General features: G+C 38.7%; 2 protein-coding genes and 1 long non-coding RNA gene across 3 annotated transcripts; all 3 read left to right on the top strand.

The window, feature by feature from the left end:
* The first annotated feature begins 17,721 nt into the window (after positions 1-17,721).
* LOC138877139 (uncharacterized) lies at positions 17,722-20,228 on the top strand. Its single transcript, XR_011402462.1, has 2 exons — positions 17,722-17,962; positions 19,777-20,228. It is a non-coding gene; the product is annotated as an uncharacterized lncRNA (long non-coding RNA).
* A 5,691-nt stretch (positions 20,229-25,919) lies between these two features.
* LOC138878712 (probable LRR receptor-like serine/threonine-protein kinase At3g47570) lies at positions 25,920-47,759 on the top strand. The gene is made up of 2 exons (XM_070158398.1): positions 25,920-26,323; positions 46,616-47,759. Exons 1-2 carry the CDS (start codon positions 25,920-25,922, stop codon positions 47,757-47,759), a joined length of 1,548 nt encoding a protein of 515 aa, XP_070014499.1.
* Positions 47,760-47,763: 4 nt separating this feature from the next.
* Positions 47,764-48,296, top strand: LOC138878711 (receptor kinase-like protein Xa21). The gene is made up of 2 exons (XM_070158397.1): positions 47,764-47,866; positions 47,953-48,296. Exons 1-2 carry the CDS (start codon positions 47,764-47,766, stop codon positions 48,294-48,296), a joined length of 447 nt encoding a protein of 148 aa, XP_070014498.1.
* Positions 48,297-72,089: the final 23,793 nt, after the last annotated feature.

The raw sequence follows: 72,089 nt of genomic DNA, 5'->3' as shown, positions 1-72,089 counted from the left end.
GCCCATTTCTATTCCACCGTATCGTATGGCACCGGCGGAGTTGACGGAGTTAAAGGAGCAGTTTTAGGAACTCCTTGATAAGGGGTTCATTCGGCCTATTGTGTCATCTTGGGGTGCGTCTGTTCTATTTGTGAAGAAGAAGGATTGCACGATGAGGATGTGTATTGATTACAGCCAGTTGAACAAAGTAACAATCAAGAACAAGTATCCATTGCCTCGTATCAATGATTTGTTTGACCAGCGTCAAGGAGCGAGAGTGTTCTCCAAGATTGATCTCCGTTCAGGTTATCACCAGTTGAAGATCAGGGACTCGGATATTCTTAAGATAGCTTCATGACCAGATACGGTCATTATGAGTTCCTTGTTATGTCTTTTGGGTTGACCAGCAGCGTTCATGCATTTGATGTACAGCGTGTTTAAGCCTTATCTTGATTCGTTCGTGATTGTCTTCATTGATGATACTCTGGTGTACTCGTGTAGTCAGGAGGACCACACGGAGCATTTGAGAGTTGTGTTGCGTAGGTTGACGGAGGAGAAGCTTTATGCAAAGTTCTCCAAATATGAGTTTTGGCTCAGTTCAGTGGCTTTCTTGGGGCACGTGGTGTCCAGCGAGGGCATTTAGGTGGATCCGAAGAAGATAGAGGCGGTCCAGAGTTGGCCCAAACCATCCTCAGCTATAGTGATCCATAGCTTTCTAGGTTTGACGGGTTATTACCACCGATTTGTTCAGGTATTTTCATCTATTGCATTGCCCTTGACCAAGTTGACTCAAAAGGGTGCTCTATTCAGGTGGTCAGATCAGTGTACGGAGAGCTTTTAGAAGCTCAAGACTGCCTTGACCACAGCTCCAGTGTTAGTTTTGCCATCAGCTTTAGGTTCATATACGATATATTGTGATGCTTCGAGAGTGGGTATTGGGTGTGTGTGGATACAGGAGGGTAGAGTTATTGCTTATGCTTCTTGCTAGTTGAAACCCCATGAGAAGAACTACCCTGTTCATGATTTGGAGTTGACTGCCATTGTTCACGCGTTAAAGATTTGGAGGCATTATTTGTATGGCATGTCTTGTGAGGTGTTTACTGATCATCGTAACCTCCATCACTTGTTCAAGCAGAAGGATCTCAATTTGAGGTAGCGAAGATGGTTAGAGTTGCTAAAGGATTATGATATTACTATATTGCACCATCCGAGGAAGACCAATGTGGTGGCCGATGCTTTGAGTCGGAAGGCGGTGAGTATGGGGAGTTTGGCATATATTCCAGTTGGGGAGAGACCTCTTGCGGTTGATGTCCTTAAGGACAGGGTTCGGCACGATGATGCCAGAGATGTGACCATTGGTGATGATGGGGTATTGAGGATACAGGGCCGGATATGTGTGCCCAATGTAGATGGACTTCGGGAGTTGATTCTGGAGGAGGCCCATAGCTCGCGGTATTCCATTCATCCGGGTTCCGCGAAGATGTATCAGGATATGAGACAACATTATTGGTGGAGGAGAATGAAGAAAAATGTTGTGGGATTTGTAGCTCGGTGTCTCAATTGTCAGCAGGTGAAATATGAGCATCAGAGATGGGGTGGCTTACTTCAGCAGATGGATATTCCACAGTGGAAGTGGGAGAGGATCACTATGGATTTTGTAGTTGGACTTCTACGGACTTTGAAGAAGTTTGGTTCAATTTGGGTGATTGTGGATCAGCTGACCAAGTCGTGCACTTCATTCTTGTGTGTACTAACTATTCTTCAGAGCGGTTGGCAGGGATCTATATCCGAGAGATTGTTCGTTTGCATGGTGTTCCGATTTCCATCATTTCAGATAGAGGTACTCAGTTTACTTCGCAGTTTTAGAGAGCCGTGCAGAGAGAGTTGGGTACTCAGGTTAAGTTGAGCACAGGTTTTCACCCTAAGACGGATGGGCAGTCCAAGCGCACTATTCAGATATTGGAGGACATGTTGCGTGCTTGTGTCATTGATTTTGGAGGATCATGGGATCAGTTTCTACCGCTCGCAGAGTTTGCTTATAACAACAGCTACCAGTCGAATATTCAGATGGCTCCATATGAGGCTTATATGGGAGGTGTTGATACCCAATTTTTCCCTATATCTTTTTCATATGCAAAATACTTTTAAAATAGCATGTATATGCATATATAAGTATGTCCCAAGGTTTTACTATTTTTTTCTTAATTTTGATAGATTTTTTAAACCTATTTATTGCCCTATTTTATCAAGAAAAACTCAATAATTATCCCCAAAATTATTATTATTTTGGGTGATTCACTTATTGGATTCTCATATTTATATTAAAATATAGCTGGCATAACTTTTGCATATTTTTACAAATTTGTTTAGTATTTTTTAAAGTTAAATTGCATATAATTAAAATTTTAGCCTATTTTAAGATTTAATTGTTTTCATAATTATAAAATTGACTCCAGTATTTTTAATTTGAAAATTACGTATTATTAATCATTTTAGTACCTTTAATTTATTTTCAGCAATTATTTTACTATTATTTATAAAATAAATAAGGAAAAAGTGGCTATTTAAATTCTAGCCCTATTTCATTTCAATTGTAGCCCAAATCAACCCCCTAATTGAACCCAATTGCAATTTCAAATTACCCGGCCCTATTTCTAAATTACTCGACCCCTGACCCGTTTAATTCAACCTGCCCGACTTCCCTTTTGATCCAGGTAGTTGATCATTTTGATTAACGGCCACAAACCCTCTTTTCCTTTTTTAACCCAAACGACCACCCTAACCTTCTCATTTCTCACCTACCATCCGCCTCTGAACTCTCAAACTCTCTCGAATATTCCCAAACCCTAACTGTCTCTTACCACCACCTCCACCTTGAACCCCACCGGAATCCATGGCTTCTCAAGCTATGGGAGTCTTATACTCACCTTATCTTGCTCCCACGCGCCTGATACCTGAAGATTCGAGGCCTGACCTCGAAGGTTTACACCCAGACCTCTGTTGATTCAAGGTTCCACGACCATCTTCGACTTCACTCCGGCGTACCATGGTGGTTTGAGCCTGATTCTGACCTTTCCAACCCATATCAGTGACCTTTCAAAGCCTATCTCACTTCTAGGGCTTTTTTGAAACCCTAACCCTTCGAGGTTCTCTCCGATTTCCTTAGATCTGTTGTGTATTTGTGCTCTTCTTGAATTTTCAAACGGTTTTCCTAACTTTTCTTTCAAAAATTATTTTCAAAACCGCTTCGTTTCCAATCTAGGGTTTTCTAATAATGTTTAAGTTTTTCTCTGACTTTCTCTCCTTTGTCTTTTGTGTTTATTTGCCTCTACTGTGTTCTTATATTTTCTTCTATCTTGTATGTTCTTCTACTGAGTTTTTACACTCCGTTCTTATATGTTCTTTTACTGAGTTTTAACACTCCGTTCTTGTATGTTCTTTTACTTAATTTTATATACGACATGCTTGTATGTTCTTCTACCATGTTTTTCATACTATGCTCTCATATGCTTTTCTACTGTGTTCTTATATTTTTTGTCTTCTGCTATGTTCCAGCATGTTTCTCCTACTGTATTTTCATGCTAAGTTCTTATGTTTCCTTATTTTCCTTCTATTAAGCCCTATTTAAGTTTCTTCTAAAAAATCTCTTAAGCATGTTTCTTTTACTGTTCCCATCAGTGTTTTTATTTTGAGTGTTTCTACTGTGTTCCGCATGTTACTTTGCCATCATGTTTTTTCTCATGGGTTTCTGTTGATCAAAGAAGCATGCAAGAGGTTTCAACTCCGAAACCTCTGAGCCTGTTTCAAATACTTGCCTTCTCATCTCTATACTTGATTCAATGTGGAAACCCTAGAATTTGGGGGTTCCTCCAAGCTTGATTATGTGATTTGATTGAACTTAGGATTTATTTAAAAACCTTTAACTCTTTCAGACTCATTCCTTGCTTTCATATGACTCTGACCTTTTGCTAAACTTTTCTATACTGACTTTACAATTACACGACAGTCTTCTTACATTCTCACATGCTCTTTATATATGATGAATTTTCCTCTAAACGGTTTTCAAATTTGCAATTAGTGAAAACTTCCTTCTGAATATGGCTTGATTGATTTATTTCCATTTTTTGCTGATTCTCCCTATTACTCGGCCTAAGTTAAAACCCTTCTTCATCTTTTCTGACTCGGTTCATTCATCAAAATCTCAGACTCTTTTGATTTATTGTTTGTCAATTGATTTGCTTACCTTATTTGCACAAACCGTATATTTCAAAAACCTTGTCCTTAAATAACTTTTTATGTATTCACCCTTAATTGCCTACTTTGCACAAAGTGTTTGATTAATTTCTTTCCTTAATTGGTTTATACCCGTTTGAATCTGAATCTCTTAACTAAAGGGAGTCTTGTGTAATTGATTGACAATCAGCTCTTCAATTATTTCTTACCTTATTTCTACTTGGTTTTTACACTATAAAAGAGCACGACCCTTTTTACAAACAGACACTACAGACTTCACAATTCACAATCTCTTCTGAACTCTTATTCACATAATAGAACTCTCTCTTCTTGTTTGCACTGAGGGTTTTACTAGACGACTGCATTTTTCTATACTTGTTTCTTTGAAACTGGTATGTCCTAATTTCAAATTTCAGCATCCCCACAATGTATTTACTTACAGCTTTTTGCATCTATGTCTACTTTACTACTTCTGTAGAGTTAAATACTTAAACTAGCATGTTGATTCCCTTTTGCTTGTTTCTGCTATGAATCCCTATTCCCTATTTTCCTTTATGTGCTTTGAGTTACAGTTTAAAATATGGCAATATACAAGTTATTGTCTATGGGTTAAACTTGATCCCTTAGGGGATCCTAACCTCTAAACAATGTGTTCCAGTAGGCTTATGGGTGTACCAGCATCTCCCATTTTTGGGTTATGCCCACTAGCCTGCTTTTACCTCTTGCAACTCCCCATTCCCTATATCCCTATACGTGCTGTATCCCTTTCCCTTTCCCCCATTTCAGAATTCTGCACTTACATTCTCTCTTAGTTCCTAAGTTCTGCCCCCCTCTTGTGAGCCTTGCCTTGGTACCTTGAGTTCCCTCTAAGCTTGGACACCTGAGGCTGGCCCTTCCACACTGCACTTTGGCTTAATATGGTGATACATTTGGGTTTAAGCACTGCCCGGAATTCTTATGAAACTCTTAGGGAACTCTAACATACCCAAGTGGGAGAAAGGCTTTGAAACATGATCTTTGGAGTCAGTTTACTTCATACTTCAGACAAAAAGTCTGAATCAGGCTCTCCTTGGTTGTAATTTTCAATTTCTGATGTATTTTTTCTTTATGTTATTTGGACTGTAATAACTTGTAATAACTTTTGGGGATGGTTAGTGAAAAGGGACGGGTAACCATGCATGTAAAAAAGAGTAGATAACCTGCCTATAGGAGTTTAAGAATTTCTGCATTTTCATGTATAGATACCATGTCTATAAGAATTTTTGTATTTTTGCATATAGCTACCATGCCTATAAGATTTCTGTATTTTTCATATAGCTACCATGCCTATAAGATTTCTACATTCTCATTTAGTCACCATGCCTAAAAGGTTTTCTACATTCTCATTTAGTTACCATGACTATAGGAACTTCAGCATTCTCGTTTAGATACCATGACTATAGGGACCCTGCACTTTCATGTAGATATTGTGACTTCTGCATATGCATGTAGAGAACATCTCTACAGGTTCTGAAAATCAACTACAATTAGATGTCATGCCTATAGTGTTTCTACATTCTTATTATGTCTGTAAAGGTGTTTAAAATCAACAACGCCTAGAAAGCATGCCTATAAGAACTATCAACCAAGTCTGAAATGTTTCACTCGCTTATAAGTCTAAAACCAGTAACGACAACGTCTAATGTCTGCAGAATTTATGATCTTTTGTCAAAACTCATCTTTCCTAAATAAATGACAACCTTTTCTAAAATCAGTATATTTTACCTTTTTTGAAATCAGTAGATATCATGCTTATAGGTTTTCTTCTAACACTTAGGCAAGCCATATGACAGTTTATAAACTGAATCAGATTTTATTAACTACAACCAGCAGGCAGGCCTGGTTCAGGCTTCTTATCTGAACTATGTAATAAATCAATCTTCCTCCACCGGTTAAGTTTAACCAGACCCTAATTAGTACGTTTAAGACATGCTAAACTATATGCTTTTCTTTGATTTAAGGAGGTCTGTTTGAGCCTTATTTGTTTATGTGCTTCCCATACTTGCTATATATATGTTCTTGCTTATCGCCTTAGTATTTTTACCTTTGAAACCATAAACAAGCCCAACTTCTCCTCCTTTTTAGGAATAGTAGTCTCAAGTGCCTCCGGGGCTGATATGATTGGGGCGGGTAATAGCATGCAATAAGTAAACGAGACCATTCCGCACTTTAATACCTTAACGGGGTGGGAAAGGTTAGACATGGATATGATGACCACGCGATAACATCATGTGTAGCCCCTCACCGAGGAGTAATTACCGGATGTTGTGTAGTGTGATCCATATTATTAATAAACCTAGGACCCCCTTTCCTTTGTTTTCTTTGTTCTTTTAAATCTTTTTAAACCATTTCTTTTAAGAAAATCAATTCCTTTTAGTTCCTTTTTCTTACTTTTGATTTTTTGTAACCATTAATTGAAAATCCCCTCTTATTTTAAGTCTTTATTTGCCTATGTGTTATTTGCATTTAAGTCACAACAATAGCTTGGCCGGGAACCACACTAGTGGATCTTGAGGGATGCCTAACACCTTCCCCTTGAGATAATTTAAAGCCCTTACCCCAATCTCTGGTTGCTCAAAACAAACTCCTCCTAGTGTCCTAATGCACTTTAATCATTAGGTGATGAATCTTCAATTCAAACGTAATTCCCCAAAAGGGAACGAGTTGTCCTCCCAAATGTCACAAACCCGATTATCGCGAGAAAAAAGGGGGCGCGACAGCATGGCGACTCTGCTAGGGATATCTTTTAGGCTTCTACCATTTAAAGCTATTACTGTGACTTTACATTTTTTATGTGCCTTATTTGTTTAATACCTTTAAGCATCTAATTCCCTCTTCTACTGCAAAAACTAACTTTTCTCTTGTTTCTTTCCATTATTTCTTTCACTGATTTCCTTTACTGCACTCCTTTATTACTGTTTTAAATTATTGTAATTATTACTTTATGAACGCTCAAATATGTGACAACTTGTTGCATAAGCATGTTTTCAACATCATATTCCACTCGTGCCAAACAAATACCATAGCAACGCTTATAATGAGTGGTTGCGCTCTTCCGATATTGTATACATGTGATTTTTTACCCTCCCCATGATTTTTCATATTTTAGCACGTAAATATTTAATTTAGGCCTAATATAGCTATTTTAATTAATTTTGACTCTTTTATTTTATTTTATTACAAGAAAAATGAAAATTACAAAAATTGTTCCATTAATGTTTTGTAGTCATTTTTAATCTTGAAAAATACCAAAAAAATAGTTTATTTTAACGTCAGTCTTATTTTAATAGTTTATTTTACTTAAGTAGGATCGCATTTTTAATCTCGTTCGCAGGGAAAGAATAAAACTTGGGCTCGAGCAACCCATTTTTAGGCCTAATTTTGGACCTAGCCCATAATTTCCAAGCCCATAATTCGTAGGCTCATACCCCTAACCTAATTTCTACCCCTATATAATAGTACCTAATTCCTAAATGAGAGACCTACACCCTAACGACTTGTTTGGATGGTTGTTACGCATCGTTTCATAATGTATTGTATCGTACTATATTGTATTGTACCATCGTTTGATAAATACAATGTTTGAGTAGATTGTGTCGTTTGCCATCGTTTCATGATATCATGCACCAACAATATGAAGAATAAACTTGCAATATTATAAAGAAAAATTATGATACAAGGTAAAATTACTATATAAAAAATTAGAGAAAATGATAAAATAAAATAATTTAATAATAATAAAGGGTGAGATTGAGAGAAAAAGACAAGATAACGACGCGACCACATCAAAACGGTCGTTACATAAAGTGGCACATTTCGTCGTTATGTAACGACGGATTTAACGATACGATACAATAAATTTAAGTAATAATTAAAACAAATATTGTATTTAAAGTAACAATACGATACGATACAATTGGTAACAACCATCCAAACAAGCTGTAAATATTGAATCCGCCGTTTGTCTTCTGAAAGATAAAAGAAAAGCTTGAACGGAAAAATACAAAAAGAAAGCAAATAATAGACTAATGCCAAAAAAGCAAAAGGGCAGCCGCAATTCACGAGATTCCTCCAGAACGTCTTCTTCAACCTACAGAGACCCCTATTGTCCTTTTCCTTTAAAAAAACTATCAAAAAAAATTGTCGACTCTTTGCACAATGCCATAAAAGATTCTCCAAATTTTGCCAACTAATGTCTTCTCATTTTTTTACTAACATTGCAAGCCTCCACTTCAATATATAATACCACATCGTCAGATAGAAAAGAAAAGAAAATGATAGCTCAGCTTTCATGGTCGTTCAAGTGACGATGCAGTTTAGCTAGAATTTTAATTTGGGTTTCAAGCTTTTCTGTGCCTACTCGAGGTCGCCGATAGGGTTCGCGGTCCAAGCTCCGGCTACTATTGCATTTTCCGGTCAGATTGAGTTCGCCGGAGTGTGTTGTAACTGAGTTCTTGTTAATATTATTAAGGTCCGATTCTAAACTCTTCCTTTTCGTCATTTGTGTTGTAACTGAGTTCTTGTAAATTGATTTTCCTTTAATTACTAATTTCGGGTGCACATTTTATGTGACCCAATTTCAATTCTTAACAACGTTAAATAGAACGTGTCGCAAACCGCGGGTGCATTTCATGTGGCGTGGTTCAAGGCATATTTTAAATAATGTTAAATCTTCCTAAAAGCATTTTAAAATAATTAAAAGCGGTTAATAAGTTAAAATGCACAATAGGTTTAAAACATGTAGTAAATCAGATAATAGACCAATTACAATAGTTTAAGCGGCAGTGCTAGAACCACGGAACCCGGGAATGCCTAACACCTTCTCCCGGGTTAACAGAATTCCTTACCCGAATTTTTGTGTACGCGGACTATAATACAGAGTCAACCTTTTCCTCGATTCGGGATTTAAAATAAACTGGTGACTTGGGAAACCATAAACCATTCCAAGTGGCGACTCTAAATCTTCAAATAAATAAATCCCGTTTCGATTGTCACTTTAAGTTGGAAAAAACTCTCCTATGCCCTCCCTTCGGTTAAAAAGGTGGTGTGACATCTCTGGCGACTCTGCTGGGGACAAGAACCAAGAATCTCTGGTTCAGGGTTCAAGAATTCGAGCTTAGAATAACTGTTATAGTTGGATTTTATATATTATCTGATTTTTATATGTTGAGCCTAATATGCTAAATGCCGCTTTTACCGCTTTGATATTGTTTGGACTATATATAAATTGCTACGAAACCCTCTTCTCTCTGAGTCGAGGAAGTGTGTACTTCGTGTGACTTCTTTTCTGTTATCTTGGAAGTGTGTACTTCGTGTGACTTCTTTTCTGTTAGAGTCTTATCCCAATTTTAGAACGAGGTTCGGACAAGTTGCAATGCCGGTGAAGCTTCTGTATTCCCGATACACTGCCCCCCTCGGCTCGGGCTATTTCGGGTAAGCCAGGTCTAGAACAATACACCCAGGTTTTAAACCTAGTATAACAAAGTCTCATGCCAGATCCCACGTAGGAACGCTTGTTTACATCACGTGCATTTGACTTTGGAGACACAACACAGGAGTTGGGTCTGTCTAGGACAAGTATACCCAAATTAAAAAGACCATCCTGATGCATCTTACGTGCTACTTGCGCATCTGTTTGTTTCGGCTTGCATGTTGATCGGCTTCTAGAATAGGGAAAGAAAATAAAAAAAAATAGAAAATCAAAAAAAAAGTGAGGTAGATATTTAGAAAATTCTAAAACTCCGCCGAAATTTTGAAAAAGAAAAGTCATTTCAAAATGAGCCAAAGCTTTCAAAGTCCTGCTTCACTGTTACGTCAAAATGGCGAACTACGCGGGTCTGATTCTCACCGGATGTGGGATACGTAGGCAAACCTCATCCGTTCCGGCCCATAATTTTTAAAAAATCTAAAAATAATTTCCTTTACTTCCTCTCTAGAAAAGTCTTTTTTTTTAGACCCCAATTTTCAAAAAATCCAAAAATATTTTCCATTACTTGTATGTTTAGAAAGCCTTTCTTTTAGACCCTAATTGTTTTTTTAAAAAAAATATACAAAAATATTTTCGTTTAATTTCTTCCAAAAATCCAAAAATATTTTCATTCTTCTTTCAAAATTGAAAAGAAAATTCAAAATTCAAAATATTTTCTTTTTGTAGAAGCATTTCTTTCATAAATTCAAAATGAAATTTCAAAAATATTTTCTTTCTTCTTTAGAAGTTTTTCTTTCGAAATTCCAGAAAACAAAATTCAAAAAAAAAATCTTTATTCTTTAGAAGTCTTTCTTTGCAAAAATGCTGAAGAAAATCAAAATCCAAAAATATTCCCCTTCTTCTTTATAAGTCTTTCTTTCGAAAAAATAAAATTCAAAATTCAAAAAAAAAAGTTAGTTTATTTACTTTATTCACGATCTTCCCGAACTACGCAAGATTTGATTCATGTTCCCACATGATACGTAGGCAACCCACATCAGGTTCGATCACCATTAAAAAGAAATGAAAAAATGAAGAAATGAAAAAATATTGACAATAATAAGGACCGACTGAGTCAATTCTAACATGTTTTGTTTTGAATTCTGAACAAAGTTGAGGTGGTCGGTTTGTGGTAAGCTAGAAACACAAGATCCAAGGAAAATGATAACTGACATCGAAGCTGTTATAAGTGCTCAAGAGACTCAGGGTCAGAGGGTTCAACAAGAGTCTACTGTGTTTGAGAAAAATAGAATGAAACAGCAAATAACCGAAATGTGTCAAGCATGGGCCAATGGTCAAGGACAGCCTCGTCATGAGTCACAATTTGTTACACAGCAAGAGCAGTACCACTCTCCTGAGTACCACTCGTACTCGTTTGATCTTCCTGCAAACATTGAGAAGCCTGTCCGAAAGATGGTACAGGAAGAAATGACCCAAAGAGTGAAAAGCTTAGACAACGGTTGAAAAACATGCAAGGATTGGCAGGTCAAAAGAGTGTTGCCTTCAAAGATCTATGTATGTTCCCCGATGTCCACTTGCCGCCTGGTTTCAAGACTCCCAAATTTGAAAAGTATGATGGACATGGAGATCCCATAGCCCACCTAAAAAGGTATTGCAATCAACTGAGAGGTGCAGGAAGAAATTAAGAATTGTTGATGGCTTATTTTAGGGAAAGCCTTACGGGAGTAGCCTCCGAATGGTTTATGGATCAAGACATGTCTCGCTGGTATGTCTGGGATGACATGGTACATGCCTTTGTCAAATAGTTCCAATACAACATTGACATTGCCCCAGACCGCAATTTCCTTTCAAACTTGAAGAAGAAACCAACTTAAAGTTTCAGGGAATATGCCATTAAATGGAGAGAGCAAGCGGTCAGAGTTAAAACACCCATGGATGAACACGAGTTAATCACTGTCTTCCTTCAGGCTCAAGAGCTATATTATTTTCAAAACATGATGTCCGTAGTGGGTAAATCCTTCTCGGAAACAATCAAAATTGGGGAAATGATTGAGAATAGTCTTAAGACAGGCAAAATTATAAGTCAAGCAATTCTCAAAGCCGCAACTCAGGCTTTCCCGATTGAATCCGATAATTTTAGTGACACGAATGAGAAGCACGAAGAAATCATGATGACATCAGGGCCGAGAATAGGTCTTAGGAGAGCATCTCGAAGGTATGAGCAACCTCATCAGGTTTCCCATGATTTCCCTGAATACTATTATCCATTTCAGAACCCTCAATACTCTGTTGTTGTACCTCAGTATGTTGCCCGACCACCAAGACACCCCAGAAGGCGAGCACCAGCACCGCAAAATCTCCACCAGCCTCCACAAAATTTTTAAATGCCCTATAACCAACATCCAAGCCAAGGGTATAGAAGGGAACAAATGCTGAAAGATAATTTTACACCAATAGGAGAGTCCTATGCAAGCTTGTTTGAGAAATTAAAGCAGTATGACATGATTGCACCTATTCCTCCAAATCATGTGGACCCCTGTGCAAGAAGATTTGGCCCTTCTAAGAGGTGTGAATACCATTCCAATGCCCCGGGGCACAATGTTGAAAGTTGGCGAGATTTGAAAAGAGAAATAGAAAGGATGATCCAGGAAAAACTGATTGTGATCCAAGACAGTGACACCCAAAATATCGCGCAGAATCCTTTACCTGCACATCATGATGCACACTTTGTGGGGATGATGCATGGTGACATGGAGTATGAGAATCCTCTTGAAAACTTGCTAACTGAAGTTAATGATGTTGAAATTAGAGAAGGCTCTGCTGATTCTGATGAGCAAATTTGCGGCTAAATGTCAAGCCTAGCAATTGAAAAGCCATTCCCTCTTCACTAGGAAGGAATATTGGTAGTTTGTTTTGTTGTTTTTTCTATTATCTGGGTTATTTTAGGGTTGTGATCCAGATTTTATTTGTTTTATTTAGTCAAACCCTTCTATCCCTCCGTGTTGTTTGTGTGAGTCTTATCTTTCTGTTCTGTTGCTATTTTTATTAGCCGGGTTATTTAGGGTTGTAACTCGGATTTTAGGTTGTTTGTCTTGTTGTTTACTCAATGAAATACATTTTGTACTTTTGTGTCATTCCATGCTTAGTTCTTTTCCCTCTAGTTTTAATGACATGACATGCATGCGGAATTTTTGGCCAGATCTTAGAAAATTGATTTAAGTTGGAATTGGACAATTGAGGAAAAGGCATTTTTGAGGATGAATAAAGAGTTGAAATACTTTGGAATTAAGGTCGAGTAAAATTCACCTTCAAATCATTGTGAAGATCGGGCTTGAGGATATTTAATCAATTGAAGTTTGTTAGAAATTTTGACATTAAGGGATGGAAAGTGTCTTGTGACCATGACACACCAAGAGGACAGACATGTTCATCAATGCTGTGATCACGAAAGATACTATGCTTGGCATTCTCGAGGCTGGGAGGTCCTCTTTCTGCTATCCAAACACTTTATATCCTTCGCTACCCCTTTTTGAGCCTGTGTTATTTTTCTTTGATTACCCTCTTTTGGAATCAAGTTTAGAGTCGAAAAAAAAAGAAAAAAAATTCATGTCCCAAGAGTAAAAACTGGGGCAATTCTTAGAAAGTTCAGAAAAAAAATTGTCAAAGGTCCATGCCCTCAAAAATAGAAGCTGGGGCAAACAAAAAAAAAGAAAAAAGGAAAAAAAGGAAAAAAAGAGAAAAAACAAAAAAAGGAAAAGAGAAACAGAAAGAAAGATGAAAAATAGTTTAGGTCAGATGTTTAAACTACGTTCGACCTGATTCCTTAAAAAATAAGGATACGTAGGCAGCCTCACGGTTCGGTCCAACCAAATAAGAATTCAGGAAAACAAAATCCAAAACAAATCCAAAAAATCCCCAATAGCTGAAACTGGGGCACAGATATTTATTTCACTTGTAAAAGAGTCGGTTCCAAGAGTTTTAAATCCATAACCCCTCATTTTGAGTTTACTTTGAGCCTTCATGCCGACCTTTCTTTCCAACCCTATCCAAAAACCTTCCAAATAAAGACCTCCCGACATGCCTTGAAGAATGCCAAGAGAAGCATGCAATGAGCAACGGTTGTCACTCGACATAGAACATTGTCAAGTTGTTCACACAAGAAATCAAAAGAAATAGAAAAAAATAAGAGAGTCTTACTTGTGAAAACCCTCGTGGGCATTGTAAGGCGACGGTAAGCAGAGATGAATAAATGAGAGAGACTTGTTGGTGAAAACCCTCGGGGCACCACTAGTCTAAAGTGATTCATGAAGCTGATGCAAAGAATTGGCATGAACAAGTCCGACTTCAAAGGTCATAAGAACGGTAAAAAGGAAGATTGGATTAGTTTGATAGATCAGGCCGTTGAGTCCAAAATACACGTCATGATCATTAAGGCTAGTTATTGAAAAAAAACTCTTCATTTTGTCATTCTGACAGAGGCATTTCTTGTTAATACTTGTTTCTTTTCATCATTGTGCCTTTCACTCTGAGTTCGTCCTTGTCAAAACAAGCAAGAAAAGATTTCAAAATCTGCTACCAGCTTTTCAGTTGCATAAAGTAAATTTAGCCAGCACACTCAGTTGTTACTTTTAACATGCCTTGAGGATTCATGCAAAAGCTTCCCCCAAAAGACTCTTGTCAGCCTACTTGGTGCAAGCAAAGATAACTGGTGAGTCTCTCTGACAGACAAATTGCTCAAAAAGCAGGAAGTCATTCAAGATATTAAAAAAGGTCATCTAAGAAAAGATCTCCAGTTGGGATAAGGCTGATTGAGCCACAAATACAAATGGTACTAGGTGTGAAACAATTAGGGTTGATGCAGAGCAAAAGTCTCTCGAAAACGACTCAAGCTGATTGAGCAGAAGCCAAACTGCCCAGGACTCAAGGCCACAACCGACCACCATTTTCAAAACTGACAAATTTTTCTTTGTGTGAAACAGGAACAAAGCAATGCAAGGAAAGCAGTTTAAAAAATGATAAAAAAAAAATAAACAAACAAAAAAAAAGAGAAGAAAAAGAAAAGAAGAGAAGAAAAGAGCCAACAAAGGGAAGTTTCTCAAAACTTTGCCTTTATTTGTTTTGCTATTATGCATAAAATCTTGCCATTGATCTTCACATTTTTCCTCCTAGGATAAAAAGTCCTAAATTGATGGATTTTCCTCCCAATAAAGATCTTAGTCTGATAAATCTTTCTCCTAAGATAGAAAACCTAGTCTGATGAACTTTCTCCTAGGATAAACGTCTTAGTCTGATGAATTTTTCTCCTAAGATGGAAAACCTAGTCTGATGAACTTTCTCCTAGGATAAACGTCTTAGTCTAATGAATCTTTCTCCTAAGATAAGAAAAACCTAGTCAGATGAATTTTCTCCTAGGATTAAAATCTTAGTCTGATGAATCTTTCTCCTAAGATAACCAAAAAAAGGACCTAGTCTAATGAATTTTCTCCTAGGATCAAAATCTTAGTTTGATGAATTCTTCTACTAAGATAGAATACCTAGTCTGATGAACTTTCTCCTAGGATCAAAATCTTAGTCTGATGAATTCTTCACCTAAGATAGAATACCTAGTCTGATGAACGTTCTCCTAGGATCAAAATCTTAGTCTGATAAATTCTTCTCCTAAGATAGAATACCTAGTCTGATGAACTTTCTCCAAGGATAAAAATCTTAGTCTGATGAATCTTTCTCCTAAGATACCAAAAAAGAGGAAAAAAAGGACCTAATCTGATGAACTTTCTCCTTGGATCAAAATCTTAGCCTGATGAATCTCTCTCCTAAGATAGAAAACCTAGTCCGATGAATTTTCTCCTAGGATAATAATTTGAAAAAAAGGAAGCCTGGATTTGAAAAATGGGATTTAAAGTTAAGTTTTTCAGGACCCTCCTGGATAATGGGTTGTAATTTTAAGTTTTCAGGACCCTCATAGACAATGAGATTTAGTGTAAGTTCTACCTTTAGGAAACATAGTTTAGCTTTAAAGTTTTCACTCTTAAGATGAGATTTAATTGGAAATTTTCAGGACCCTCCCAATGGGACTTGATTAAAATTCAAACATTCATGAGTAACATTCATGAGAAAATATAAGTTGGTTTTGAAGTTTTCGTTCTTAGGACGAGATTCAATAGGAAATTTTCAGGACCCTCCTAGATAATGGGATTTAGTTTAAGACCTTCATAGATAATAAGATGTAGCGGAAGCCATACCTTTAGAAAATATAATTTAGCTTTAAAACTGTCATTTTACTAGGAGTTTTCAGGACCCTCCTGGATAATGGGATCTAGCTTTCAAATTCTTAGGGATATTTGGTAACATGGTTTAATTAACACTCACATATGTCCCCGGTACCAAACTAGGGTAGAAAAGTTTCTTTTGTTTTGTCTGTTTTGTTGTAGTAGCAGGCGCCCACATGGAAAACAAGGGAAGACAATTCAAGTTTCATGGAAAAGCAGTTTCAAAGGAAATCAGTTCAAGTTTTAGTAATCAGGCGCCCACCTGGAGAACAAAGGAAAGCAGTTCAAGTTTCAAGGGAAAGCAGTCTCAAAGGAAAGCAGTTCAAGTATAGCAATCAGGTGCCCACTTGGAGAACAAGGGAAAACGGTTCAAGTTTCGAAGGAAGACAGGTCAAGTTCAGCAATCAGGCGCCCACCTGGAGAACAAGAGAAATCATTTCAGAATCTGATTCAAGTTAGAAGTAGCAGAAACTCGCCTAAAAATGGAGGTCAACAAGGGTCCGAGATAACAAAAAAGAGGTCTCAATCAAGAATAAAAGGAAAAGGTGAATCCAAAGTGCAGAAGTGGAGAAAAGATGTGGATTGCTCAAGATATAATTGAAGTCACAAGCTCTGCATGTTCCATCTTGATCTGAAAAAGCTGAAGAAGATTGAACCAACACCTGCAGCTAACAAGCATCAAGATTCCGATTAGAGTCCGCATGAAGAACCAACCAGGACTCAAGATCAAGTTTCAGAAGACTCAAAGATAGGAATCTTGTAACTCGTAGCTGATAGACTTAGTTAGTCTTTTTCATTTTTGATTTTTGATGTAATAACGGGATCGTGGACCGGAACCTCGACGAAATGACACCTCGACCGGCTCTCCACCTCAATAGACTCCATTATCTCATTCACTTCTGAACTACACGTAGCATGATTCCTTTATAGCCAAGGATATGTAGGCAGCTCAAATATCAAAGCTCTGTCACATTCCCCTTTTCTCTTAGTTTTGGTCTCCTTAAATAAGGGTCGGGTCAAGAAACCTATCTAGTCATTCTTTGTCTGAAAACTCTTCGCGTTTCCAGTCAAAGAGGGGCAGCTGTAGACATGTGATTTTTTATCCTCCCCAAGATTTTTCATATTTTATTATGTAAATATTTAATTTAGGCCTAATATAGCTATTTTAATTAATTTTAACTCTTTTACTTTATTTTATTACAAGAAAAATGAAAATTACAAAAATTGTTCCAATAATATTTTGTAGTCATTTTTAATCTTAAAAATTACCAAACAAAATAGTTTATTTTAACGGTCAGTCTTATTTTAATAGCTTATTTTACTTAAGCAGGATCACATTTTTAATCTCGTTCGCAGGGAAAGAATAAAACTTGAGCTCGAGCAACTCATTTTTAGGCCTAATTTTGGACCTAGCCCATAATTCACAAGCCCATAATTCCTAAGCTCATACGCCTAACCTAATTTCTACCCTTATATAATAGTACCTAATTCTTAAATGAGAGACCTACACCCTAAATATTGAATTTGCCATTTGTTTCCCGAAAGATAAAAGAAAAGCTTGAACGGAAAAATACAAAAAGAAAGCAAATAATAGACTAATGCCAAAACAGCAAAAGGGCGGCCGCACTTCAACCTACAGAGACCCCTATTGTCCTTTTCCTTTAAAAAAAGTATCAAAAAAAATTGTCGACTCTTTGCACAATGCCATAAAAGATTCTCCAAATTTTGCCAACTAATGTCTTCTCATTTTTTTACAAACATTGCAAGCCTCCACTTCAATATATAATACCACATCGTCAGATAGAAAAGAAAAGAAAATGATAGCTCAGCTTTCATGGTCGTTCAAGTGACGATTCAGTTTAGCTAGAATTTCAATTTAGGTTTCAAGCTTTTCGGTGCCGACTCGAGGTTGCCGATAGGGTTCGCGGTCTAAGCTCCTGCTACTGTTGCATTTTCCGGTCAGATTGAGTTCGCCGGAGTATGTTGTAACTGAGTTCTTGTTAATATTATTAAGGTCTGATTCTAAACTCTTCCTTTTCGTCATTTCTCATGTGAGTATTTTGTGTTTTATTTTTAATCATGCTTTAATCGTTGTATCCATGATTAAGTTTTTAATTCCTCTAGTCTTCTGTTCTCTTATGCTTGTTTGAGTTGGGATTTTTATTTGAATTTTCAATTGAAAACAATTTATAGATTTTGTCTTATGACTGTTGGACCATTAATCCACCACTAAGTTTTCTTAACAAAAATAAGGCACTAAGGATTTTGGAGTTGTGCGAGACATGGAAATTTCAAATAGCTTTTCTGGTTTTGGTCCATGTTAATATGGATTTTAGGCCTCTTTGTTTTCATCTGGTTTATTTGACTTGAATGTTTGTGGCTGTAGTAATTATCTGGAAGATATAGCATTATGCAAATGCAAAGAATGTTAGAATTTTTGTCATTTTGAACGTGGGGTGGACAACAAGAATGGAGAAATTGAATTTATCATTTTAATTGTTTTACTTTACTTTCTCGTTCCGCTAGTAGCATGTTTGAGCTGACCACACATGCGTAGGCGAAATTTTTGGAGCGTAATAAAATTGCCATAGCTACGGGTACGGTTCCCGTAACGTAGTTGTGATACGTAATCCCCAATTTGGGTGTGCATTTCATGTGACCTGATTATAACAACTTCGAATAATAAAACCCTTTGAAATAAATTGAGGCGTGCCATGCTAAATAAAACCCCTAATCTCATGAACCTCACATAACTAATTAGCTTTTATAGAAAATTTGAGGTGTGCCATTTTAATGAAATAACCCATGGTCCTCATTTAATTAATAATAACTCTTTTAAAACTGGGGTGTACCATCAATTGAATTTTCCATGGCCCTCGCAAACTTTGTTATTAATTTGAACTTTCGTAGTTGCTTTAGGCACGTTCTGTAAATTGATTTTCCTTTAATTACTAATTTCGGGTGCACATTTTATCTGACCCAATTTCAATTCTTAACAACGTTAAATAGAACGTGTCGCGGGCCGTGGGTGCATTTCATGTGGCATGGTTCAAGGTATGTTTTAAAAAATGTTGAATCTTCCTAAAAGTATTTTTAAATAATTAAAAGCGGTTAATAAGTTAAAAATGCACAATAGGTTTAAAACATGTAGTAAATCAGTTAATAGGCTAATTATAATAGTTTAAGCGATCGTGCTAGAACCATGTAACCCGGGAATGCCTAACACCTTCTCCCGGATTAACAGAATTCCTTACCGAGATTTCTGTTTTCGCGGACTGTAATACAGAGTCAACTTTTTCCTCGATTCGGGATTTAAAATAAAGCGGTGACTTGGGACACCATAAATCATCCCAAGTGGCGACTTTGAATCTTCAAATAAATAAATCCCGTTTCGATTGTCACTTTAAGTTGGAAAAAACTCCCCTATACCCTCCCTTCGGGTAAAAAGGAGGTGTGACAGATATTATCACCCTTTAAATTTGGAAAAGGCATATTTGCGGTAAAACCAGTCGATCAACAGTGTAGTCGACGTTTCCATGCCTTTCCCTCTTGAGTTGTCCGCTCAAGGGTACCAGTCTAAGACCCCGATAGAAACTTTACTCTGTTTAACTGTGCATGCATCATGGTCAAACCTAGCCGAGTCAGTTATGTTGTCCGCATAATGACTCTTTAAGATAGCCTTGTCCAAAGTCCACCGGGTTTTCCTGAACCCAAACGGACACCACCACGTTCTGTGCATTTATTTGGAGAACTAAATGATTTATGCTAATTATTGATGTTAAATAGTTGAATCTGGTAGGGTAGGGTCTTAACCCTTTTGTTTTGCAGAAAATGAAGAACGAGGTTCCCAACTTTGGTATGGTTAGCACGCCCCCACTCTTGCTAGACTAGTGGAGGAGTATTTCATCAAATGACCAAATCAACGAGTGGAAAGAGAGGGCCACTAAAGCTAGCGAAAAGTTGGAATATCTGGAGTATAGTCTGCTGGAATTGGAAGAAAAAGTGAGGAAGAGAGTCACTGACTGCCAGAACGCCGAGGGAAACGAAGGGGAACACCTGGCAAAGGCATTTTTACTGGTGAACCTACGCGAACTGGAGGATTTGATCAACGAGAGCATTCAATCTGCGGAAGGTCCTTTTGGACCAAATAGATAGAAGATTTTCTTTTCGCCTTATAAAATGTAATAAGGCCAATGGCCACTAGTGGCATTTTATTCCTTTTTATTTAGTGTCGTTTTGGGATTCGTCTACTTTTTATCAATAAAATGAGGCATTTAGCATTCTAAGTTCTCCAAATCAATTTGTCGCTAGGCCTACCTCGGGAAAAATGAGGCTCCCAAATTAGGACACGATTTACATTCTTGCACTATGTGTTTAAATATCGTAACACTTTCTTATAATCGCTACTGACTTGTTACCTTTTGTTTTTACTTTTTGTTTATTTATTCCCCTTCCCTAAAGGTTAGTTCGTGCACTCTGGTATCGTCATCATATTCCACAAGATCAAAGGGCCCTCCACCCACTCCTCCTCCTAGTCCTATCAGAAGCAGGAACAAAGGAAAGATGGAAGATTTGAACAACACCAGAAAGGAAAACTCAACTGAACGGGTAGAGGTCACTCATGGTGCTCAGGTCTCCAAAGAAAGTGCGTCCCAACTCGAGCAGAAACTGTTGAAACTTCAGGAGGAACTTGATCAGGTTCGGAATATCGCAAACTTATCATTTTCCCTCACCACTCCAGATATCAATCTACCAAACGATCAGAACCCCACGCCTCCACAAAACATCCCAAAACCCCAAAACCGTCCCGCTCCTCACCATTACTGCAATACTTGCCACACTCCACTGCTCACCCCAGAACCTCTGAATTCCACAAATGACCATTTCACCCATAACACCCCCATCTATGTGGAAACCATGCCACACTCCACCCAACATGTCTCAAGCACACACAAGTCTGATGATAAAGACTCACTCATCAGGAACCTGGCTGCGGAACTCGAGAAATTGACTAGTCGAATTTAGGGTGTCGAAGGAAGTAAAGGGATTGAAGGGTTGAACAACGAAGATCTTTGCATACAACCGGATGTCGAACTGCCCGAGAGGTACAAACCTCCTAAGTTTAAATGTTTGATAGTAAAAGGGATCCGAGAGTCCAATTGAGAACTTACTGCAACAAGCTGGTCGGAGTAGGGAAAGACGAAAGCATTCACATGAAGCTTTTCATGAGGAGTCAGAAGAGATATGCTCTGTCTTGGTACATTAGCCAAGACCCAAAGAAATGGTCGAACTGGGTGAGTATGGCGTCCGACTTTATGGACAGGTTCAGGTTCAACACAGAAAATGCACCAGATGTGTTCTACATCCAGAACTTGAAGAAGAAGCCCACGGAAACATATTGCGAGTATGCCACTCGCTGGAGATCAGAAGCTGCTAAGGTCAGACCTGCATTAGAAGAAGAATAAATGAACAAGTTTTTCGTCCGGGCTCAAGACTCGCAGTACTATGAAAGGCTGATGTTGATTGAGAGCCAGAAATTTTCCAACATCATCAAGCTAGAGGAAAGGATCGAGGAAGGCATCAAAAGTGGTATGGTTACGAACTTTGAAGCTTTGCAAGCTACCAATAAGACTTTACAGTCTGGTGGTACGTCCAAGAAAAGAGACGTAGGAGCCGTAATGGTTGCACAAAGAGCCAAATCCCCTATCAAATACCAAGCCTATCTCATACCTCCACTCACATATCAGCCTACCCCGAATTACCAAGCACCCTCACCCTCTTACCAAGCTCCATCACCTACTTACCAATCACCCCCACCTCCTACATATCAACCTACTTCACCCTGATATTCCCAACCCGTACATGTCTACCAAGCCTACAATGCTCAGCCATCCCACTATCAATCACCTCCCACACGCCAAAACTTTCCTAGACCTCGACCAAATTTTGATCGCAGACCCCCTAAACAGTATACTGCCATTGCTGAACCGATTGACCATCTGTACGAAAGGCTCAAAGCTGCTGGTTATGGCACCCATATCCCTGCTAAAACACATGAAAATGATTCTCAGTGGGTCAATCCACATAAATCCTATGCATACCATTCCGTCATGAAGGGACATACTATTGATGAATGTCGTTCTCTGAAAGATAAGATCCAGACTCTGATCGATAACAAGATCATTGTAGAAAATGAGCCTACTCTGAATGTCCGCAACAACCCTCTGCCGGACCATAAGGGTGGATGTGTTCACATGGTTGAAATAGAGAATGATTGGGATCCCAAAGGATCGATCGGTTTAATCATAGAAGGTGACGAACCAAAAAAGTCGATAGTCACCCTTAATCCGATCGTAGTCTAGACTCAGCCTTCTAGGGATACCGAGGTAGACATGTTTGTACCACTTCAATTTTAAGAACCACCCCTTACAAAGACGCCAACACCAATTGAAGTCGAGTTTGGGTCTCCAACAAATGCACCCGCACCGTTTGAAGTTGCAGTTTTACCCTCCAAAATACATTCTCCATTCGGAGTAAAGGTGCCCATCCTAGTAACAATGTCGGCCGTAACACCATTCCATAAAAATGCCATACCTTGGGATTACACAGCCGAGGCGAGAAGGAAAACGAAAGCTAAATTCGGGGAAACAGTTGTGGCATAGGGTATGACAAAAACCGGCAGAGTTTATACTCCGGAGCATTTAGCTGAGTCGAATAAGCTGGCCTCTGGTCGGCCGACCATCACTGAAACTGGGCCCGATGATCTTTGGAGAAAGAGACAAGCCAAGGAATACTCAGTCATTGATCAGCTGAACAAAACACCGGCATAGATTTCTATCCTAGTTTTGCTGCAAAGTTCCGACGTACATAAGAATGCCTTGTTGAAGGTGCTGAGTGAGGCATATGTACCAAGCAATATCACCGGAAGAGAAATGGCAAACATGGTAGGGAAGGTATTGGAAAGTCACAAGATCACCTTTCATGAAGATGAACTGCAACCAGAAGGCTTGAGTCACAACAAAGCGTTGCACATCACCGTGCAATGCGAAGATTATTTTATCACTAGGGTCCTGATTGATGGAGGGTCTAGCCTCAATATTTGTCCGTTGGTAACATTCAGAACATTGGGAAAGGGTATGCATGAGATCAAGGAGGGGCCTATCAATGTCAAAGCTTTCGACGGTTCCCAAAGATCCACCATTAGGGAAATCAGCCTGTGTTTGTGAATGGGGCCTACTTGGTTCGACGTTGATTTTCAGGTTATAGACGTGTCAGCATCTTACAACTTGTTGTTGGGACAGACGTGGATTCATGCCGCTGGGGCCATAGTGTCAACACTGCATCAGGCGGTAAAATTTGAGTGGAACCACCAAGAGGTGATCATTCACGGTGATGGGAGAAATCCCATATACAATTGCCAAACCATCCCAGCGATTGGAGGAAGGAGAAAGGTAGGCGGGGAAACCTATCACCACATCGAGCGAGTCAACGCCGTTGACAAAGACAAATGGTGGGACAACAAAATTGAAAGCATATTGAATTGGAGCAGATATGAGCCTGGCAAGGGACATGGCAAGAACCTCCAAGGAATCGCCAAGCTGATCAAACTAAAGAAACATGCACCACTTTCGGTTTGGGATATGAGTATACTTTGAAGGAATTCAACAACTGGTCGCCACCATGGCGCGACCCATACTACCTGCTGGAGCAGCCAATACCGCATTTGGAGCAGACTTTCTAGCCGACCGATGTTATCTATAGGTCGGAAGAAGAGGAAGCACTGGCAGCAGTAATATATTTGTTCCTAGAAGAAGATGATATGGATTGTTGTGTCATTTTCGAGGAGAAGGGGGAGGAAGACCCTTCCATACAGGCCGTAAGCCTCAACAATTGGACCATCAGAACCACGAGAGCTCGGAAAGCCTCGGGGTAGCAAGGCTAAACAAAGCATTAGGCACTATCTTTTACGAGTTGATTTTCTTTTTGCATTTTTGAATTTTCGCAATAAGATCTTCTAATGTTCAAAACAGTTATAAAATTTATCAAATCATTTCGATTTCCTTACAAATCTTACTCTTATTATTTTCTCTCATTACTTTACGTATACAGCATTACTATTACCTATCTTGATGAACCAATGGCTGTGATATGGAATGAGACAATGCAACACATGGACATAGATTCAAATGAAGATGATATAAGAAAGAGATTGTTAAGGAGGTTGAAAATTTCGAGAACATACCTAAGTCTAACCTGGACGAAACCGAGATTGTTAACCTGGGAGATGTAGAAAATATCAAAGAAACTCGGATCAACATTCATTTGTCACCGTCAGAAAAAGAAGAATACACAAAATTTCTGAAGGAATATGAGGACATATTCGCCTGGTTATATGATGACATGACTGGTTTGAGCACATCTATTGTGGCCCACAAATTGCCAACTGATCCAACATGTCCACCGGTAAAATAGAAGCTCAGAAAGTTTAAACTCAACATGAGTCTGAAAATCAAGGAAGAAGTCACTAAGCAGGTCAAAGCTAAGGTCCTTAGGGTAGTAGAATATCCGACATGGTTAGCCAATATTGTGCCGGTGCCGAAGAAGGATGGGAAGGTCAGAGTCTATGTCGACTACTGGGATCTCAATCGGGCAAGTCCAAAGGACGACTTCCCCTTGCCGAACATACATAACCTGATTGACAATTGCGCCAAGCATGAGTTTCAATCATTTGTAGATTGTTTCGCTGTATATCATCTGATCTGGATGGATGAAGAAGATGCTGAGAAAATGGCCTTCATTACGCCGTAGGGAATGTACTGTTATAAGATGATGCCATTCGGGATAAAGAATGCAGGGGACACCTACATGAGGGCCATGACTACTATCTTCCATGATATGATACACAAGGATATTGAGGTGTATGTGGATGATGTCATCATAAAGTCCAAGAAAGCCACTGACCACATGGAAGATTTGAGGAAGTTCTTCAACAGACTGAGAAGATACAACCTGAAACTAAATCCCGCGAAATGTGCATTTGGGGTTCCTGCCGAAAAACTACTTGGGTTCATTGTGAGTCGCCGAGGGATAGAACTGGATCCATCTAAGGTCAAAGCTATTCAAGAACTGCCACCGCCAAAGAACAAGAAAGACGTAATGAGCTTCCTGGGAAGACTTAACTACATCAGTCGATTCATAGCACAATCTACGGTCATCTGTGAGCCGATCTTTAAGATGTTGAAGAAGGACGCCTCTACCACATGGACTGATGATTGCCAAAAAGCTTTCGACAGAATCAAGGAATACCTATCAACACCACCAGTCTTAGTTCCGCCTGAGCCGGGTAGACCTCTATTACTCTACCTTACAGTATTGGATGGAGCGTTCGGTTGTGTTCTGGGGCAGCATGATGAAATAGGGAGGAAGGAGCAGGCCATCTATTACCTCAGTAAGAAGTTCACCTCATACGAGGCTCGGTATTCTCTGTTAGAGCGCACCTGTTTTGTTTTGACTTGGGTAGCTCAGAAGTTGAGGCACTACTTTTGTGCCTATACTAAATATCTCATATCAAGAATGGATCCCTTGAAGTATATCTTTCAGAAGCCCATGCCCACTGGCAAGCTGGCCAAGTGGCAAATCCTGTTGAAGAAATTGACATTCTCTACGTGACCCAGAAAGCAATCAAATGATAGGCACTAGCAGATCACCTTGCTGAAAATCCCGTGGACAGAGAATACGAACCCCTGAAAACATATTTTCCTGATGAAGAGGTATCGTTCATTAGAGAAGATATTGCAGAATCCTATGACGGTTGGAGAATGTTTTTTGATGGAGCAGCAAATTTCAAAGGAGTTGGCATAGGAGCAGTCCTAGTATCAGAAACCGGTCAGCATTATCCGGTATCTGCCAAGCTCAGGTTCCCGCGCACCAACAACATGACCGAGTACGAAGCCTGTATCTTAGGGCTCAAGATGGCCATTGACATGAACATACAAGAGTTGCTAGTAATTGGGGATTCAGACTTGCTTATGCATCAGTTCCGAGAAGAATGGGCGACCAAGAACTCCAAGATACTCCCTTGTCTATATCATGTGCAGGAGTTGAGAAAAACGTTCACAAAGACAGAATTCCAGCATGTTCCTAGGGTCCATGATGGATTTGCCGATGCTTTGGCTAACCTATCATCCATGATACAGCATCCAAATAAGAACTTTATTGACCCCATTCCGGTAAAGATCCATGATCAGCCAGCTTACTGTGCTTATGTTGAAGAAGAAGCAAACGGAAAACATTGGTTTCATCATATCAAGGAATACTTGGCAAAAGGAGAATACCCAGAACTCGCAAATGCTATTCAGAAGCGCACGCTTCGGAGGTTATCCAACAATTTCTTTCACAACGGAGGAATCCTATACAGGAGGACTCCTGATTTGGGATTATTAAGGTATGTCGACGCAAAGGAAGCATCCAGGCTATTAGAGGAAATTCATGCAGGGACCTGTGGTCCACATATGAATGGCTTTATTTTAGCAAAGAAAATACTCTAAGCTGGTTACTTTTGGATGACTATAGAAACAGACTGCATCCAGTATGTCCGAAAGTGCCACCGCTTCCAGATACATGCAGACGTGATAAAGGTGCCTCCAAATGAGCTTAATATAACAAGCTCGCTGTGGCCGTTCGCCGCCTGGGGGATGGATTTTATCGAACCAATCGAACCCATCGCATCAAACGGACACAGGTTTATCCTAGTAGCAATTGATTATTTTACCAAATGGGTTGAAGCAGCATCTTACAGGGCAGTGACTAAGAAAGTCGTGGTGGATTTCGTCCGTGACCGTATCATGTGTCGGTTCAGAATTCCAGAGTCAATCATTATTGATAATTGCTCCAACCTCAATAGTGATTTGATGAAATCCATGTAAGAAACCTTCAACATCAAACACAAGAATTCTACAGCTTACAGACGTTAGATGAACGGAGTCATAGAGGCCGCCAACAAGAATATCAAGAAGATACTAAGGAAAATGATAGAGAAGCATAAGCAGTGGCACGAGAAGCTCTCATTTGCTTTATTGGGATACCGCACCACAGTCTGCACATCGACAAGAGCAATCCCCTATATACTAGTTTACAGTATAGAGGCAGTCATTCCCGCCGAGGTAGAAATTCCCTCATTAAGAATCATACAAGAAGCAAAGCTAGACGATGCAGAATGGGTGAAGAATCGTTACAAGCAACTAGCTCTTATAGACAGAAAGAGAATGAATGCAGTTTGTCATGGTCAGCTCTATCAGAATAGAATGTCTAGAGCATTCAACAAAAGAGTCAAGCCGAGACAGTTCATACCGGGACAGCTGGTGTTAAAGAAAATCTTTCCACATCACGATGAAGCCAAAGGGAAATTCTCTCCCAACTGGCAGGGTTCGTACATGGTTCACCAGGTTCTAATAGGAGGAGCCCTCATACTTGCAGAAATAGACGGAGAAGTCTGGCCAAAGCCGATCAATTCAGACGCAGTCATGCGATACTATGTGTAATCTTTATGCTTTCCTTATATGATGTAATTTGAACTACGCCTGACCTGATTCCCGTTTAAGAGGGGATACGTAGGCAGCCCTATGGGTTCGGTCACAATTCAATAAAATTTCCATTTCCCCCACTATTGGAAACTGGGGTAGAATTTTGAGGAGGACCCTCAAAATTTCGAAGTCAATTCCAGTCATTTATCATTAACAGCCGTCAGAAGCAACAACCCAATAAACTGGGCAGAATTTTGAGGAGGACCCTCAAAATTCCGGAGCAAGAAAAGTTGCAATGTCCTTAACCACGTCGCAGTCATCGGTTCATCTAAAGAAAACTATTCTTAATTATGTATTTATGTTACATTTTCTAAAATCATGCATGTTTATTACTAAAATTGCCTTGTTTAGCAACGCTACCCCCATTGATATATATGGTATCGCCGGATCAAAGCCGAGCAGGTCAAGCAAAGCCAACGGGGATATGAACTAACCTTTCCCCCTTTACAAACTCACGATTTTTCTGTGGATGCAGACATTTGAGTTGCAAAATCATCAAATATACTATACGCTCACTCACAAAGTTCAGGAATACAACTCTCTAAACCGTTTCACTTGCTCGCAACTGCTATCCGCACAACAATGTCCCCAGCAGGCATAATATCCCTAATAATCACGATACCGCAATCCGCTATCAGCTAAGAATACTCTATTGCCATTTGCCATTTTTACTTCCTGTATAAGACTACCATTTTGCCTTCCGAGGTTAAGCTCTACCTCCATGTACATTCTCTGCATTGCATAAGGCTACCATTCTGCCTTCTGAGGTTAAGCTCTACCTCCATCTACATTCTCTGCATTGCATAAGGCTACCATTCTGCCTTCATAGGTTAAGCTCTACCTCATCTGCATTCTTTGCATTGCATAAGGCTACCATTCTACCTTCCAAGACTAAGCTTTGTCTCCATCTGCATTGTCTGCATTGCATAAGGCTACCATTCTGCCTTTCGAGGTTAAGCTCTACCTCTATCTGCATTCTCTGCATTGCACAAGGCTACCATCCTGCCTTCCAAGGTTAAGCTCTACCTCCATCTTGCATGGCTGAAAGATCACCACTTTATTTACGTCTTGCATCGGCTGAAAGATCGCCACTTTATTTACATCTTGCATGGCTGAAAGATCGCCACTTCATTTACATCTTGCATGGCTGAAAGATTGCCACTTCATTTACATCTTGCATTGGCTGAAAGATCGTCACCTACTGCTACATCTTGCATGGCTGAAAGATCGCTACTTCATTTACATCTTGCATCGGCTAAAAGATCGCCACTTTATTTACATCTTGCATGGCTAAAACCACTTCATTTATATCTTGCATTGGCTGAAAGATCGTCACCTACTGCATCTCATAGGCTGAAAGATTGCCAAATCATTCGAAGGCTTCATTGTTCGGATGCACCATTTTCATAGCCCGAGAATGCCATGCCATGGCCTGAGGACCCCTTTTATCTTTTGCATATCATTATTCAAAGGTGTCATTGTTCGGAGGCATCATTCTCATAGCCCTAGAGCACCATTTCATGGCATGCGAATCCTTATCATATGCTTCATGGCCTAGGACGTCATGGTCTGAGGACGTCATCCTAACCGTCCAAAGACAACATTTCATGGTCTGACGAGAACTTGCATCATGTTTAAATTTCCGCACAACATATGGTTCATTTGCAGGTAAATCGGCAAACAATGGCCGTTTCAGCAGGAGCAATCCCGCTTCAATTCCCGCAGCCCCATTAGTCCTTAACCATCCAGCCCAACCTAAACATTGCATCCATTCTTAGAAAACCTCCATCGGCATACTCCGCTGACGGATCCTGAACTACATATGGCCTGATTCCTGTAAGATCAGGGATATGTAGGCAGCTCAGGAACCAGGGCACGGTCAACCTTTACAAACCATTTCGTTCGGTCAAAATTGGCCATCATATCTTTACCCGACAACTCTTTCATCCTTCCCAAGTAAAAAGGGGATACCCAATTTTTTCTTTTATATTTTTTATATGCAAAATACTTTTAAAATAGCAGGTATATGCATATATAAGTATGTCCCAAGGTTTTACTATTTTTCTCTTAATTTTTATAGATTTCTTAAACTTATTTATTGCCCTATATTATCAAGAAAAACCCAATAATTATCCCCAAAATTATCATTTTGGGTGATTCACTTATTGGATTCTCATATTTATATTAAAATATATATGGCGTAATTTTTGCATATTTTTACAAATTTATTTAGTATTTTTTAAAGTTATATTGCATATAATTGAAATTTTAGCCTATTTTAAGATTTAATTATTTTTATAATTATGAAATTGACTCCAGTATTTTTAATTTGATAATTACGTATTATTAATCATTTTAGTACCTTTAATTTATTTCTAAAAATTATTTTATTATTTTTTATAAAATAAATAAGGGAAAAGTGGCTATTTAAATACTAGCCCTATTTTATTTCAATTGTAGCCCAAATCAACCCCTCAATTGAACTCAATTGCAATTTGAAATTACTCGGCCTTATTTCTAAATTACCCGACCCCTGACCCGTTTAATTCAACCCGCCCGGCTCCCCTTTTGATCCAGACCGTTGATCATTTTGATCAACGGCCACAAACCCTCCTTTCCTTTTATAACCCAAACGACCACCCTAACCTTCTCATTTCTCACCTACCATCCACCTCCGAACTCTCAAACTCTCTCGAACATTCCCAAACCCTAACCGCCTCTTACCACCACCTCCACCTTGAAACCCACCGGAATCCATGGCTTCTCAGGCTATGGGAATCTTATACTCACCCTCTCTTGCTCCCACGCGCCTGATACCTGAATATTCGAGGCCTGACCTCGAAGGTTTGCACCCAGACCTCTGTCGATTCAAGGTTCCATGGCCATCTCCAGCTTCACTCCGGTGTACCATGGTGGTTTGAGCCTGATTCTGACCTCTCCAACCCAGATTGGTGATCTTTCAAAGCCTATCTCATTTCTAGGGTTTTTTGAAACACTAACCCTTCGAAATTCTCTCCGATTTCCTTAGATCTGTTGTCTATCTGTGCTCTCCTTGAGTTTTCGAACGGTTTCCCTAACTTTTCTTTCAAAAATTATTTTTAAAACTGCTTTGTTTCCTTAACTTGTCTTCTCATCTCTGTACTTGATTCAATGTGGAAACCTTAGAATTTGGGGGTTCCGCCAAGCTTGATTATGTGATTTGATTGAACTTACGGTTTATTTCAAAACCCCTAACTCTTTCAGACCCATTCGTTGCTTTCATATGACTCTGACCTTTTGCTAAACTTTTCTATACTGACTTTACAATGACACGACAATCTTCTTTCATGCTCACATGCTCCTTATATATGATGAATTTTCCTCTAAATGGTTTTCAAATTTGCAATTAGTGCAAACTTCCTTCTGAATATGGCTCGATTGATTTCTTTCCATTGTTTGTTGATTCTCCCTGTTACTCGGCCTAAGTTAAAATCCTTCTTTATCTTTTCTGACTCGGTTCATTCATGCAAAATCTCAGACTCATTTGATTTACTGTTTGTTAATTGATTTGCTTACCTTATTTGCACAAACCGTGTATTTAAAAAACCCTGTCCTTAAATAACTTTTTATGTATTCACACCTAATTGGCTACTTTGCACAAAGTTTTTGATTAATTTCTTTCCTTAATTGGTTTATACCCATTTGAATCTGAATCTCTTAACTAAAGGGAGTCTTGTGTAATTGATTGACAATCAGTTCTTCAATTATTTCTTACCTTATTTCTACTTGGTTTTTACACTATAAAAGGGCACGACACTTTTCAAAAACAGACACTACAGACTTCACAATTTACAATCTCTTCTGAATTCTTATTCACATAATAGAACTCTTTCTTCTTTGTCTGCACTGAGGTTTTTACTAGATGACTGCATTTTTCTCTACTTGTTTCTTTGAAACTGGTATGTCCTAATTTTATATTTCAGCATCCCCACAATGTGTTTACTTACAGCTTTCTGCATTTATGTCTACTGTACTACTTTTGCAGAGTTAAATACTTAAACTAGCATGTTGGTTCCCTTTTGCTTGTTTTTGCTATGAATCCTTATTCCCTATTTTCCTTTATGTGCTTTGAGTTACAGTTTAAAACATGGCAATATACAAGTTATTGTCTATGGGTTGAACTTGATCCCTTAGGGGATCCTAACCTCTAAACAATGTGTTCCAATAGGCTTATGGGTGTGCCAGCATCCCCCATTGTTGGGTTATGCCCACTAGCCTGCTTTTACCTCTTGCAACTCCCCATTCCCTATATCCCTATGCGTGCTATTTCCCTTTCCCCCCTTTTAGAATTCTGCACTTACACTCCCTCTTAGTTCCTAAGTTCTGCCCCCCTCTTGTGAGCCTTGCCTTGGGACCTTGAGTTCCCTCTGAACTTGGACACCTCAGGGTTGGCCCTTCCATATTGCACTTTGGCTTAATATGGTGATATATTTGGGTGTAAGCACTGCCTGGAGTTCTTATAAAACTCTTAGGGAACTCTGACACACCCAAATGGGAGAAAGGCTTTGAAACATGATCTTTGGAGTTAGTTTACTTCATACTTCAGACAGAAAGTCTGAATTAGGCTCTCCTTGGTTGTAATTTTCAATTTCTGATGTATTTTTTCTTTATTTTATTTGGACTGTAATAACTTGTAATAACTTTTGGGGATGGTTAGTGAAAAGGGACGGGTAATCATGAATGTAAAAAAGGGTAGATAACCTGCCTATAGGAGTTTAAGAATTTCTGCATTTTCATGTATAGATACCATGTCTATAAGAATTTTTGCATTTTTTCATATAGCTACCATGCCTATAAGATTTCTGTATTTTTCATATAGCTACCATGCCTATAAGATTTCTACATTCTCATTTAGTCACCATGCCTAAAAGGTTTTCTACATTCTCATTTAGTTACCACGACTATAGGAACTTCAGCATTCTCATTTAGATACCATGACTATAGGGACCCTGCACTTTCATGTAGATATTGTGACTTCTCTATATGCATGTAGAGAACATCTCTACAGGTTCTGAAAATCAACTACAATTAGATGTCATGCCTATAGTGTTTCTACATTCTTATTATGTCTGTAAAAAGGTTTAAAATCAACAACGCCTAGAAAGCATGCCTATAAAAACTATCAACCAAGTCTGAAACGTTTCACTCGCTTATAAGTCTAAAACTAGTAACGACAACGTCTAATATCTGCAGAATTTATGATCTTTTGTCAAAACTCATCTTTCCTAAATAAATGACAACCTTTTCTAAAATCAGTATATTTTACCTTTTTTGAAATCATTAGATATCATGCTTATAGGTTTTCTTCTAACACTTAGGCAAGCCATAGGACAGTTTATAAACTGAATCAGATTTTATTAACTACAACTAGAAGGCAGGCCTGATTCGGGCTTCTTATCTGAACTATGTAATAAATTAATCTACCTCCGCCGTTTAAGTTTAACCAGACCCTAATTAGTACGTGTAAGACATGCTAAACTATATGTTTTTCTTTGATTTAAGGAGGCCTGTTTGAGCCTTATTTGTTTATGTGCTTCCCATACTTGATATATATATATATATGTTCTTGCTTATCGCCTTAGTATTTTTACCTTTGAAACCATAAATAAGCCCAACTTCTCCTCTCTTTTAGGAATAGTAGTCCCAAGTGCCTCCAGGGCTGATAGGATTGGGGCGGGTAATAGCATGCAATAAGTAAACGAGATCATTCCACGCTTTAATACCTTAACAGGGTGGGAAAGGTTAGACATGAATATGATGACCACGCGATAACATCACGTGTAGCTACTCACTGAGTAGTGATTACCGGATGTTGCGTGGGGTGATCCATATTATTAATAAACCTAGGACCCCCCCTCCCCTCCTTTCCTTTGTTTTCTTTGTTCTCTTAAATCTTTTAAAACCATTTCTTTTAAGAAAATCAATTCCTTTTAGTTCCTTTTTCTTACTTTTGTTTATTTGTAACCATTACGTGAAAATCCCCTCTTATGTGAAGTCGTTATTTGCCTATGTGTTATTTGCACTTAAGTCATAACAATAGCTTGGCCGGGAACCACACTAGTGGATCTTGAGGGGTACCTAATACCTTCCCCTTGAGATAATTTCAAGCCCTTACCCCAATCTCTGGTTGCTTAAAACAAACCCATCCTAGTGTCCTAATGCACTTTAATCATTAGGTGGCGACTCTTCAATTCAAACCCAATTCCCCAAAAGGGAACGAGTTGTCCTCCCAAATGTCACAAACCCAATTTTCGCGAGAAAAAATGGGGCGCGACAGGAGGCACTGTAGATCTCCAGTTGGTTGGTTTGAGCCGGGTGAGGCTATACTATTGGGGACAGACTTGGTGTAGGATATTTTAGACAAGGTGAAGGTGATTCAGGAGAGGCTTCGTACAGCGTAGTCGAGGCAAAAGAGTTATGCTGATAGGAAGGTTCGAGATGTGTCCTACATGGTTAGTGAGAAGGTTCTGTTGAAGGTTTCACCCATAAAGGGTGTTATGAGGTTTGGGAAGAAGGGTAAATTGAGTCATCAGTTCATTAGGCCTTTTGAGGTGCTTCGGAGGATTGGGAAGGTGGCTTATGAGCTTGTTTTGCCTTCAAGCTTGTCGAGTGTGCATCTAGTATTTCATGTTTTTATGCTGCGAAAGTATATTGGGGATCCGTCTCATGTCTGAGATTTCAGCACGGTTCAGTTGGATGATGATTTGACTTATGATGTGGAGCCAGTAGCTATTTTAGAGCGTCAGGTTCGAAAGTTGAGGTCAAAGGATATAGTGTTGATATCCAATTTTTTTCTATATATTTTAAATATGCATAGATACTTCCAAAATAGCATATATATGCATATATAAGTATGCACAAGGTTTTTATAATTTTTCCATAATTTTAAAGATTTAAATTAATTTATTTCCTTCCCTTTTATTCATAAAATCCCCAGTAATTATCACTCAAATTATTGTTATGGTGATTTAGTCATTTAATTTCTATATTTATGCCAAAATATTGTTAAAATATATTTTATGTATTTTTATAATTGCATTTGGTGTTTTTAAAACTAAATTGGATAAAATTATAATATTAGACTCATTAGTATATAATTACATTTATATGCGTGAAATTGATCTCCTATATTTTTAAAATGTTAAATATCTATTTTAAATCATTTTAGTACACAAAATTATTTTACAAAAATTATTTTATTATTTATTATAAATTATAAAAGGAAAAGTATAACCAGATTTGCATTTCAATTGTAGCCCAATTTAAACCCAACCCTAACCGAATTTCAAATTAAAAACACCTGACCCAAATCCTAAACCGGCCTACCCGAACCAAGACCCGTCAAATCCTAGCCGTTGATCTAAAAGATCATTGACTCTAATGAGTTCTTACCTTTTTTATCCCAAACGACCCCCTAACTCTATCTCATTTCTCAAATCTGCCGCCTCTGTATTCTCTCATCTCCTCTCCTCTCTCAACTCCTCAACCTAACCCTAGCTCCTTCAACCGCCGACTCCTTTCTCCGGTCTTCTCCGGTGATCTCCCTTCAACTCATAAGCCTCAAATGGCTCCTCTATTGTCATGCTTGCCTTCTCTAAGGCCTTCATGAGCCCTGGGCTACGCTGACTTGCATCTAGGGTTTGCTATTTGTCTGTTCTTGGCTACTTCAGTGTGATTTTAAGCAAAATCATGTTGTGTTTGGCACGATCCTTGGGATTATATACATGTTCTTGCATCTCTATGGATTTCTTCTAAAACCCTAATTTCTCCCTGTATCTCCTAGATCTGTACAGATCAAGGATGATTCGAGTTGATCTCTTTAGTATTTAACATTGTTCTTAAAACTCTTTTACGAGAATCATCAAATTCAAAGTGTTTTCGTCTTCTTCTAAAATTAGGGTTTCAGAACTCTTTTTAAAACTTTGTTTAAATCGATTCTTTATGTTTAAACTTCTATCTCTTGCATATTTCGACTGATTCTATGATTTTACTCCATTTTCAACTCGCCTCTATTGAAAACCCTAATTTCTTACTTCTATTCTTGGGGTTTCTGAGTTTTGTTTTGAAAACGTGTTCAGTTAATCTATATGTTTCTGTGATTCTGTGATTTTACCCTATGATTGCTTGTGAAGGTTCCTAATTATGGTTATCCCTGCCTATTGCATGATTTTGCCCTATTTTGTTCACCAATGTTTCTAATTCTTCACTTCTCCTACCTGTATCATGCTTATTCTACTAATTCAAACTATGCACTACATGGATCCCTAATTTATACATGATTTTTGTCCTACTCGATCTCTTAGAGTTTTGGTTTTCCTTACTATGTGCTTGTTCTTATAAAGTTGTGCGAAATTTGTGCTATTATCAACTTTTGAATCCTTGAGTCTTTGTGATTAATGATTTCGCATGATACCTCTACTGATTTTTAACCTTGTAAAATATTTTCTGACCATATTCTATGGTCAATTATGCTATTAGTTGATTTCCTAAGTATTTTCCTTGATTGAAATATGCTGAACCTAGCCTCTATTACATCTTGTGTACTTGTACTATGCTGAAAATATTTCCTTATTAGTTATGCTCAGCCTTATACGATTTCCTTCCTTATTTGTCACATGTTTATTACCGTTTGAAGTTAACTCCTCAATTAAAGGTAGTACTTGCCTTGATTTCATGACTGATTGATTCTGAGTCCCCATAATTACTGATGAACTTTGATTTTTATCTTATTTTCTACCTGCTTTCAAACTGTGTATATATATATATACATACATTCTCTTATTAGCACAAACACACGAACACTTTGGTTCAAAAGCTCTCTCTCATACTTAAACTTTCTGCTCTCTTTGTGCTACTTGCTACTATTCTAAGTTAGCCGGCTGCAAGCTAAGACTAACCATTGTGTTCTCCTTCTTGTTCACTTTTGTTTACTGTCTTCTCTACTGGTATGTTCTTGTTTCAATTCAAGTTCCAACAACAATATGGTTCTTTTATTACTTCAATTCATCTTGTTTCTAGTTTGCTTTTATCTATGGTTTTGCAGTGAGACTTGCAGTTAATATGCTTACATGATTAGCATGTTATGAACTCCCCTTCCTTAGAATCAGTATAAACATGTTCCCCCCTCTATGTCTGATCAATCATTTCTGAGCATGTATGTACCAATCACCTCTGCCTATTATGTGTTTATCTTCATATGCTCCATGTACCCCCAAATCCCTATTACCCCTGTATGTAAGTTTGTTCTTTATGTCTGGTTCTGTGACTATGTCTGGTTAGTTGTGTCTGAGCATGTTTGTACTAATACCCCAGACCTTTGCTTGTTATATGTTTACAATCAAGTGTTTTATGTGTCCCCCAATCCCTTGACCTCTGTTTGTGACTACTGAACTTGCTTTGGTTCTGTGGCCCCTGGCTGTGTATGAACCTTTCCTAAAGGTGTTGTGTTTGGACTGTTGCTTACTACTCCACTCTCTTTTCAAACTGCCCTGTTGTTTAACTAAATTATTTCAAACAAACTTCCTTTTAAAACCTTTTAACTTGTGTCAAGCACTCTCACTCTACTCTTAAGTCAATAAGTACTACCATTTCTAGTATGTGTATTGCCTTGGGATCCTCTTGAGAAGCCTCTGAACTCTGGCATACTGAGGTTGGCCCTTCCACACTACACTCATTCAATTTTGGTTACCAAGTCTGGGTGTAAGCACTGCCCGGGATCCTTGAGATCCTTAGGGAACTTTGATGAACCTAGACTATGAATTTGTCTATGAATTTGTCTATGAAATTGAGTCTATTGGAGGCTTTGGAAACCTGGGCCTATTTGTAGGCTCCCTATAGAATAACTTCTTATTGTATTTATTCACTTATGTAATTCATTCATATGGCATGTAATAACTTGTAAATGAATATTGGAGTAATTAGTGAAAAAAGGGATGGGTAGCTACATGTTTATGGGGTAATACGGGTAGAAATCATGATTATAGGACTTTACATTTTGATCTAATTGCCTTACCACATAGAAATCATGCTTGTAGGACTTTACATCTTGTCATGTTTATCTCACCATGTTAGAAATCATGCCTATAGGTTTCAAATAATTCCGTAATAGAGATCATACCTACAAGTCTTAAAATCAGCTTCATAAATAGATGACATGCCTATAGGATATAATATAATCCAAATTCTGTTTTGACAAGTGTTTACATGTGTTCATGCCTGTAAGTTTCTAAAATCAGTATTCAACTAGATATCAAGCCTATAAGAGACAACACCAGAAATTCTGCCTGTCAATCTGAACTAGTTCGGTTTAAATAAACTAACGATTAGCTCACTTCTGAATTGGCTTAATTAGTGGTTTATATTTCCTGAAACGAGTTCTTTAAAAACTATCTTAATCTATTATTAGACATCATGCCTATAGTGATTAAAAAGTCTGTTTCAAAACCTATCTTGTTTCATTCTATATAAAGTGTAGTCATCAGTATTCCGTGTATAGGCAAGCCTGTATGGCATTTTCAAAACTTGCAATTCTGAAACTATTTCTGTGACTTAATGTTGTCCTATTTAAGCAAGCTTTAAAATTAGTAGACCACTGATAGGGTCATTACTTCTGAATTTATAAAACAAACTGCCTGTTTTCTATACATTCACTTAGACATTATGCTTTAGGATACTGTTTAACAAAAGACCTTATTTGTGCTTGAGTCAGCTGTTTATGTGCCTTGTTTGAGGAGGAAACTTTGAGCCTCTAATTGCTCCCTTTTGTTCTTATTTGCTAAAAGTCCAAACTGTTCTTGCATGTCGCCTTAGTATTTTCACCTTTTAAACCTTAGGGGTCTGTTTAGAACCACCTATAGGTAGAGGTCCTAAATCCCCCCATGACCATTAAGAAGGGGCGGGTAATGGCACTCAATAGAGATCGCTGACTAAATACTCATTTTAAATGACCACTAAGGGGATGGGAAGGGTAGATATGGGATATGATGACTACGCGCTAATATCACATGTAGCCCCTCATCGAGGAGTGTTTACCGTACATTGTGGGGGTGATCCTATAGGCTAACCAACCTAGGACTCCTCCTTTTTTCCAAAATTCCTTTTTCTATTTAAAACCTTTGTTTTATACAACTTGTTAAAAAATCTTTATTTTATTACTTGAGTTACCCAACGTGCTTTACTTTTGCAACCTATTTGATTCAACTATTTATGGACTAATTTGTGAATATAAGTTTGGCCGGGACCACAATTGTGGACCAAGAGGGGTGCCTAACACCTTCCCCTCGAGGTTATTTCGAGCCCTTACCCTAAATCTCTGGTAATGCAAACTAGTCTAAGAGTTAGCCGCTCTAGGTGCCCTAACGCACCATAATCTGTTAGGTGGAGACTCATCAAATACCTAAGTTCTCAAAAGGAAATGAGTCATCACACCGCATGGAATGTCAAAACCCAGACCTCTCTCCGTGAGGGAAAAAAGGGCAGAGACATATAGCTTCAGTGAAAGTGCAGTGGAGAGGTCGACCCATGGAGGAAGCTACCTAGGAGACCGAGCGGGAGATGCGGAGCAGATATCCTCACCTATTTGAGGCTTCAGGTATGTTTCTTGACTCGTTTGAGTACGAACATTTGTTTAAGAGGGGGAGGATGTGATGACCCGGCCAGCCATCTCATGAGTTACCGCTCTGTTTCTCCCATTTCTGCTTTTTATTTCTTTGATTATCATTATTATGTGTTATCAGGTTGGTTGGCTTGGGTTCGGAAAGGTTTCGGTGAGGTTTGAGACACTTAGTCTCTTTTGAGTGAGTTTAAGTTGGAAAAGTCAACCGGATGTTGACTTATGTGAAATAGGGATTGGATGTAAATTCTGATGGTTCGAATAGCTTTGGGAGGTAATTTGGGACTTAGAAGCGTAATCGGAATGTGTTTTGGAGGTCCGGAGTGGTTTTAGGCTTGAATTGGCGAAATTGGAATTTTGGCATTTTTTGGTCGATAGGTGAGATTTTGATATATGAGTCGGAATGGAATTCCGGAAGATGCAGTAGGTTGTTGCGACATTTGGGAGGTGTGCACAAAATTTCAGATAATTCGGACGTGGTTTGGTAGACTTTTTGATCAAAGGCGTAATTCGGAAGATTTTGGAACCTTAGGCTTGAATTCTATGTGTTTTGGGTGATTCGATGTTGTTTGAGATGTTTTGAAGATTGGTATAAGTTCAGATGGCGATATGTAACTTGTTGGTTCTTTTATTTGAGGTCTCAGGGGCCTCAGGGTGATTTCCGATGGTTGGCGGAAAGTTTGGAAGTTGGATGTAGCAACTGAAGTTTTAGAACTGCTGTCATAACCACATATGCGGTTGGGAGGCCGCAGGTGCGACCCCTGCAGATTCAGAAGACCAGTCGGAGAAGCGGAAGGAGCCAAGGAAGGCAAAGACCGCAGAAGCGGTTAAGGAACTGCACCTGCGCCATCGCAGGTGCGGGTTGTGCATCAAAGATGCGAAAATTGAAGGCGTAAGTGATGACCGCAGAAGCAATGCTCGGACCGCAAAAGCGGTTTCGCAGGAGCGAGAAATTGGCTGCAGGTACAAAAAGCCTGGGGCAGAAGGTATTAAAGAATTCCTTTACAATTTTTGAGTTGTTCTTCACCATTTCAAGTTGGTTTTGGGGCTTTTGGGATATTTTGAAGAGGGAAACTAAGGCTTGGTACTAGAGACATTGACTTGAGGATTTGAGGGGCCATTTGTGGTTATATTTAGGGACTTTTGATATGTATGAACTCGTGGTGGGAAATAAGGAATCTATTGATGTAAAATTTATCGAATTCTGAGACGTGGGTACGAGGGTCGGGTTTTTGTTAACTTCGGGATTTAAGTTGTAAATTGATTATTTTTCGCATGGGCTTCGTTCCCTTAGCATATTTTGACGTTGTGATTCTGATTTTGGAAAGATTCGACGCGAGTTGAGGCTTATTCGAGAGGCAAAGGCATTGCGGGCTAGATTTTGGGCCGGATCGAGGTGAGTAATGATTTTAAATGTTGTCTTGAGGGTATGAAACCCCGGATTACATACCGTTATACTATATTGAGGTGACGCACATGCTAGATGACGAGTGTGGGGTCATGCACCGTTGGGGATCGCGACTTAGTCCATCCCGAATGACTATTTTACTGCGTATTTGATTGAAAACTGTTTGCTATCATCATGTTTTGGGCTGAACGCCATAATTGGGCTTCGTGCCAAGATTTTAGACTTTTAGGGGATTTTTACAGCTATTTTCTCACTGTTTAGATTTTATATCTGGACTCAGTCGTGCTATATTCTAGTATTTTCATAACTCAACCATGTTTACTCTATTTTAGCACTTAAATAATATTTATGGGCTGAGCATCATGTTATACTGTGCCCAAGTGGCTTTTCGAGATTTATGACTGAGTAAGGCCGAGGGCCTGTGTTGTGAGGTTATTGAGCTGATTCATGATTATGAGGTCGAGGGCTTGAGTTGTATGCCACGAGGTGGCTTGATATGAGGCCGAGAGCCTATGTGATTATGCCACGAGATTGCTTGATATTGCGCTTGGGTCGTAAGGGGCCCCTCCCGGAGTCTGTACACCCCCAGTGAGCGCGAGTACCCATTGTGATATAAGATATAGCCCGAGGGACTGGTGTTGTTCCATTTTATTGTCCGAGGGGTTGATTCTGTTGACATTGTGCCCGGGGGCAAATTTTATGTGTTTATCTTTTCGAGTTGCCTTTCACTTACTTGTTTAACTGTTAAAATGGTGTTTTTATAAGATTTCACTGTTTTATTGCATTTCATTAGTTTTACATTGTCGCTTTATAACATGTTGTTGTGTTTTTATGTGATTTCTTACGCTCACTCTTCATTTATTATTATTACTCACTGATTTGGAGTACTCACTTTACTCCCTGCACCCTGCATGCAGATTCAGGCGCTTCAGGTCCTGCTAGCGAGGGTTGATAGCTTCCAGCAGATTCTCAAAGTCTACTAGGTAGCTGCTCGGTGTTCGCAGCCTAGTGTCTCTCCTTCTTATCATTATCTCTTTCCCTTGTACTGGATTTTGTAATAGACTGTGTATCCTCTTTTTCGTATTCCTAGATTTATGTTTATGTTAGATGCTCATGACTGGTGACATCCCGATGTCGGGCTGTGTTTGGTTTTCCGCAGTTGTTATATTTCACTCTATTATGGGATTTATTATTATTAATGGCTTAATTGTGTTATTTTAATTGCTTAAAAAGAATTGGGTGTTGTGTCGGCTGGCCTTGTCTTCACGTGAGGCGCCATCACGACCGGGTCTGGATTTAGGGTCGTGATAATTTTAGAGCTTTCATACAACAAACTCACTGGCTTAATTCCCAACTCTCTTGGATATCTGACTCATCTAAAGTTCCTAAAATTGGAGGGAAACAATTTAATGAGTGACTCAACATTAAGCTTCTTGACTTCCTTAACCAACTGCAAAAATTTGTTATCTCTTGATATATCTTTCAACCCTCTAAATGGTAAACTTCCACTTTCCGTAGGTAACCTTTCCATATCTATTTTAGAATTTTTGGCCAGTGATTGCAAAATTAAAGAGAGAATTCCAAATGAAGTTGGGAACTTAAGCAACTTATTTAACTTTGATATTTCTGGAAATGACTTGGTTGGATCAATTCCCACATCAATTGTCACCATGAGAAATCTTCGACGCTTCATGTTGAGTAACAACAAATTTACAGGAATTATTGGAGATAATCTATGCAAATTGGAACATTTGGAACTGTTTCTGTGACTTAATGTTGTCCTATTTAAGCAAGCTTTAAAATCAGTAGACCACTGATAGGGTCATTACTTCTGAATTTATAAAACAAACTGCCTGTTTTCTATACATTCACTTAGACATTATGCATTAGGATACTCTTTAACAAAAGACCTTATTTGTGCTTGAGTCGTGCTGTTTATGTGCCTTGTTTGAGGAGGAAACTTTGAACCTCTAATTTCTCCCTTTTGTTCTTATTTGCTAAAAGTCCAAACTGTTCTTGCATGTCGCCTTAGTATTTTCACCTTTTAAACCTTAGGGGTCAGTTTAGAACCACCTATAGGTAGACGTCCTAAATCCCTCCATGACCATTAAGAAGGGGCGGGTAATGGCACTCAATAGAGATTGCTGACTAAATACTCATTTTAAATGACCACTAAGGGGATGGGAAGGGTATATATGGGATATGATGACTACGCGCTAATATCACATGTAAACCCTCATCGAGGAGTGTTTACCGTACATTGTGCGGGGTGATCCTATAGGTTAACCAACCTAGGACTCCTCCCTTTTTCCAAAATTCATTTTTATATTTAAAACCTTTGTTTTATACAACTTGTTAAAAAATCTTTATTTTATTACTTGAGTTACCCAACGTGCTTTACTTTTGCAACCTATTTGATTCAACTATTTATGGACTAATTTGTGAATATAAGTTCGGTCGGGACCACAATTGTGGACCAAGAGGGGTGCCTAATACCTTCCCCTCGAGGTTATTTCGAACCATTACCCTAAATCTCTGGTAATGCAAACTAGTCTAAGAGTTAACCGCTCTAGGTGCCCTAACGCACCATAATCTGTTAGGTGGCGACTCATCAAATACCCAAGTTCTCAAAAGGAAATGAGTCATCACACCCCATGGAATGTCAAAACCCAGACCTCTCTCCGTGAGGGAAAAAGGGGCAGAGACATATAGCTTCAGTGAAAGTGCAGTGGAGAGGTCGACCCATGGAGGAAGCTACCTAGGAGACCGAGCGGGAGATGCGGAGCAGATATCCTCACCTATTTGAGGCTTCAGGTATGTTTCTTGACTCGTTCGAGTACGAACATTTGTTTAAGATGGGGAGGATGTGATGACCCGGCCAGCCGTCTCATGAGTTACTGCTCTGTTTCCCCCATTTTTGCTTCTTATTGCTTTGATTATAATTATTATGTGTTATCAGGTTGGTTGGCTTGGGTTCGGAAAGGTTTCGGTGAGGTTTGAGACACTTAGTCTCTTTTGAGTGAGTTTAAGTTGGAAAAGTCAACCGGATGTTGACTTATATGAAATAGGGATTGGATGTGAATTCTAATGGTTCGGATAGCTTCGGGAGGTAATTTGAGACTTAGAAGCATAATCGGAATGTGTTTTGGAGGTCCGGAGTGGTTTTAGGCTTGAATTGGCGAAACTGGAATTTTGACGTTTTTTGATCGATAGGTGAGATTTTGATATAGGAGTCGGAATGGAATTACGGAAGTTGCAGTTGGTTCATTGCGGCATTTGGGAGGTGTGCGCAAAATTTCAGATAATTCGAACGTGGTTTGGTAGACTTTTTGATCAAAGGCGTAATTCGGAAGATTTTGGAACCTTAGGCTTGAATTTGATGTGTTTTGGGTGATTACATGTTGTTTGATATGTTTTGAAGATTTGTATAAGTTTGGATGGCGATATGTAACTTGTTGTTTCTTTTATTTGAGGTCTCGGGGGCCTCGGGGTGATTTTCGATGGTTGGTGGAAAGTTTAGAAGTTGGATGTAGCAACTGAAGTTTTAGAATTGTTGTCATAACCACATCTGCGGTTGGGAGGCCGCAGGTGCGACCCCTGCAGATGCAGAAGACCAGTCGGAGAAGCGGAAGGATCCAAGGAAGGCAAAGACTGCAGAAGCGGTTAAGGAACCGCACCTGCGATGGCGCAGGTGCGGGTTGTGCATCAGAGATGCGAAAATTGAAGGCTTAAGTGATGACCGTAGAAGCAGTGCTCGGACCGCAAAAGCGGCTTTGCAGGAGCGAGGAATTGGCTGCAGGTACAAAAAGCCTGGGGCAGAAGGTATTAAAGAATTCCTTTACCATTTTTGAGTCGTTCTTCACCATTTCAAGTCGGTTTTGGGGCTTTTGGGATATTTTGAAGAGGGAAACTAAGGCTTGGTACTAGAGACATTGACTCGAGGATTTGAGGGGCCATTTGTGGTCATATTTAGGGACTTTTGATATGTATGAACTCGTGGGGGGATAAGGAATCTATTAATGTAGAATTTATCGAATTTTGAGACGTGGGCACGGGGGTCGGGTTTTTGTTAACTTCGGGATTTATGTTGTAAATTGATTATTTTTTGCATGTGCTTCGTTCCCTTAGCATATTTTGACGTTGTAATTCTGATTTTGGAAAGATTCGACGTGAGTTGAGGCCTATTCGAGAGGCAAAGGCATCGCGGGCTAGAGTTTGGGCCGGATCGAGGTGAGTAATGATTTTAAATGTTGTCTTGAGGGTATGAAACCCCGGATTACATACCGTTATACTATATTGAGGTGACGCACACGCTAGATGACGAGTGTGGGGTCATGCACCGTTGGGGATCGCGACTTAGTCCATCCCGAATGACTATTTTATTACGTATTTGATTGAAAACTGTTTGCTATCATCATATTTTGGGCTGAACGCCATAATTGGGCCTCGTGCCAATTGTTTTGGACTCTTAGGGGATTTTTACAACTATTTTCTCACTGTTTTGATTTTATATCTGGACTCAGTCGTGCTATATTCTACTATTTCATAACTCAACCATGTTTACTCTATTTTAGCACTTAAATAATATTTATGGGCTGAGCATCATGTTATACTGTGCCCAAGTGGCTTTTAGAGATTTATGACTGAGTAAGGCCAAGGGCCTGTTTTGTGAGGTTATTGAGCTGATTCATGATTATGAGGTCGAGGGCTTGAGTTGTACGCCACGAGGTGGCTTGATATGAGGCCGAGAGCCTATGTGATTATGCCACGAGATTACTTGATACTGCGCTTGGGCCGTAAGGAGCCCGTCCCGGAGTCTGTACACCCCCAGTGAGCGCGAGTACCCATTGTGATATGAGATATAGCCCGAGGGGCTGGTGTTGTTCCATTTCATTGTCCGAGGGGTTGATTCTGTTGACATTGTGCCCGAGGGGCAGATTTTATGTGTTTATCTTTTCGAGCTGCCTTTCACTTGTTTAACTGTTAAAATGGTGTTTTTATAAGATTTCACTGTTTTATTACATTTCATTAGTTTTACATTGTCTCTTTATAACATGTTGTTGTGTTTTTATGTGATTTCTTACGCTCAGTCTTCATTTATTATTATTACTCACTGATTTGGAGTACTCACTTTACTCCCTACACCCTGCGTGCAGATTCAGGCGCTTCAGGTCTTACTAGTGAGGGGTGATAGCTTCCAGCAGATTCTCAGAGTCCACTAGGTAGTTGCTCGGTGTTCGCAGCCTAGTGTCTCTCCTTCTTATCATTATCTCTTTCCCTTGTACTAGATTTTGTAATAGACTGTGTAGTCTCTTTTTCGTATTCCTAGATTTATGTTTATGTTAGATGCTCATGACTGGTGACACCCCGATGTCGGACTGTGTTTGGTTTTCCGCAGTTGTTATATTTCACTCTATTATGGGATTTATTATTATTAATGGTTTAATTGTGTTATTTTAATTGCTTAAAAAGAATTGGGTGTTGTGTCGACTGGCCTTGTCTTCACGAGAGGCGCCATCACGACCGGGTCTGGATTTAGGGTCGTGATAATTTTAGAGCTTTCATACAACAAACTCACTGGCTTAATTCCCAACTCTCTTGGATATCTGACTCATCTAAAGTTCCTAAAATTGGAGGGAAACAATTTAGTGAGTGACTCAACATTAAGCTTCTTGACTTCCTTAACCAACTGCAAAAATTTGTTATCTCTTGATATATCTTTCAACCCTCTAAATGGTAAACTTCCACTTTCCGTAGGTAACCTTTCCATATCTATTTTAGAATTTTTGGCCAGTGATTGCAAAATTAAAGAGAGAATTCCAAATGAAGTTGGAAACTTAAGCAACTTATTTAACTTTGATATTTCTGGAAATGACTTGGTTGGATCAATTTCCACATCAATTGTCACCATGAGAAATCTTCGACGCTTCATGTTGAGTAACAACAAATTTACAGGAATTATTGGAGATAATCTATGTAAATTGCAACATTTGGATGCTATTTACTTGGATCAAAATCAACTTTCAGGATCATTTCTTATTGTTTAGGGAACGTTACTTCCCTTAGGGAAATACATCTGGGTTCCAATAAATTAAGCTCCAATATACCAACACGCTTAGGGAACATTAAGGATCTCATGGTTCATGACTTATCGACAAACAACATGGGTGGTTCTTTACCTCCAGAAATTGGAAATCTAAAGGCTGTGATACAGATGGATTTGTCAATGAATCAATTTACAAATGGTATTCCTAAAGAAATTGGAGGCTTGCAAAATCTGGTGGACCTTTCTTTGAGACACAACAGGTTGCAAGGATCTATACCCGACTCAATGAGCAACGTGGCAGGTTTAGAATTCTTAGACCTTTCTCATAATAATATATCAGGAACCATTCCCAAGTCTTTTGTGAAACTTCAATACCTGAAGTATTTCAATGTCTCTTACAACAAGTTGTATGGTGAAATACCCTCAGCGGGTCCTTTCAAGAACCTCTCAAGTCAGTTTTTTCTCTTCAACGAAGCATTATGTGGTTCAATGAGATTTCGTGTCCTGCCATGCCCCACTTCTTCAAAGCATAGATCAAATAGGAATAGAGTGCTAGTTCTATTTCTTCCACTGGGAATTGCACTGGTATTTGGTCTTATCACCTTTATGCTTGTATGGATAAGGTATAGAAGAGGTAAAAGAGCTCTTCAACAAGTTGATTCATTGTCTATTGCAACAAGAGGAAGAATTTCATATTATGAACTGCTCCAAGCAACTGATGCGCTTAGCGAGAGTAATCTGATTGGTTCTGGGAGTTTTGGATCTGTCTACAAATGCATACTCAGAAGTGGGACTCCTATTGTAGTTAAAGTGTTCAATTTGCAATTGGAGGCAACATTCAAGAGTTTTGATATAGAATGTGAAGTTTTGCGCAACCTCCGCCATACGAATCTCATGAAAGTCATTACTAGTTGTTCCAACCTTGATTTTAAGGATTTAGTACTGGAGTACATGCCCAATGGAAGCCTCGATAAGTGGTTGTATTCACACAACTACTTCTTAGACATCATGCAGAGATTGAACATAATGGTAGACGTGGCATGTGCATTGGAATATCTCTACCATGAGTGCTCATCGCCCGTGATTCATTATGATCTGAAGCCTAGTAACTGTCTTGTTGGATGAGAATATGGTAGCCAACCTTAGTGACTTTGGCATTTCAAAACTTCTTGGTGAGGATGAGAGTGATTTATACACTAAAACCTTAGCAACATTGGGTTATATTGCACCAGGTACGTTTTTTTATGCTTTGAACGTTGATTTCCTTTCCTTTTTCCACCAATATAAATGTCAACATTTTAAATTTGTTTGAGAGTAGAGTATGGACTGGATGGATTGGTGTCAACAAAATGTGATGTCTATAGTTACGGGATCATGCTGATGGAAACGTTTACAAGGAAAAACCCTAGCGATGAAATGTTCGAGGGGGATCTTAGCTTGAAGAAATGGGTGTGTTGTTCGCTCCCAGAGGCAATAGTGGATGTTGTAGATGCCAACTTCATGACACCACATGATAATCACTTAAACAAAAAGCTAAATTGTGTGGCATCGATCATGAAAGTGGCACTAGATTGCTATGTTGAATCTCTTGCAAGAAGGATCGACATGAAAGATATCATAGGGATGCTAAAGAAGATCAAGATTCAACTTCTTGCATGTTGAGCATGTTCTTCGAAACTCTTGTTCCAAATCACTCGTTTGTTGCAAATGTTTGCTAATTTTTGCGGTTCATGTAAAGATTTCCTTTTTATTTTTGCATTTGTGTTTTACGTGATTCTGCTTAAGCTTCAAATATGCTAGTATGACTGAACACTATTTCCTATTAAATATAATAACTTATTTCAAATAAGATTTATGGGGTAAGAAAATTGTTCATTCATTGGGAAGTTTGGGAAGTTAGACGTTGTGCTAGTAGTAGCACAACTTTTATAATCGATAATTATATATTGGTGTATTCTTGAAGCGCAATGAATTTTTATAATTGTTTTTTTTTTCATTTGGTTTCTTACTCGTGTTTGGAATTTGCTTTGAAGCCCGACCAATTTGAATTTGTACTGGAAGATCCCACTTTGAGGGGTAAAGCTTTCCCTACCAAAAGGTGACTCCATATCCGGGGCTCGATTCTGTAACCTCTGATTAAAGATAGAGGAGCACTTATTACTCCACCACAACCACAATTTTTGGTGGTGAGTTGTTTAATTTTTTTTTTTAGAGGAACTCTGTGAATACAAATAGACAATTAATACTATAAATATTTGACATGGGAAAGACATTTACATGATACAATTGACAAATAATCTATCTATACTATATTAAAAGCACGAAGGTCGTTAGCAAAATGTTGTTCGCCTTTTTTATCCTTTAAAAATTACTTTCACATTCGACAAAATAATCATTTAATAATTTCTCAAATATTTAGGATTTCGAAGTCGATTAAAATTTTAGTTATTAAATGTTTTCCATATTTGAGCTATGAGGATTTAAATCCAAATATTTAGGACTTCCAAGTAAATTAAGATTCTACTATTCCAAATAAGGTAAACATTCTAACGTTAGTTAGTACAAAAAAAATTCTTTCTCTTTTTATGTTCCTCACTTAATTTAGTTTTACAACTATACGCATTTAATTCTCCTTCTACTATTTCTAAAGAAGAAAAATATGGACAAAGTCAAATGGATTAAGCAACAACTGGAGGACTATGGAGTAATGATTCAACGTGTTTCATATTCTTTGATAACACAAGTTCAATGAACATGAAAAATAACCTGGTCCATCACAAAAGAATCAAACACATTGATGTGAGACATTAATATTTGAGAGACAATGTCGAGAAGCAACACATAACTATGAAATTCTCCAACACATAAGAGCAAATTGCAAATATATTCACCAGGGTTTTGAGCAGGGATCACTTTGAAAGAGATCGCTTAGAGCTTGGTTTGATGAAAATGAACTAGGACATTCTTGATTTTCCTTAATAATTGGTTATATTTTAATAAAATAAATTAGTGAACCCAAGTGAAAAAATATCTAACTCAAACTTATATTGTAATAGATATGTACACATGGCACTATATCAAGGGCTCAAACGTTTAATATGATGATGAAATCCTCACTCAAAAAATGTTTCTTTAAGCCATATTGAGAAAATCAATCAAATTACCTGGTTGTGTAACACTCAGGAATGTACCCTATTTTCATTGATAGTTGTACTTAAAGACTTTTCCCCCTCTCTCGACAGATCAATAACACTTGCATCCAGTTCTTGGTTAGCCATGATCAACTTGTTTTTGGACATGGTGTTGTACAGATGAGTTGCCAGAATGCCAAACAAACTAACCACCTGCTTGTACTGAAATCAACAACAAACTTGTTAGCGATTAGAGATTAACAGATAGGCAATCGCATATTAGGGATGTAATGCACCTAAACAGTTAACCATTTCTATTATGCATTTGATCGGTTGCTTGTGTCATCCCGACTTTCCCTAATTTCTATTTTTCAACTTCTCTCTTTGCCATTTCTTCCTTTCTTTGCTTGATTTCTCATTGTTCTTTATTCCCTCATTTATCTCTCTTGTTTTGCCATTGTTTCCTTCCCTCAGTTTCTTGGTTTCTCTCTTTTTTTGTTCATCTTTTTTTTCTTTTTTTCTTTTCTTTTCTGGTTATGATCGAATCCTATGGGGATTGCCTACGTATCATAACGCCGCATGAATCAGACCAAGCGTAGTTCTGGGAATAAGTGTAAAATAAATAAATAAAAAAACATTTTGGGGTTTTCAATGTTTTCGTAAAACGTTTTGATTACAACGACTCATCCTACAAAATTTAAACTAACAGACTCGAAAAGGGGGACTAATAGACTCCAATATAAAGATGAAAATACAGACTCAAAAATGGACTAACCGACCCAATAAAGAAAATGAAAATATAGACTCGAAAACAGACTAACACACTCCAATAAAGAAAATGAAAACACAGACTCGAATGAAAATCATGAATACATTAATGCCTTAACTGCTCCAGGGGCCCGTGGGACATTAGTCGGCCTTGTCACGGGCCTGTGCGCAAGATCCCCTTGAAGACGCTCCAGGTCACTCATTATTTGGCAGACGAAGGTCATTACCACAGCAAAGAAAGTGCTTCTAGTCATGTATTCACATTCATGGCACTTCATGACGATATAGTCAGCAATTGCTCTAACCCTCTCCCTGATGATATCCTTTTCTTGTAGCAACCGTCCAATCTGCTGAGACCTGTCCCCCAAAACTTGTTCAGCTGTATGATTTTGTTCTTGAAGCTGCTACAAGTCTTTTTCTAACTGCGACATCAATGCATAATGGTAATTAAAGAACTTTCATTTCTCAAAAATATTTACAACCTGCAATCGAGCTTAATCTGGACATAAGCGCCCCAGATTTTAGCTTTTCATTTCCCTGGCCTCAGTTCTACCTACTAACTACAAGAAACATTTCATTATACATTAGGATAGTAGTTAAGTTCCATCAATCTTCTTTGTAGCCGTTGTTTACTAGTTCCTCACCCATGCACATCTTACGTTATTGCTTTGCTTAGTATTACTTCTGATTGCTGAAGTCAAATATTATTTATTGGAAAACAATAAGAGTTTTTGCATTCTAGAAGATGATTTAATATAATAAGTATTTTTAAGATATAGCTTTTGAAAACAAATGTTTCCAAAGATGATTCAAAATGTCACGTTTTAGTTCTACTTATGCGAAAGTGATTAATAAAACTAGAATAAATTTTATGGTAGTATCTCGATTGAGATAATTGAGGACGTCTATCAGACATAATTTCTTACTTTATTGAGTTAGCTATATAAGATCAATAATCATCTTTTTACAAACTTACACTTTTTTCTTCACGTTTTAATTTATAATTCATAATTTCATATAATATTTTTTTGATCTTTTGAAATTGTTTACCTAGAATAAAATACAGGCGTAACGCGCGTACTGAAAAACTAGTTAATTAATAAAAATTGCCAACGATTATTAGCAGAAATATAACAGCAAAGCAACAAACAAATTAATGGAAATAGCAAAAATAAAAACATATCACGGAGCTTACATGGTATAATTGAAAAATCAGCCTCCTTACTTCAAGGTTTTCTGAATCAACCAATTAAGTACAGAAATATTATTATCTAGCCTCCTCAATTTCAACTTTACCCCGCATAGTCTTATTGGTTAATCTTCTCAATTTTGAACCACTATAGAAGCAACCCCTCTTGCAATTCCCTTTTATTGTTGAATTTATACATGTTTAATCTAGTCAAATCAATTAAATTTTTAGGGCACCAAACAATCAATTTGATACACTTTCTCAGATATACATGGCAAGAAATAATGAAAACAACGAATAAGGAAATCAAATATAAAGTAAGAGGGCAGAGAATTCTTATTGATCAAGACATCATCTGTAACGAACCGAATAACAACCAACCCAACTAGCTATATTGATTCACTAAAGGGACTTACAAATACTAGAAATTACAATAAAACAGTAAGGGATAATTGAGAGATAATTGAGAGGGAGGAGAGGACAGAAATACACCATAGAAGAAGGGAGATGAGAAGCTTAGACACAGAGCAAGGAGATGAGAGGAGCAGACATTTTCTTCTTCAACACCATCCCCGTATCTTCCCTGGATCCCAAATATAATGTGCTAGTATTCTGTTTGCTTGTTCAATCATTGGGCCTTTAGCTCTTGGCCCAATAGTCCCAAATGGGTCAGCCACGTTCTTCATTTCTGGCCCATAATCCCTTACCAAGTAAGGTTGGTTCACAACGATACTCCCGTCCTCAAAAAGAACCTTGTCCTCAAGGTTCAAGTATCCCATAGTGTAGGAATCCTATTTATCCTTTTTCTCAATTTTATGCGACATAAGCATTGCCAATAAATTCTGTAAGTGTTGTTTTTTTGCTCGAAGGAGGATTTGTATTGATACTTAATAATTGAGTGCGACAATACATGAGATAATTTAAAGGGGGTTGGACATGCCAGTTGCATCATAATGTAGGTGCATAAGGGTAAACGAGGGGTGGGGGGGAGGTTCTTCAAAATACAAGATTGGGTGTGGGGGTGATCATGTGTTTGATTTTGCAAATTTTGTCAGTGCATCCGCAACTCCATTTCTTTCTCTCGTTGCGTGGTTGAGTTGTTGTATGTTGAGTTCGTGGATCATTGACCTGCAAGCTGTTATGAGTTGTAAGTATCTTGGGCTTCCCGTTTGAAGTATTTGAAGTAATACCTACGAGTCTGTTTCAACAAATAATGGACAAAGTCTTCGATTCGCAACAATTGTCAATCCATGGTAGAGTGCCAGTAGTTCAGCCTGTAGGGCGTTTTTACTTGGTAGATGTGTTGCAAAGCCGTAGATCCATTGTCCTGTGAAGTCGCGAAACACTACTCCTGCTCCTCCATGGTGATTTGTTGGGTCATAAGCCATGTCGATGTTGAGTTTAATATGTAATGATTGTGGTTTAGCCCAAGGGGTAATTTCTCTCTTAGCCTTAGTTTTTTTGTTAGGAATATTTGTTAAATAGTAGACTTGAGATGCTAGAGAGATGATTATGGCGGTGTCTATTAAGTGGTTTTGATTTTTGAAATGGTTATTATTGCGGTTTAGCGAAAGTTTGCCACAAGAGGATGAGTGTTAAGATGAAAGATGGTATAGAAGTGTTGGAGTTTAATTGAATTGGTGTATGTGAGGTACAGAGCTTGTGTAACCAGTGCATGAGATTAGTTGTAGGTATTTTAATACGGAGGTGACGCCACAAGGTGCTTGCTCGTTTGCAGTGTAGAAAGATATGTGGGATATCCTCTCGGATATTAGTACAATTCGGACAGTATGGTTTATTAGTGATATATTTCTGTAGCATAGAAGTGATTTGGTTGGAAGTTTCTCATGTGAAAGAAGCCATAAAAAATATTTTATTTTTGATAGTGCGGTTAGTTTCCAGATCCAGTAAAGCGTTGAAGTTAAAGCGCTGAAGGTTTCTCTCTAGTTGACAATTGATGTTGGAATTAATCCAGCTAAGTCATTTCGAAAAAAGATGAAGGTCTAATAAGCTGCTTAATTTCCTAAGGTCATTTGGATTCACCCTTTGATTGTGCAATTACCGACGTCAAACCATGTTGTAAAAGATGTGGAAAAGTTCCCTGCAGTGAATTATATTTTAGCACTTGTATTTTACATGTTTCATTTTTAGCTTTAGATATGGTAGTAGAAATAGACTTATTATTTCCTCTTAAATATAAAGAAAACTAGTGAAAATACTGCATTTCGAGCAACCGTTAAAAAAAAGGAAAAAAAGAGTTAAGTGATGAACATGAGTGATGAGTGATGCATTAATTAAAAGTAAAATTAGAAACTCATAAATAGAAATATTAAAGTAAAATCAACTAATAAGTTCCACTATAATCTAATACAAGAGTACCACACAAATTTTTATAGAATAACACGACTCAAAAGATTGTCGTACATACACCTGCTAGTAAAAGGAGCAAGGTTTTAGCCTGGTTATGATTTATGAATCACTTGGCAAGCAATACTTTTAACGTAACTTGATTTCTTTTCTTTTACGTCTTATGAAAAGAAAGATAATAAATAAATATTAATTAGTTCTTGCACAAAAATAAAATAAAAAACTCAACATTAATATTTAGAAATTATACTATTCACATGCATGAAGGTAATTAGACATATTTATTATAGAAAATATGTGAGAGCAAAGATAATCATTGTCATAAATATAATGGTCGCAATATCATTTTTTCGAAATTGTTTTGGAAAGTTTATGCAAGAAAACCCTTGTGGCGGATTACGCCAATTTTCCCACATTGATTCGTCCTTGGTAATCATAGACCAACTAAAGTCAATTACGTTAATTAGTACTTCCCCCGGTCCAAAATAAGTAATTTTTTTTTATGTTTCACGCATATTAAGAAATTCATCTTTTAACATTAATTAACAATGAAATTGACCATATTGACTTTTATTATCTCTTCACATAAACACTCCTAACACATATTCCAACATTATTTACTCCAAGGGCAATGTAGGAAAAAAAATAATTAATTCACTCTTGAAATCTGAAAAAATAAATTATATTGGACCATAAAAAAGCCAAAAGAATTACTTATTGTGAACCGAAAGGAGTGATATAGAATTAAATTTCTACGAATCTGTATTCTACCAACAATATTATTGCCTTTCCATGAAAGATGTTTTAACAAAACCACCACGAAATCGATATACTAACAAAAGGTAAATGGAAGATGGTCAAAGTTTATTTATTGTTTCATTTCACATACTATTTATGTAGAGTTGTAGACTAATATTTTTTTCTGTCCCTTTTCGAACTTTCAATTTTTAAATCTAGGAAGTCTAATATATTTTGGGAAAATGCATAAGTATCACCTGACCTATATTCGGATTTCCAATTATACACTTTATTTTTGCAGGAATTTTATTACCTCCTAAACTTTTTTTAAATGGAATCCTTAATTGCTGATGTGGCAGAAGAAAGTGTATGTCACTCTCTTTGGGAGAGTAAGAAAGACACAAAAAGTTGAAATTTTATTTTTATAACATTTATTATAAAATAATATTTTTTTATCTTTCTTTTATTTTTGTTTTGTTTCTCTTTTCCTTTTCTTTCCTCCGGTTTCTTTACTTTTAGACTTGGCTGGAAATTAGCTCCGGTATTTTCCATATTCTTCGGCTAGATCAAGTGTAGATTTTATTCTTTAAGTTTTATTTGTTGAACTAGAATTTTGAAGAAAACGAGGATGAAGAATTTGGTTGTTGACTGTTGATTGCCAGAAAGTTTTCGAGGAGCTCACTGTTTTTTGATCTGTCACCGCACACCGAAAAAATTGAGACTTTGAAATGCCGACCACCATTTTTAGTTTATATTTGATTTTCTTTCTTTTACTCTTCCTCCTACATATAAATTACACTTTTAAGAAAAATTAATAATATAAAGCAAAATACACTCAGATCGGAATAAAAATCTGTCACCGAAAAAAAAATCGCTGGAAAAAATGGAGTCCTTGAAATTCCAGCGACCAACATTTTATGCCGCCGGTGACCAAAACTGTCACGACCCGGATTTTCCACCCTCGGGAGTCGTGATGACGCCTACTAATGTGAGCTAGGCAAGCCAAACCTTTAATCTAATTACTTCATTAACCAATTATTTCTTTTTTAACAAATATAAGACGATAACGTGGTAACAACGGAAATTCAAATTTAAGCGGAAGACAACGATAAGATTTATGAAAAATGCATCTATAACAAATACTTAAGCCTTAACCACCCAAAACCTGGTGTCACAGTGCCACAGACTGTCTAAGAGATTACTACATACAAAGTCTGAAGAAAATGACAATACACTATTTTTGAACAAAAGGAAAAATGAAACAGGAAATAGGAATAGAGGAGACGTCAGGGCCTGCGGACGCCTGAAAGTCTACCTTGGATCTCCGCGTGGACTGAAGGTAGCCTCCACACTACAGTCTGAAAGCTGCTCCGGGATCTGCACATAGAGCAGAGTGTAGTATTAGCACAACCGACCCCATGTGTTGGTAAGTGTCTAGCCTAACCTCGGCGAAGTAGTGACGAGGTTAGGACCGGACTACCAAATAAACCTGTGCAGTTCAAATATAAACAGCATAAAAGAAATATAGAAATAAACAATTAAAGATAGGAGGGGGAAACATGCTTCGGAGAATAACTGGTAAAACAGAATATTATGAGAATTATAAAGGAATCAAAATCAACCACTAACAAGAATAAGGAAAACAAAGGCAGATTTTACTTTCTTTTCACATCTTGTTGCAAGCGTGCAACCCGATCCCAATTCCTGTATCTTGTGGTAGGCGTGCCACCCGCTCCCATCTTATTTATCTCGTGGGCATGCCACCCGCTCCAATTCAATTTATCTAGTGGTAGGCGTACCACCCGCTCCAATTCAATTTATCTAGTGGTAGGCGTACCACCCGCTCCCATTTCATTATATCTTGTGGTAGGCGTACCACCTTCTCCTATTTCATTATATCTTGTGGTAGGCGTACCACTCGCTCCCAGTTACAAGCCAGCAATAATCACAAGGAATCCCGGCAAGGGAACAAGAGTAATATAATAACTTTTCGGCAAGGGAACAATGATATTTCAACAACATCCCGGCAAGGAAACAATACTATCAAAACAAACATCCAGACAAGGGATCATTAATATCAAACAAATATCCCGGCAATGGAACAATGGTGATAATAACATATGAATCGCAATAAACCACAACGGAGTCATAACAATTATAATACAAGACTCGCGGGCATGCTTGACACCAACGTATAGATACTCGTCAACATACCTATACGTCGTACTCCACAATTAACATGTAGCAAATAAGACACAACTCCTAATCCCTCAAGCTAAGGTTAGACCAAACACTTACCTCGATGCCACAAACACAATTCACGATTCAACTATAATTACACCTTGATTCCACCATCAATTCGCTCGTATCTAGTCACAAGTTACTTAATTATGTCAATAAACGCTAAATGAATCAACCCCAATACATAAAAATGAATTTTCTAAAGCTTTATCCGAGGTTCGAACTGAAACCCGATTACACATTCCCCCACCAACCCAAATATATAATTTGTTTTGAAATCGGACCTCAAATCGAGGTCCAAATTCCCAATTTTGAAAAACATAGGTTCTACCCAAAACACTCAATTTCCCCCATGAAAATCATTGATCAAGGATGAAATCTTGTAAAGAGAAGTCAAGGAGTAAATAAAATGAGTTAGAAATCATTTACCAATGTTTTGGAGAAGAAAGGTTGTTTGAAAAATTGCCTCTTGTGTTTTCGGGGTTTTGAAAAATGAAAAATAACTGAAAATCCCGTTTTAATATACCCCTCTCAGACCCCCTGTGCGGACCGCACAAAATGGAGTGTGACCGCATAGCTCACCAGGTTGACTGCAGTGACATGTTCTAGTATTTTGGCCATAACTTTCACTATAGATATCCACATTGTGATTTCGTTACCTTTATGGAAACTAGACACGAAGGGCTACAACTTTCGTTTTTGAATCATCTCAATATTTGTAGATCAAAAGATATAGGTTTCCGAAGTTGGACCAGTGAAATGTTCCTCACCGCGGATCGCACAGAATCTAGTGCGGCCGCAAAACCCTCACCACGATCCGCATAAAATCCAGTGCGGCCGCACAAGCCCCTCTGCGGAAGCATTCCTCTTTGTGCGGACAACACTGGTTTATTCAGAGGCCTTCCACCTCTTTGAACCTACAACAACTATGTTTTTAAGTCCATGACATCCCGGAACCTACCCGAAACGCATCCGAGCCCTTGGAACTCCAAACCAAGTGTGCATACAAACTCAAAAACATCATATGGACCTACTCGTGCAATCACATCATCAAAATAATATGTAAAATCATGAATTAAACCTCAAAACTTAACATTTTTATCAAGAACTCTCAAAGTTCATAACTCTTCGACCGGAAGTCCAACTCACGTCAAATAAACTCCATTTTTCACCAAATTTCACAGTTATCTTTCAAATACTACAACAAGTTTGTACCGGGTTCCAGAACCAAAATACGGGCCCGATAACAGTGGTTTCAAACATTAATTCTTTTCTTTATTTCCTAGATAATTCAGTAAAAGAATTTCTTTCAAAAATTGATTTCTAAGGCTCGGGAACTCAGAATTCAGTTCCAGGCATACGCCCAAGTTCTATATTTTACTGCGAACCTCCCGTGATCGTCGGAACACGGATCCGGGTCCGTTTGCTCAAAATATTGACCAAAGTCAACCATAATCAAAGTTTTAACTCTAGAAATTTTTATTTATCATATTTTCACATTGAAGGCTTTCCAGATATAGGTCCAGACCACGCACGTAAATCAAGGTAGGGGTAAAAAGGAGGTTTTTAGGCCTCGGAACACTGAATTCACTTGCAACACAAGTGATGACCTTTTGGGTCATCACAAAAGAAAAAGGAAGAGATGAAATAAAAAAGAATAATGAGAATAATAACAAATAAGAAAAAAAGATAAGAAAAAGAAGAAAGAATAAAAAAAGTACTAAATATACATGTGGCAGCGCGTGTAGTTCACCACTTGCCAAGAGTTTGGTTGTCTAGTTTTAAGGTGGTATTTATTTCATTTAAACAAAGATTAGGGGGATAATAGAATTTTCGCAAAGATAAAGTGTGTAGTTGGAAATCTGGGTATAGGTCAGGGGGTACTTATGCATTTTTTCATATATTTTTAGTGTAGATTTTATCCTATTTTGGATCGGTCATTCTTATTATTACAACAGAAATAAACATAAAAAAATGTTTTCTCTTAACTCTTGTACAATTTCGACATCTAAGTTATTACAAATAATACACATAGAGTAACTTCTAATCTTCTATTTTTATTTATTTAGTTTTAGCGCAAGAAGATATGCAAGTTTTCTCACTTTGTAGTTAGTAATATTTAATCTTTATTTTCTATTCAGGAAAAAAGATTTAAAAAGGAAAAATGTTGTCATAGTTTGTTATGTCGAGAAAGAGGCAAACCTGAAAATAAAAAAGATAAAGAACACTAAATTTTAATGTGGAAAACCCTTCAAATCGAAGGTAAAAACCACCGGATCACAAAGGTCCAAAAAGCTCCACTATAACAATAAGAGGGTTACAAAAGTTCTTCAAATTGGCTACACAACAAGTTCCAAACACGGAGCAACAAGAGCAACAATAAATCAATTGAAGAAAGAGGAGAATCCATGAAAATAAAGTTGTTGTTCGAGGCTCGAAATCAGACTCTACGGGACTTCAAATCCAATCTCCACCATTCAAATCATATAAAAAGATATTATGAACATGCAATCACAAATGCGGCCCGATCCAACGGTTAACGAATCATAAAGAGTAATTTGAAGTTGGCTGGTCGGAATAAAAATCTGCAGCAACACAAATACTTTTCTTCTCTCTTCTCTCTTGATGAAAGCTCTCTCAAAAACCACTCTTATATGCTTAAGTCTTTCAAAGACTTATACCAATGAGCATATAATAATTCTCCAAGGTTGTCCTATTTATAGATCATGAGTAGTATTTTCTCTTAAAGCCAAAACCCACTCAAAATAGGAATAAACACCGAATCCAATTCCGAATAGGAATGAAAATCAAAAGAGAATAAGATTAGGCTATTAGGCCTTTGGCTGGACAATATGGGCATGTTCCCAACAAACTCCTCCTCCAGCCAATGGGCCAAATATGTCTTCAAGTAGAGGAACTATTGACAGGCTTCATGCCTGCCAATTTTCTACAAAACGCATGCTTATCTGCAAGCTTGACTACGAAGTCCTCAGGCTACTCCATATAAATCTCCTCATCTAAATCACCATGAAAAAATGCAGACTTGACATCCATTTGCTCAACCTCTAAATCTAGACTTGCGGCTAAGCCTAGAACCACACGAATAGAAGACATCTTCACAACAGGGGAGAAAATTTCATCAAAGTCAACTCCCTTCTTCTGGACGAAACCTTTGTCAACTAACCTTTCCTTGTATCTAGGTGCAGAGGTATGGTTATATTGCTTTATTCTAAATATCCATTTGTTAGATAAAGCTCTCTTACCTTTCAACAATTTTACTAACTCATATGTGCCATTCTCATGGAGTGACTTCATCTGATCTTCCATGGCTTCGATCCACTGATCTTTGTGAGTATCTTGCATGGCTTCATCATAATTCTCAGGTTCTCCCATGTCAGTCAAAAGTACATACTCATCAGGAGGATAACACATGAATTTTTGTTTCTCCCTTGTAGATCTTCTAAGAGAGGTTTCAGGAGCATTCGAAGTAGTTACATGTGCAGGAATTGGTTGCTGATCAACCACAACTTCATCAGCTGGAGCATCCATAACATCTACACCATGATGATCATTTTGATCTTGATCACTATATCCATCATTGTCTTGGGTTCCTTCATGTGCAGTAGGTGCCTTAGCAATTGAAACTGGATCAATATCAACTAACCTCTCATTACTCTGAAAACCTATCTTCTCAGCTTTGTCAATATCTTCAATAGTTTGGTCTTCAAAGAATATTGAATCACGACTTCTAATAAGTTTATTGTCAACTAGATCATAAAAACGATACTCAAACTCATCTTGACCATAATCGATAAAGATGCACTACTTAGTTTTGACATCCAGTTTCGATCTATCATATTTAGGAACATGCACACAAGCTTTACACCTAAAAAATCTTAGGTGATCATAAGAAACATCTTTAGCAAACCAAACTCTGTCTGGGACATCACCATCCAAAGCAATAGCAGGAGACAAATTGATAACATAGGCAACAGTGTTAAGTGCTTCCGCCCAAAATGTATTTGGAAGTTTAGCCTCTGAAAGTAAGCATATAACTCTCTCAACTAGAGTTCTATTCATCCTCTCTGCCAAACCATTCAATTGAGGTGTCTTGGATAGAGTTTTCTGATGACGAATTCTTTGTTCCTTGCAATAGTCATCAAAGGGATCACAATATTCACCACCATTGTCAGTGCAAATACATTTTAATTCCTTCCTCGTCTGTCTCTCAGCTAAGGCTTGAAATTCCTTAAACACGCCAAGTGCTTGATCTTTAGATTTCAAAGGATACACAAGAGCTTACGAGAATGATCATCAATGAAGGTCACAAAGTAAAGTGCACCACCTTTTGACTTTACTTTAAAAGGACCACACAAATCAGAGTGTACTAGCTCCAATAAATCGGGCTTTCTTGAGGGAGGATGGCTATGAAAGGAAACCCTTTTCTGTTTGCCAGCTAAACAATGTATACACATTTTCAGCTTTTCTTGTTTCAATCCAGAAAGCAAACTTTTCTTAGCCAAACACGTAGTCCCCTTTTCGCTTATATGACTCAATCTTCTTTGCCACAATTATGATAAAGTATCACTTTCCACTAGATTTATTGAGTCATTAAGAATACAGGCATGTGTCACATATAAATAACCAGACTTGAATCCGTGAGCCACTACTAACGAGCCCTTAGTGAGCTTCCATTGGCCATTAAAGAGGGCATTATGGTAACCTTCATCGTCTAATCTTCCTGCGGAGATCAAGTTGAAAGGAAAGTCTGGAGCATGCTTCACATCTTGAAGAACTAAAGTTGAACCATTATTAGTTTTTAAATAAATTGTGCCAACACCAAACACCTTAACTTCACTGGTATTGCCCATCTTTAACACTCCAGAATCAACCAGAGTATAAGATGAGAAAAAATCTTTTCTTGGTATGACATATGAGGTAATTCCAGAATCTACTATCCAGCTAGTTTCATGGGATACCAAATTGATGACATTTTCATCATAAGCAAAATGAAGGTCATCTCGGACAATAGCAACAACATTGTTCTCGTTATTTTCAATTTTCTTTCCTTCTCTAATGTCTTGCATTAACTTGCGGCAAAACCTTTTGATATGTCCTTTCTTGCCACAGTGGTTGCATGTAATATTATGATATTTGGACCTTGACTTACTTCTACTTTTACCTCTATTTTATGAGCCTCTTGTTCTATCTCTCCCCCGGTCTTCTATAACCAATATATCTACTTGTGAGGATGAAACCTGAGATTTTCTCCTTAATTCCTCGTTAAACACACCACTCTTGGCATATTCCATGGTCACCTTACCTTTAGGAGCTAAATTTGTCAAAGAAACATGAAGCGTTTCCCAAGAGTTAGGCAGAGTATTAAGAAGCCAAAGTCCTTGTATCTCATCATCAAAATTAACTCTCATTCCAGACAGTTGATCAATGATGCCCTGAAAATCATTATTGTGATCAAGGATATGGCTGTCTTCCTTGTATTTAAAGGTCATCAATTGCTTTAGCCGGAGCAACTTGTTGTTCCTAGTTTTTGAAGCATAAATAGCCTCTAGCTTTTCCCACAATGATCTCGCATGTGTCTCATTCACAATATGGTTGCGAACGTTATCTTCAACCCATTGGCGTATATATCCACATACTTGTTGATGCTCGAAATCCCAATCTTTATTAGATACACTCTCAAGTTTATGAGCTGCAAAAACGGGTAGATGCATCTTCTTCACGAACAATAAATCTTTCATCTTGCTTCTCCAAACATTATAATTTGTCCCATTCAAACATACCATCTTTCTCATATTCGCCTCCATTCTGTAACAACCCGGATAAATAACCAAGGCTCTGATACCACTGTTATGTCAAGAAAGAGGCAAACCCGAAAATAAAGAAGATAAAAAACACCAAATTTTAACGTGGAAAACCCTTCAAATCGAAGGTAAAAACCACGGGATCACAAAGATTCAAAAAGCTCTACTATAACAAGAAGAGGGTTACAAAATTTCTACAAATTGGCTATACAAAAAGTTTCATACACGGAGCAACAATAGCAACAAGAGCAATAACAAATCAATTGAAGAAAGAGGAGAATCCATGAAAAGAAAGTTGTTGTTCGAGGCGCAAATTAAGATGCTACGGGCCTCAAAATCGGATCTCCACCATTCAAAACAACGATGAAGATATTATGAACACTCAGTTAAAATTCCATCCCGATCCAAAGGTTAACAAATCAGAAAATGCGATTTGAAGTTGGCTAATCGGAATAAAAATCTTTAGCAACACAAATACTTTTCTTCTCTTTTCTTTCTTGATGAAAGCTCTCTCAAAAACCACTCTTATATGCATAAGTCTTTCAAAGACTTCTACCAATGAGCATAGAAAAATTCTCCAAGGTTGTCCTATTTATAGATCATGAGTGGTGCTTTCTCTTAAAGCGAAAACCCACTCAAAATAGGAATAAACACCGAATCTAATTCCGAATAGGAATGGAACCAAAAAGAGAATATGATTAGGCTATTGGGCCTTTGGCTGGACAATATGGGCATTTGCCCAACAATAGTGTCATATTTATTTTTGATTATCTTTCTCTTTTTTCCATTTTTCTATGATGACCCAGCCGGTCGTCTTAAGAATTTACGCCCCGATCCCCCATTAACTGCTTTCCCTGTGTTAATTTCTACTATTTTAATTTGCCGGGATGTTTGGTTTTGAGTTTCAGAGAGTTTTGGGACACTTAGTCCCTAAATGAGAGCTTAATTATTGGAAATTTGACCGTAGTCGGAGCAGTGTGAAGACGGCCTCAAAATGGAAATCTGATGGTTCCATTAGCTTCGTTGGGTGATTTCGGGCTTAGGGGCATGTTCGGATTGTGTTTTGGATGTCCGTAGCTAATTTAGGCTTGAAATGCCGAAAGGTTGAATTTTGAAGTTTCCGATCTGAAATTGAGATTTTGATCCAAGGATCGTAATGGAATTCTGGAAGTTGGAGTAGCTCCATAGAGTTGAATGTGATGCGTGTGCAAAATTTCAGGTCATTCGGACGAGGTTTGATAAACTTTTTGATCAAAAATGTATTTTAGAGTTTTGGAGTTCCTAGGCTTGAATCCGTGGTTGATTCGTCGTTTTGATGCTGTTTTAGGTGTTTTAAGGACTGGTATAAGTTTGGAAAGTGGTATTAGACTTGTTGGTGCTTTTGGGTGAGGTCCCGGGGGCCTCGAGATGATTTCGGATGGTTAACGGAAGGATTTTGGAGTTTGGAGTTTCAGCTTCAGCTGCTGGTTCTCTGTCATAACCGTACCTGCGAGAGTGGGACCGCAGGTGCGGTGCCACATAAGCGTCTCTGTGGTCGCAGAAGAGGAAATGAGGAGGTTCAGCAAGAGCCGCAGAAGCGGTAGAATTTCCACAGAAGCGGTACTGCATCTGCAGATGGGGAGTCACAGATAGGGAAGCTGGTCTTAAGTGAAATATAAAATTTTTGAGGGTTTAGTTTGAAAAGTAGGAAATTTGATATGGAGCTCGGGAGAGGGTGATTTTGAGAGTAAATTGAAGAGGAGGTCATTGGGTAAAAATTCTATAACCCTTTCTAGTTATATTCCATCAATCTTTAGTTAGTTTCATTATTTAATTTCGGATTGGAGGTAAAACAATTGGGGAAAAGTTGGAAGAAAGTTCTTAGACCTAGAATTCAGCTTTTGATTGGGAATTTCACCTTAGATTTGGATAATATTTGTATGCATGAACTCGTGAGAGTGTAAGGATTCTGAAAATATAAATTTTACTCGATTCCGAGATGTGGGCTCGAGGGGCATTTTGGTCATTTTACCTGATTTCGCGTATTAGCTTAGAATTTAATTGTAGAATCAGTTATTTGAAGTGTTATTTACATTATGCAATTGAATTGAATAAATATGGGCCATTTGGAGTCGAATACTCGTGACAAGAACATGATTTCGAGTTGATTTTGAGCTGGTTCAAGGTAAGTGGCTTGCCTAACCTTGTGTGGGAGACCTTCCCATTAGGATTTGGTATATTTGGTAATTGAAATGCCTTGTACGTGAGGTGACGAGTGCGTACTTGTGCTATTTGTTGGAAATCCAATTTTTATTAAGTAATTACTAGTATGTTTCATTTTCTGCTTTCATTACTTGCACTATTAAGCATGTTGTTAGCTTAGGAAAGAATGTCTAAATTGCTTTACTTGCTCAAACTACCTTACCTAAATTCTGTGCAGCATGCTAGGCTTGAATTACTTGTTTGACTTAATATGAAATTTGCCATTTCTAAATATTTTCCTGTTGCTGCTATGTATTTACATTGGGACTACAGAAGTGAGATTCCGGTAGCTCCCCCCTTGTCTGTTTATTTTGGGACTACGGATGTGGGATTCCACTAGATCCCCCTGCACAGTCATATGGAACTACGGGAATGCACCCGGTAGATTCCCCCAGTTCTGGGTATTTACATTTGGGACTATGGAACAGGATTCCGGTATATCCCCGTGCATTATGAGTTGGACTATAGGACGGAATCCCGGGAGATCCATTGGTTATGTATTTTTGGGACTACATGACGGTATCCTGGGAGATCCCCGATTGTTATTTTGGTGTTGAACCGTATTTCTTTTTGTGTTTACCTTGTCTATGTAATAGTTGTTATTGCCTTTTATATCTTGTGTTACTTTTATTGTTGTACTTATTTATATTGTTCTGTTCTACACTGTTGAACTTGGCATAACCTTCCTCGTCACTACCCGACCGAGGTTAGGCTTGGCACTTACTGAGTACCGTTGTTGTGTACTCATGCCCTTTATACGCATGTTTTTCATGTGCAGATCTAGGTACCTTGACTCAGTCCTATCACCCTTGAGATGAGGCGACTGTTCCAGAGACTTCGAGGTATATTTGCCGCGTCCGCAGACCTAGGAGTCCCTTCTTACTCTCCCTATTGTATTAGCCCTTTTGTATTTCCTTTTCTTTGTTAAATATTATGGAGTTAGACACTGGTAGACATTCCAAGGCTTGTGTATTCATGGTTTTTAGGATTTTGGGAAAATTTATTAGTTTTGAGGATTTATATTATGTATGCCGAGTGACACTTTTAAACGTTGTTATATCACTCTATTTGTGTTTTAAATTGCTTTCTTCTGCCAATTGGTTTATCTTCAGCATTTTAGGCTTACCTAGCCATAAAGACTAGGTGTCATCATGATGATTTACGGAGGGCAAACTAGGGTCGTGACAAGTTGGTATCAGAGCTCTAGGTTCGTAGGAGTCATGAATCACAAGCCGATTTATTAGGCAAATTCATTTATTTCCTTGTCGTGCGATATTTTGGACATCACAATTCCAAACTTCTATCTTCTATTCTCTCACAGATGGTGAGTATATGCACTACCCAAGATAATTAGGCACTCGTGCCCCCTACTGCAGTCGTTAGAGGCCGGGGCTGGGGTAGAGGTCGAGGACGCGCACGCGGTGCGGCCAGAGCACCTGCGCGAGCTGACACCAAGGTACCACCAGCAGATCCAGCCAGAGCCCAGGCACCTGATACGCCTACTACTAGTACTACTCCTGCACTTCAGGAGACTCTGGCACAGTTCATGAGCATGTACACCACTTGGCTTAGGCAGGGTTGTTTCCCCTTGCTACAGCTATGTCTCAGGTCGGGGGAGGAGCATAGACTCCCATCGCCCGCACTCTTAAGCTGCGAATGCATGTTAAGAAGGTCCCTAAGATTATTCCTGTACAGCCTGCAGTTCGAGATCAGCCCGAGGACAGGGCATCGACTTCCGAGGATGAGCAACTAAGGCTTGAGAGGTTCAATAAGTACAAGCCTCCTCTTTTCAATGGTCTAGCATTGGATGATGCTCTGGGATTTCTAGATGATTGCTACCGCATTCTCCATACCATGGGTATATCAGTATCGAGCAGGGTTTGATTCACTACTTTCCAGCTTTTAGGAGCCGCCTATGAGTGGTGGCGCACCTATGCGTTAGATAGTTTGGATGAGGATACTTCACTGACTTTGACTAATTATTTAGATCTGTTCCTGAGAGAGTATGTTCCTCAGAGCCTCAGAGACGCATGGCACGCAGAGTTTGAGCACTTGCGCCAGGGTGCTATGACTATCTCAGAGTATGTTGTCCGTTATACTAGTTTGGCTAGACATGCCCTAGCCTTGGTTTCTACTGTTAGTAAAAGGGCATCAGGTCTAGCATGGCTCGTGAGTTAGAGATGGATATTTCTTATCAGTAGGTGGTGAGCATTGCTAGGAGGATTGAGGGTATGCATGCTAAGGAGATAGAGGAGAGGGAGGCCAAGAGTTCTCGAGAGTTGGGCTATTTCTTTTGTGCTCATGCCCCAGCTATAGGTCGTCATGGTAGGGGTTATATGAGTCGCTCTGTTCATTCAGTTCTTTCAGCAGCCAGTGGTATTCCAGCTCCTCCTAGACCTCAAGAGCCTTATTATGCACCTCCGGTATCTAGCGCACCTCCTGCACGGGGTGCTTTTAGAGGTCAGTCCAGCAGACTTGGACCGAGCCAGTCACTGCCACCACATTCACCCAGAGCTTGTTTTGCGTGTGGTGAGACACACAATATGGTGAGGGATTGCCCTAGGCTTGGGAGGGGTGCACTTCCACAGACTTCTCAGCCATAACATGCCCCGCGGAGTTCTTAGGCCATGGTTATAGCTCCAGTTGCTACCCCACCTGCTTAGCCAGCTAGAGATGGAGGTCGGGGAGGTAGAGGTTTCCCTAGAGGGGGGACCAGGCTAGATACTGTGCCCTTCCTGCCCGTACCAAGGTTGTTGCCTCCGATTCTATGATCGAGGGTATTATACTTGTTTATCACAGAGATGCATCGGTTCGATTCGATCCAGGCTCCATTTATTCTTATGTGTGTTCTTATGTGTGTTCTTATTTTGCTCCGCATTTGGGTGTATCTTGGGATTCTTTGAGTTCCCCTATTTATGTTTCTACTCCTATGGGAGATTCTCTTGCTGTGGACTGCATTTATCTGTCATGTTTGGTTGCTCTTAGTGGTTTTGAGACCAGAGCTGATTTATTTCGCTCAGTATGGTAGATTTTGACATTATTTTGGGCATGGACTGGTTGTCACCCCATTATGCTATCCTTGATTGTCACGCCAAAACCGTGATACTAGCTATGCTAGGTGTATCGCAAGTTGAGTGGAGGGGCACTTTAGATCACACTCCCAGTAGAGTTATTTCTTTTATTAAAGCTCAGTGTATGGTTGATAAGGGGTGTGACGCATATTTAGCTTATGTGAGAGATGTTAGTATTGATACCCCTTCAGTTGATTCAGTCCCAGTAGTACAGGATTTTTCTAATGTCTTTCTAGCTGATCTTTCAGGCATGCCGCCTGATAGAGATATTGATTTTGATATTGATCTGTTGCCGAGCACTCAACCAATTTCTATCCATCCATATCGTATGGCTCCTCCTGAGTTGAAGGAGTTGAAGGATTAGTTACAGGAATTACTTGATAAGTGTTTTATTCGGCCTAGTGTATCACTTTGGGATGCTCCTGTCTTGTTTGTGAAGAAAAAAGGATGGTTCTATGCGTATGTGTATTGATTATCGCCAGTTGAACAAAGTTATAGTTAAGAACCACTATTCTTTGCCTCGTATTGATGATCTGTTTGACTAGCTTTAGGGTGCATGGGGTGTTTTCTAAGATTGACTTGTGCTCAGGTTACCATGAGTTGAAGATTCGGGAGCCAGATATCCCAAAGACTGCTTTCAGGACTCGGTATGGTCATTACGAGTTCTTTGTTATGTCATTTGGGATGACCAATGCCCCAGCATCCTTTCATGTTCCGACCATGTCTTGACTCGTTCGTCAATGTCTTTATTGATGATATTTTGGTATATTCCCAGAGTCGTGAAGATCATGAGAATCACCTGAGGAGTGTACTTCAGACTCTGAGGCCATGCAGAGTTGGCCTAGACCATCCTCAGCTACAGAGATCCGCAGTTTTCTTGGCTTGGCGGGTTACTACCATCGTTTTGTGGAGGGTTTTTCATTGATTGCAGCCCCTATGACCAGGTAGACACAGAAGGGTGCTCCATTCCAGTGGACGGAATAGTGTGAGGCAAGCTTTCACAAGCTCATGATAACTTTGACTACAGCCCCAATTTTGATACTGCATACGGTCTATTGTGATGCCTCTAGGATTAGCCTCGGAGCAGTATTGATGCAAGACGGTAGGGTGATTGCCTACGTATCCAGACAGTTGAAGATACATGAGAAGAATTACTTTCTCCACGACCTTAAGTTAGCGGCCATTTTTCACGCCCTAAAGATCTAGCGCCATTATTTATACGGGGTTCCCTATGAGATTTATACTGACCATCGGAGCTTGCAGCACATGTTCAAGAAAAAGGATCTAAATTCTAGAGGACATGGTTAGAGTTGCTAAAGGATTATGATATCACTATTTTGTATCACTCGGGTATATGGTGGTCGATGCCTTAAGTCGTTGGGCAGAGAGTTTGGGGAGTTTGGCTTATTTACCAGCATCAGAGAGACCTATAGCGATGGATGTTCAAGCCTTAGCCAGCCAGTTTGTGAGATTGGATATTTCGGAGCCCAGTCGGGTTCTAGCTTGCGTGGTTTCTCAGTCTTCCTTATTTGATCGTATCAGGGAGCGGCAGTATGATGACCCTCATTTGCTTGTCCTCAATGACAAGGTTCAACACGATGATGCCAGAGATGTAACTATTGATGATGATGAGGTATTAAGGATGCAGGGTCGGATTTGTGTACCCAATGTTGATGGGCTTCGGGAGTTGATTCTGGAGGAGGCCCATAGCTCGTGGTATTCCATTCATTCGGGTTCCGTGAAGATGTATTGTAGCTTGGTGCCTCAACTGTCAGCAGTTGAAGTATGAGCACCAGAGACCGTGTGGGCTGCTTCAGCAGATAGAGATTCCGGAGTGGAAGTGGGAGCGGATCACCATGGAATTTGTAGTTGGGCTCCCACGGACTTTGAGAAAGTTTGATGTTATTTGGATGATTGTGGATCGGCTGACTAAGTCCGCTCACTTCATCCCTGTGTGTACTAATTATTCTTTGTAGCAGTTGACAGAGATCTATATCTGGGAGATTGTTCGTCTGCATGGTATTCTAGTTTCCATGATTTCAGATAGAGATACTCAGTTCACATCACGATTCTGGAGAGCCGTTCAGCATGAGTTGGGTACTCGGGTTAGGTTGAGTACAATATTTCACCCTCAGACGGACGGATAGTCCGAGTACACTATTCAGATTCTTGAGGATATGCTCTGTGTGTGTGTGATTGAGTTTGGAGGGTCTTGGGATTAGTTCTTGCCCTTGGCGGAGTTTGCTTACAACAACAACTATCAGTCCAGCATTCAGATGGCACCGTATGAGGCTTTATATGGGAGACGGTGTAGATCCCCAGTGGGTTGGTTTGAGCTGGGTGAGGCTAGACTTTTGGGCATATACTTGGTTCAGGTTGCTTTGGAAAAGATTAAGGTGATTCAGGATAGACTCTGTATAGCCTAGTAAAGAGTTACACGGACCAGAAGGTTCGTGATGTTTCCTATATGGTTGGAGAGCGAGTTCTGCTTCGGGTTTCACTTATGAAGGGCGTTATGAGATTTGGGAAGAAAAGGAAGTTGAGTCTGAGATTTATTGGCCCTTTTGAGATATTGAGGCGTGTTGGGGAGGTTTGCATATAAGCTTACCTTACCTCCTAGCTTGGCAGGAGTTCATTTGGTATTTCATGTTTCGATGCTCCAGAGGTACCGCGGTGATCCGTTGCACGTGTTGGATTTCAGTTCAGTCCAGTTGGATAAGGATCTATCCTATGTTGAGGAGTTAGTGAAAATATTGGACAGGCAGGTTAGAAAGTTGAGGTTAAAGAACATTGCATTAGTAAAGGTTATGTGGTGGGGCCAGCCGGTCGAGGAGGCGACCTAGGAGACCAACAAGGATATGCGCAGCCATTACCCTCATCTTTTCATTACTTCAGGTATGTCTCTATGCTCATTCGAGGACTAACGAATGTTTAAGTGTAGGAGGATGTGACAACCCGGCCGACCATCTTAAGAATTTATGCCATGATCCCCTATTAACTGCCTTCCCCGTGTTTATTTCTGCTATTTTGATTTACCGGGATGTTCGGTTTTGAGTTTCAGAGAGTTTTGGGACACTTAGTCCCTAAATGAGAGCTTAAGTGTTAGAAATTTGACCATAGTCAGAGCAATGTAAAGACAACCTCGGATGGAAATCTGATGGTTCTGTTAGCTCCGCTGGGTGATTTCGGGCTTAGGGGCGTGTTCGGATTGTGTTTTGGAGGTCCGTAGCTAATTAAGCTTGAAATATCGAAAGGTCAAATTTTAACATTTCAGGCCCGATAGTGAGATTTTGATCCGAGGGTCGTAATAGATTTCCAAAAGTTGGAGTAGCTCCGTAAAGTTGAATGTGACTTGTGTGCAAAATTTTAGGTCATTCGGACGAGGTTTGATAGACTTTTTGATCGAAAGCGTATTTCTAAATTTTTGGAGTTCTTAGGCTTGAATTCGTGATTGATTCGTCGTTTCGATGTTGTTTTAGGTGTTTTAAGGATTGGTATAAGTTTGAACAATTGTATTAGACTTATTGGTGCTTTTGGTTGAGGTCCTGGGGGCCTCGGGATGATTTCAGATGGTTGACGGTAGAATTTTGGAGTTTGGAGTTGCAGCTTCAGCTGCTGGTTGTTTTTCGTAACCGCACCTACGAGATTCGGACCGCAGGTGCGGCGCCACAAAAGCGTCTTTGTGGTCGCAGAAGCTAAAATGGAGAGGTTCAACAGGAGTCGCAGAAGCGGCACCGCATCTGCAGATGGGGAGTCACATATGCGGAAGCTGGTCTTAAGTGAAAGGTTCCAGGTGCGGCCATTGTTCCACAAAAACGGGACTGCAGATGCGGTAATAGCTGGGCAGATTCGAGGGTTTAGTTTCAAAAGTTGGAAATTTGATTTGG

Source organism: Nicotiana sylvestris, chromosome 9 (assembly GCF_000393655.2).
Source record: "Nicotiana sylvestris chromosome 9, ASM39365v2, whole genome shotgun sequence".
NCBI lineage: Eukaryota > Viridiplantae > Streptophyta > Magnoliopsida > Solanales > Solanaceae > Nicotiana > Nicotiana sylvestris.
Note: the sequence above shows the minus strand (reverse complement) of the source record. Positions and strands in the feature narration are given on the sequence as shown.

Coding starts and splice junctions, on each gene's coding strand:
- LOC138878712 (XM_070158398.1), top strand. CDS start 25,920: ATGGCCATTGACATGAACATACAAGAGTTGCTAGTAATTGGGGATTCA. Junction 26,324..46,615: donor CAGAAGCGCACGCTTCGGAG/GTTATCCAACAA, acceptor ATCAACTTTCAG/GATCATTTCTTATTGTTTAG.
- LOC138878711 (XM_070158397.1), top strand. CDS start 47,764: ATGGTAGCCAACCTTAGTGACTTTGGCATTTCAAAACTTCTTGGTGAG. Junction 47,867..47,952: donor ATTGGGTTATATTGCACCAG/GTACGTTTTTTT, acceptor GTTTGAGAGTAG/AGTATGGACTGGATGGATTG.